The sequence below is a fragment of the Lycium barbarum genome, chromosome 11 (assembly GCF_019175385.1).
Source record: "Lycium barbarum isolate Lr01 chromosome 11, ASM1917538v2, whole genome shotgun sequence".
In the NCBI taxonomy this organism is placed as follows: Eukaryota; Viridiplantae; Streptophyta; class Magnoliopsida; order Solanales; family Solanaceae; genus Lycium; species Lycium barbarum.
The window spans coordinates 78191927-78264015 of NC_083347.1; the positions used below are offsets into that span (position 1 = coordinate 78191927).

Here is a 72089-nt window from a genome sequence, read left to right on the forward strand (position 1 = left end):
CAATGAAGACCTTCTACGGACTGCAGACCTGTTCTGTGGTCCAATTCCAAAACCACAATTCTGAACAGAAAGTCAGATCTGAAAATTGAAGACCCACTCTGCGAATCCCTTTGTGCAGACTGCAGACCTGGTCTGCAGTCGTAGAGTGGGACGTGGTGGCATTTTTGTAAAATTATGTTCCCCAATTTTGGGACGTATAAATATATTCTCTAGGGTTTTGTGTCAAACATTCAGTAAAAAAAAATAGGAAAAAATTATGCTATATATATTTAAAATGTTTACGCCAGGTAGATCATATTTTGTGTATAAACACTCGACTTTTAATATTTTTGTGTATAAATACCTTTCATACACTTTATACAAGGTTGATACATTATGTATAATGTTTTTCCCCTGATATAATGTTTTATAATATTGTATATTGGGATACGTGACGTAAATATCTGTATATTAATTAATATATCCCAAAAACATATTCTAGTGTCATTGGAGTGTCTTGTCAAGCATTCTTTTATCCATCGGATATATCCAAATCATCGAAGTTGAAGATTCCTCCATTTTCTAATACAAAATTATTATGGGATTCTTTGGCTTTATTTACCTCTATGTCTTGTCTCTCTTTCATTATGAGTAGCTAAGTAAAAAGATCGGGTTGTGCATTTTAAATGAGTTTTTGTGATTGGGTTAAGTCTTAAAATATGACAAAGGTGTAGTACGTGTGGGTATTTAGTTATACCTCATATATATTGCTAAGGTGTTGTTGAAAACATCCATTTTATTCCCATTGTCTCTAGTTAAACTTGAAAAAGGAAACAAGAGTCTTGGAAAGAGGTAAATTAATTAGGACTTGGGGTTTTAAACCTCAATCTAATGAATCCCAACTAGAAAGAAAAGGGATTCAACTAAGGGTATCAATGGGTGTTTAAGAATTCAACATTTTAGGCTTCAAAAAGTCTAAATGTGACATTAAGTGGGTGTATTGAGAAATCTCCATTTGTACTTGAGTCTCCACTACCTATCTCACACCCTCTATATCTACCTTAGTAACTAACCCATCACTAGACATATTGCATGACTCCACAATCCGAATTCCCTAATCAAATAGTTTCAACTTAATCATTTTCTACTAACTAGTATACGTACCTCCGCGTTGCGCGTAGAATATCAATGAAAGTTAACCATAAAAAAAGTAAATGATGAAAATAGGGAAGACAAAAAGGCGTATTAAATTTTTTTGATTAATAGTATATTGTACTGATTATAAATGAAATAATGTGTTGGTTGTTTTTAGGTAATCTCAATATTTATCTACATGGCCGACACTCAGTGTATGGATCGTTTTAACTTTGTAAACTATCGTATATCCATAAATTTTCAAACGGGAACTCTGATTTTTCAGAAGAACAATTATTGCAATTTTCTTTGTGGTCAAGAATTGGAAAAGGTTCCTTTCTATTTGAATGTACTTCGCAGTTGGGAGGGGGAGAATTGTTAGATTTTGGGTTTTTCCTTCCTATGTGGAATTGAATTAATAAAACCCAATCAAATTTGGACCAGGCCAATTTTTCCCAAAATTTCCTCTATATATAGGATCAATTTAGGTCTTATTTTCACAACACAAGAGTGAATTCATAGCAGCCATATAGAGAGAAAAAGATGAGAGAGAAAGCAGATTTTCGTCCAGAAATTTTCTGCTACAGCAGTCCGCTTTAAATTGCGTGTCCCGATTCGTTAACCGCTGGATCATGCTGAAGTTTGAACTGGGGGTTCTCAACATCTGGTTCTTCGATTTCAAAGGTGGAGATCGGATTTTGTGGTCGGTAACTGCAGTTTTCGAGTACGAACAATAGTTCATTTTTGGGGGTGATTTCTCTCCTTTCTTCACTAGTTTTGGTGATATCTTTTATGTATTGCTGCTCCATGCTTGGCTTTGTTGTTGTAGCCATTTGGAGAACATTGTTGTAACTCTTGTTGATTATAGTGGAACTTTTGTGGGCCGGAGGTCCCGTGGATGTTTTCTCTTCACCTTGAAGGGGTTTTACCACGCAAATTTGGTGTCTCTTGCATTCGATTTATTTTTGCTTGCTTTGCTATTTTATTGTTGGCATAGCTACTGCCCGGATTTCCATTTGTGCTAGTGTTTATTGTCTTCTCTTGGTTCAAATAGTTTGAGAAGTTTTGACTTGGGTATTTCTTCCGCTGTTATCTCGTCGTGCAATTTGGTTATTGCTTGTTTCTTCCCAACAAGGAATACACTGAAATATTCTATTGTAATCTACTATTATAAGTACCGTGTAATGCACGATTAATAGTAAGAAAAGTAATTATTGTATAGGTTATGCACAACCTACCTCAAAGAACCAAAGATTACATCCTAAGCACCATTTCATTCAAGCCACCATTGATTACATTTCACATTGGTTAAAGAAAAGTATGTGTTCTCACGCTCCTTAAAAGTCCCATCAAAAGCAAGGTACAACTCTAATATGACATACATTGCGACTCTCGATACTGTGAAAGTTTTATCGACTATCTATTTGCAGAAGATGACAGACATGATAAAGCTTAATTAAAGCTCTTCTATATACACAATATAATAGGATCATTTATCCATAATATATGTGCAAAAGAACCTTAGTACATTGTCTAGTAGAACCATTCTAATATTATGCACACAATATCAAGAAAGTATATAAAATGTTTGCATCCGAAATTACATCACGACCACATCTGATTTATTAGCACTTGGCAAGAGTTGTTTTCATCAGTCTAGTAGCCAATCTTTGTATACCCAAAACCACAACTTCAAGGAGACGTTTTGGAGCACCTCTAGAAAAGCAAATAAAGACTAATCAATAAAAGAAATTGAAATTTAGAAGAGTGCAAAAAATAGATTTATTCTTCTTTAGTTTCATACTAAAAGAAAAATATTATGAAGGGGATACTGCTCCTACATCCAGTTGTTATGGACACTTGATAGGCAAGCTAATACTTTTAAAAAATATCTATAATTAAAATTCAAATTCAATTGACATAAAAAGTAATAACAAATTCGGTACTCACCCCAAAGACGAAGAAATTAGCATCTCTTATTTCATTTGGCACGTCTCACCCACAACTGTGAAAAACTTTGAAAGTCAGCATAGTTATCATCCTTTTATAATTTTTGAAAAAATAGAAAGAGGAATAAAGGGGGAAAAATTGGAAGAGATCATAAAGAAGTAACTCCAGTAATTGATTGGAATATACCCATATCTAAACTCTTGAAATGCTCGGTCACTGAGAACTATACATAACCAATGTCCTTTCATATTAGGATGAGGATGACAAATATTCCAAAAGAAATTGTTCATCTAAAAATGGTTTAAAAAATAATACTCTCTCTGTCCCAATTTATACGAGGGCTGATTTATTTGGGAAGTCAAACAGTTCTTTCTTTGACTACAATTTTCTCCAACTATTTTCATATTATGCAGACTTATAGTACTTTTTTTTTAATGTATTTTTCAAATATATAAATTTTATTATAAAATTCTCGAATAATCTATATTTGAAATTGTAATAAAAAAAAGAACTGTTTGACTCCCCAAATAGGTCAACCCTCGTATAAATTGGGATGGAGGAAGTACCTGATTTGAATCAATAGTACAACCTCTGAGGACCAGCTGAAACACCAGCAGACACACAGAGCAAATTCTTGTTTTCTCAACTTTGAGACAAACACAAAGTTTGATTCTTGCCAGTTCTAATTCCCAAATAAATCACAAGTATAGATAGAAGATTCATATTTTGTGTCGCAGTTTTGAATTTCTCTGTACTTTATGGAATGATGCAACAATTGTTGTTTGTCTTCAATGTAACGTCTGTCGCTGGCAAGACAACATTCTAGATCATGAAGCATGACAATGAATCCTTTTCAATTTCAGTTCCTCTATTTTAATCTTTATTTATCAATTTTAGTTGTTTTTCCCCCCTCAAAAGCAACTAAAATTTCCTTTTTATGCCGCACTTAATTTCCTTCTCTGCCTCATGCCAGTTTCCAACACCAGATGCATAGTTAGAAAGGTTTCAAATGTTATGTCCAAGACACTTACTTTGAGAAAGTACTGGTACACTCCAGTCTGTGCTTCTTGCGTCCCTTGAACCCTGAAAAAGTAACAGAAGCAAATGAGATGATCTTGCTTCTATAAGGTGCAGGTTTTCATATGAGCCAAATGAGATGAAACAACAAATAATACATGTGACTAATTTTGGTGTTCCAATCATCAGAACTCGCTTTAATACAGAGATACATGAAGCAAAGATCAATCAAGCATGAAGCTTTGTACCTTTAAATATTTCTCACAGACGGTAAAAGTCCTCTCATGGTGATTTCTTCTCTGCCTTGAGTGCAACTCGATTTGCGGTTCATTTGATACGGATGTTGGGGTGAATTTTTCTCATTTGTTGATTTTACTCTGTTTTTATGCCATTGTATGTAATTGAGATTTTGATTTGAAACGGTTTGCTGAGGATTTCGAAATAGTTAATGAGACGTGGGAGTTTATTGGGAAGTTGGTATTCTTTATCTTTTAATTTATTTATTATTTATTATTATTTAAAAACAAATACTAATGATTTAGTTGGTTACTCAGTTTTCAGATTCTACATGTTTTTGAAATTAAATTTGAATGCTCCTAATTCTATGTTTTTTTAATATATAATTTGTATTTTTAATTTCAAATTTTCTGGCCGGGGAATGGGGGGTATTAGACCTCCTCAGTTAGTTTTTCTTAAAGAATTGTTTTTTCTGTTTTTGTCTTTTCTTTTCTTCTCTTTTATTTTGTGACTTTTTTATTTAATTTTATTTATTAAATACGAATTTTCTAGTGATGACACTTGTCATCATATTATGCTTTTCCCTCTCCCATTCTATATAGATAGACTTCTAGTGATCAAAATTTCAAAATCAATCCTAAAAACTAAAACGTTGGTTACCTTAGGAATAGAGACCCTAGTAAAGTAATTACATGGACGAGTAGGATATGCTCCTCATCGTCTTCTCTGTTGGATTCTACTCCAACCTAGAGGTTATATATTTGACAATGACTGCTTTACATCCATTAAAAGATGTAATTTGGACGACGTCAACACGCTCGTACCAATAATGTTGAAATTGGTCTCAATGTTGGTCATGAAAAAGTTGTATTCTTCGAGTTTATTATGTCCCTAGTCAAGATCAACTTGTTGGTTTGTTAAATAAGGCACTTTCTTTACTTCGATTATTGTTTTTGCGTAACAAATTCTACATTCTTCTAGATAATGCATAGCTCGAGGGGGAATGATAAATAAAAGACTTAGATTATCTTAAATTCTTGTTGTATTTCGCGATAACATTATCTCTTACTTGTACATGTACCCTATATATTTTGTTGTACTTGTTACACAATACTTATCAAGAAATATAATTTGTTTCATTTTCATATTGTTCGTAGGCAAACGTAAAAATCTTCTCTTATATCCGGGTGAGTGCATTAATCTTCGTCTGCCAACATCCATATAGATATCAGCAAAATCATGATAAAAAGTTAAAATAAGAAGAATAAATCATTAAATTTTATGGGAGTGATCTTGCTTTTTTATTTTTTCTCCTAAAGAACCTAATTTGTTAAACTCATATAAATCAGGTCGATTGGATCAGATTTCTATTTCGATACAAAGTGAAAGAATTTATTATGATCAGTGCAGTGAGACTGGCAATACTGCTACATATGCAAATAATTTATATGTCTACTATGTTGGTATCCCGCATCGGTGGGATAATGGGAAAATGGACTCCTTATATATATGGTCTTGGGCAATCCTCCCATAATGAGCTAGTTTTTGGGGTTGAGTTAGGCTCAAGATCCATTCTTTACATGGTATCAGAGTGAGGCTCATCCTAATTCATTATTTCCGTTGTTGGGTCCCCTGTCTTATATTGTCCATGCTCTAATGTTCAATCATGGGCTCGAGGGGTGGGGGTGGGGATGTTGGTGTTCCACATCGGTGGGATAATGGGAATATGGACTCCTTATATGGTCTTGTACAATCCTCCCCTTTTGGTGTTGATTTAGTAAGATCCATTCTTTATATACTGTACATTAAACTGCAGATAATACATAAATTACAACAAAAAAAAAAGGAGGATAAAAGAAAAGGGTGAAATTGGATTACAAAAAATTCAATAAAGCAGAAGAAAGTGAATGATGATTGGTAGCTAACATGCCAACCAAAGTATCAGAAGTCATTTAGGGGGACTTTGTTTACACCTTGTTCTTCGTCATTATTGCTCTTCATTCTTCGAAGTTTAAATGATAATGAATGTCCTGGTGCTATTGCTTGTACTGGTTTATCAGTCACCCTAATGAAATTATAGGACCATGCCCCAAGTAATGTTCCACAAACTGGTCCAATGATATACACCCATATTGCTCTGTATTCATTGCTAGCCATTGCTGGTCCAATGGTTCTAGCTGGGTTCATTGATCCTCCTGATAATGGCCTACAACAAATTAAATCTAACATTATAGCTCTGCCAATTAATTGAGAAAACAAGGTACACTAGGACAATATATTGCCGCATAACAGGGGAAAAATAATTTATTCACACCCGATACATATACTATTTATTGTTAATCTAAATTTAAAAGTTAAACTAAAAGATCGGTTGTTATTAGGGGTCTATTTCCTTTAGTGTGTCATAGTTAACTTTCCTTTTATGGGCTGTAGTTTGATACTCATTTCCTTTTCCCCTTGCAAATGTTGCTATGCAATCGAAAGTGATTTCTCATACTCTCTTCGTCCCATTTTACGTGCGCTTGTTTGATCTGACATGAAATTTAAGATTTTTTTTTTTTTAAATTATGGTCTAAAATAAATCTAGGCGTTTTTTTTTGTTATATATTATCTCATAAAGGATAAAATAAAAATCTTGCTATGTAATAAAAAGTGATTTCTCATACTCCCTTAGTCCCAATTTACATGGGCTTATTTGATCAAACATGAAATTTAAGATTATTGTTTTTTGAAATTAAGGTCTAAAATAAATCATTGACACTTTTGTTTCTTATATATATTCTCATAAAAGATAAGATAAAAATTTTAAAGTTAAATTTGTTTCTAAATATTAATTTCTATAATAAATATTAATTGCTAATATTCGCAAAAATGTTTAATTTATAACCTATTAATACAAGTTAAATTACATTATAAAGGATATGCAATGTGTCATGTATCATTTGTTTGGTGCACGTATTTTTATTTCCAGGACTTGAGACAAGAATGTATATACCAACTTACCCTGCCAAGATAGAAGTAATGCATACGGCCGAACCAACTGCGATGCCTGCTAGCTCACCTATCTATTAAACACACAGGTTCAACAGAAAGAATATTTTCATCAGAAATCATGATTCAACTAACTTTCTTTAATTAAAAAGAGAGAAAGAGAAAATATTCAAATGTGTTTAGCGAGAACGAAATCAATTTCTATGAAATATATTTTTCTGAAAGATGTTTTGACTAATTGATTGGTTAGTGTAGGATATGTATTTCTCGAAAAATTATATTTTAAAGATTCGTTTAAAAATTATTTTGATAAAACTTTTGGATACTATAAACTATAGTACTCCCTCCGATCTATATATAATATGTGTCCTTTGGGCTTTTTCTTTGGTCCAAAATAGATGTTCATTTACATAATCAAGAAATTATTTTCTTTCAAATTTACCCTATTTAGATGAGTGAGATTTTATGTAATCAAGAAACTTATATTATATTAAATAGGTACTATCTCTGTCCCAATTTAAGTGTCTTAGTTTGACTAGGCACGAGATTAAAAATAAAGAGAGATTTATGAATCTTGTGATCATAAATGAAAGACGTGTATACTGTACTAAAATGTCCTTTGAATCTTGTGGTTATAAATTTTCCATGTAGGCTGTTGAAAATGTCAATGGAGGGAGTAACATTTTACCAAGAATAAATTAGTTAAAATACCTAATATTTTGGTAAGTGGTTTGTGAATTAAAGGCTAAAAAGATATTTATTATGGCCCGGAGGGAGTAGTGTCTAAGAAGTTAAAGTTAATACAATCCAATAAGAAAATGACTTCAACATATATATATATATATATATATATATATATATATATATATATATATATATATATATATATATATATAAAGTGAAGGAGATCTTTTCTCCCTTTTGATAAAAAATGTTTTTCGAAAACCAGACACTTAAAAATGATTAATATTATCATGAAAAATACTTTCTGGGAAAATAAATTACGTTATAACAAACACAAAGAACGTGATTTTGGGATCCTTATAGCTTTGGTATCAGTGGCAACTGCAGAGGTGATGAACATCATAGAGAAGGTGACTACAATTTCCATGATTAAAGCTTGAATGTCTGAACCTGAGGGAGTTGTAGTTCCCACGTGTTTTATTGGATGAAGCAATATTCGCAGTGTGAATGTAGCTGAGGTTGCTCCTGTAAATTTGTGCTGATGCATATAATGGCACCTTCACAAAATAACCAAATTAGATCTTTCAGCCTTTTCTAACGAGAAAATTTTTGGGAAAAATACAGTTGAATGGCTTTGGGACTTTGGGTGATCTAGTTTACAAAATATGACCAAATATATAGGTTTTGTACATTATACATGTAGTATATATATTATACATATAATATACATAAAAATATACATATACATATAACATACATAGTCAGTGTATAGATTTTGTATATTTCGGCCATATTGATAAATAAGTTCGGCCGAACTCTACATATTGCTAAGTTTCCCGTGTAGACCCATCCTTGATATTTTCCTTAGATCAATGAATACAATACATTTGTCTGGCTTAATCATGATTAAGTTATATGTGTAGTCACTTTAATTTATAATTCCTTAGGTGAAATTGTTTGTTTTGGTGTAACACCAAAGTAAGTATTTTTCTTTTGAAATTTGCACTAATCTTACCGTTCCTTTTTAAGTATTATTTAGAGTTTAACTTCTATGCATTCATGTTGAAAAATAATTGTTATATATTATAAGGTCACCTAAATCATAACAATATGTAAAGATAACTATCCATGTAAAGTAAAGAGTAAAAAGTAAGACAAGTAATCAATTGCCTAGTAGAACAAGTTAAAATAAACTGATACTGAAAACAATATTATGATTGATGTTGGTATTGTTGTTGCTGTTGTTGTTGGTTGTTGAATTGAGATTTCGGGCTAGGCATATAAACAGGGGAGATGCTGCTCGAATTTCGGCAACTCTAGAAAGATTTATTTGAAGGATTAAGACAAGCGTATAAAGGTGAGTCTACCAATAGTATAAATTTTCTTGAATATAGATTTACGAGCCTGGGAGGACAAGCGTTGAGTAGTTAAAGTTAAGGCGACCAAAAAGGTATGTTAAGGCTCGTCCCTTTCTTTCAAAGGCATGATTTCTAAGTTATGATTCCATAAATGTTTCCATAACCTCCTTGTTTTCAAAAGCTAGAAGATCATGACTCTTAAAGCTTCTTATGATGTTAAAGATGAGAATGTTTCTATGATGATTACGATGATGATGATTTTATGTTTAAACGTCTCAAGTTATGATTTCAATGATGATATGAGAATGTTGAGTTATTTCATGATTTCTCAATCTTAGTCATTGTTTTCGGTCTCATCTCATGTTATTCGTCCCTTCGAGGTGAGATATAGCGATGATGAATAATCCATAATATAAATCGTAGGTTACCGACCCTATGTCACTCCGATAGAGTAGTAACATTTAATTGGGCTCTCGTGCATGTTATATGTATTTATATATGAGTAATTTAGATACTCATAGCGCCTTAATGGCCGGACAAGACCGCGCATTAATGGTCGAACAAGACCGCACCTTAATGGCCGGACAAGATACTATTTATATTTCAACGCGCCTTAATGGCCGGACAAGACCGCGCCTTAATGGCCGGACAAGATACTATTTATATTTCACCGCGCCTTAATGGCCGGACAAGACAATACATATGTTCCACCGTGCCTTAACGGCCGGACAAGATACTATATATGTATATATGGAAAAGTTTTTTAAAAAAAGCTAAGCATGCACGACATCCGCCTTAAAAAGGGCATTCAGAGGCACAGGTTGATCTCTTTTGTATTACTTTATCTTCGTACTTTCATTATGTTATCTTCTCTTTTATATTATATTACTTTATCTTCATACATAAATTTTACAGTAGATGTTATCGCTCATATATGAGTTAGAAATGGGCCACCAGGTTATTCAGCATATGGCAAGTACGAGTTTAGAGGTGCTTGGTCAGCACTGATCGGGCACTCGTCACAGTCCATGGGTTTGGGTCGTGACAAAAGTGGTATCAGAGCAGTTCTGTTATAGCCCGTATATTGTACGTTTGGAAATTCCAAAGTCGTCGTGGAAAGTTAGGGGCGAGATCATTTTCAAAAATTATTTCAATGTACGAGTGGTTGAAAATATTATTTATGATTATTATTAGTATGGAAATGTTGAGAAAGGTTAAGGGCAAAAAGGAGAAATTCGCAAAATGATCAATGGAAATAATGTGGGAACTTAGGGGCAAAATGGTAATTTCACGAGGAGTTCAAGAAAATTTCGGAAGAACCCTTGGCCGTGTGACATATCCTATTATGTCTACATTTTATTTAATGGAGGACTAATTATGCACATGAGTGGACAAAACTTGCAAGAGAAGACTAATATTTATTAGTTATTAACTAAGGAGAATTCTAGAAAACTTGAGAAAATTGAAGAAAAATAGGGGGGCATGGCCGGCCATGTGACCAGCCATGTGCCCATTTTTATGTATATATATAAGTGTGGTGACCAACTAAGACCACAATTCATCAATTGACTTCCTAGAAATTTCAAGAAACTAGAAGAAAAATGAAGAAGGAGAAAAAACAACGGCCAAGAGGGCTGGCTGAACCAGCCCTATCATATTGATCATAAAAAAATTACTTCTTCAAGCTTTCATATCAATTGGAAGGTCCTCGTCAACGTGGAGTAGTTGTTAGAACAAGAAAACCGCTCGTTGTTGCGTTTTATCAAGCTAGCTGAGAGGAAAAAAAGGGTGAAGAAGAAGGTGAGGTTTAACCTTCTCTTTTATGTATTATGAATGGTTTACGTATGTTATTGAATGTGGAAATGATGGAAATTCATGAAATATTGCATTTTCAAGTTTGGCCGCGTATTGTGTAATGTGTAGGAATAACGAATTAAGTGTATTTAGCATTATTATGTGGTGTAGTAAGGTATAGAAAATGAATAAAAATCACGGAATATGTATGTTATGGTGTTGGCCGAAAATGGGCTGATTTGGTGAAGGCATGGTGGACTAATGTGATGCGGTATTTTTGGTTGCCGTTGTTGTGAGTTCTATGATGTAAATTGAAGTTGTAATCGTGTGGGCTGGTTTGGAGGCTAATATAATTTTAATGTGGTCTTTAGTGTTGATGAAAATAATGTTGCTAATGTGTAGATTGTTAGTATGGTTAATGAGTTTGGAAGAAAAGAAGTGTGTTGTTGATATTTTCTTGGACTTGGAAGGTTTTGGGTTGCCTTATGTTTTGAGTCGGGTTGTTTTGGAAAATTTTGTGGATTGTTGGAAATGTTATGGAAGCATGTTTGAATGGTTTTGGATTGATTATATATCTTGATTTGAACGTAATTGGAATGTCGTCGCATTATGCAAAAGAAGGTTGTTGATGTTAAAGTGCGTTTACCTTAATGGTCGATGTTGTTAGAATGTTTGTTGTCATTGTTGTTGATATTGCGGCCGGGTCAAATTCCCGGATTGTTGTTGTTGATTTGGGGCCGAGCCGTATTCTCGGGGTTTGTGTATTTACAGGGGAAATGCTGTCGAAATTTCGGCAGACAAAGTGTTACTTTAAAGAATCAACTTCTAAATGCCCTAATTAAGTTTTGGTAAACATGACCAATTTGTAGATTTTGGCGGATTTGGAACGTGAATTTGGAATCGCATAAGAAGCAGAAAAGGTATGTAAGGTTTACCCTTCCTTCTTTGGCATGTCTTAGATGTAATAGGATTGGATACGGGCCTCGGGGACGATCCTATCCCTAGAAATCCGAAATTGAATTTGGCCCTTTTTCATTCAGTAAGATTGAATTCAAAATGTTATCAAATGTTGGGAAACTACCTAAACAACTAGAAATTTCACCAATGAGATCCGACTACCCTAAAACCCTCACAAGTGACGTCATGAAGTGTAATGTACGTAAATTTGGTACGCCGCCTCATTTGACCCGAGGTGGGCCCATTGTCCCCGGATTTTCCTTATTGTTCCGTTTGACCTATTTTGAAGCAGAATCCAAAGACGACTTTTGATCCTTATTCCGTTCATCGAATGACAAGTACTGTAACTATGCTAACGAGGATACTCCTATGATGACAATGATAATGATGATGTTAAGAAAGAGAATATGCCTATGATAAGTACGATAAGAATGATTCCATGATTAAGAGTCTTGAACTAAGAATTTAATGTGAATGTGAAAGTGTTATACTAGTTCTTGAACCTCAATTCTATTCCTTAGCTATGACACTAGTTTTTAAAAGACTTCAAAGCATATGAATTGGCGGTTATAATGTCCATGATTTCATTCTGTGCTCTCTCTTAAGGCTATTTTCCGTTGGTAGTCTCGCCTTAAAATACTCGTCCCTTCAAGGTGAGACAAAGTGACCGTGATTATTCCATAATGTAATCGGAGGTCACCGACCTTACGTCACTCCGATGGACACATGACTTTCTTTGGGCTCTCATGCATGCCAATTGTATGACATATGTATATGAATGCGAATATGTATATGTATATGTATATGGGGAAAGGGGAAGGGCCACTGTTATATCACCACCTGATTCAGCTGGATTTCGTCCCGGACGCGGGATGCCCGGACGCGGGATATGCGAGAGCCGGATACGGTGTCTGTATATGTGATATATATATATATATATATATATATATATATATATATATATATATATATATATATATATATATATATATATATATATATATATATATAATATGTTGGGACACTGTTGGGGAGGGGGGTGGGAGAGCCGATGTACTCGGCGTCTGCGAATGTAAATAAAGGACACCGTTATCTGAAATGTTCTGTTTTCTGTACATGTAAATAAGAAGTACTGTTTTCTGAAAAAGGAACTAAGCATGCATGGCATCTGCCTGAAAGGCATTCATATGTACAGGTTACTTCTGTCCCAAGATAAGCTCCATATGTCTATTCCGTTATTATTCATACTGTATATTCCTTTATTATGTCACTATTCATGCCTTACATACTCAGTACATTACTCGTACTGACCCCTCTTCTTCGGGGGCTGCGTTCATGCCGTTCAGGTACACCAGATGAGCCACAGCTATCATAGAAGATGTTCTAGCGGAGTTGGCAGGCTCCACTTGTTCTGGAGTGCTGCCGAGTCAGAGTATCTGAGCCATGATGTTTGTTTGATGTTAGAGACTTTGCAGACAGAGTCGTAGATATTGGGTTGTCAGTCTGTAAACGGCTCCAGCAGCCGATATGTTATTATGTTTCATGTCACGAGTCTTATATGATGTCAGATTTTACTTATGAAAAAAAAATATATGGGAGAGCTTACTATGTATTTCTTTCTTAATTGATTCAAGAGTTTCTGTATGTAACAAGGGTCAGCGGGTTCGCTCGGCTCCAAATATGGGGTCGGGTGCCCATCACACCCTAGTAAAGTCGGGGTGTGACAAAGTGGTATCAGAGCAGGTCGGTCTAAGGGGTTGTCTGCAAAGTCGTGTCCGGTAGAGTCCTGTTTATGAGTGTGAAGCCGGCCACATTTATAAACAGGAGGCTGCGGGGCATCTAGGAAATATTGACCTTCTTTCTGTCTTAGATCGTGCGATAGAGCCAAGTCATAAGGAATAAGATTTCCCTATATGAGCTATATGTATGACGAAAGAAAACGAGCAAGGCTGCGGAAGCTTATAAAGGTAAGTCCCGACGTAATTGTACTGTTACCTGAACTGGAAGTATTGGATGGCGGGGATGTGCCATATAGTCGTACGTTCTGTGAGGCCTTGATGACATTGGCCGCATACAGGTTTTGAATAATAGGAACAGTAAAGAAGGTTCTGCCAGAACGGGTACGCCTCACAGGAAGAAGTATGGGAAAGAAATACTGTGAATAGGTAATAAGTGAAATGCGTTGGTTCAGAAAGGTTATGGATTTGGGCGTGGCAACAAAGGTAAGGTCGCTACCATCGGGAATCTGGAAGCCCAGGACGGGAGGTAGTCATACACACAGGCGGAAGGTGAACATCGGGAACCAAAAGGGTAAAACGGTAATTACAAAAGAAGGGACGTGTTACGAAAATGTTTTGGGAACTGTAAGACTTTGACTTGCTCTAGAGCATGCAATAAAGGTCATGTGAGGAAGCTGACGCGAAAATATCGGCATTAAGGCACCGAATTTCAGTGAAGCTTTTGGGTTAAGCGTGCTCAGGTAGGAGCAATTCCATGATGGGTGACCCCCTGGGAAGTTTATAAGGAATTTTACATATTCTGACATAAAAGACAAATGGAAAACTAGAATAGCCTAAGTGAAACTACGGTATATGAGATGACGGGAGACCATAAGAAGATGCGGGAAACAAGGCAGACTAGCTCGGTAAAGAGACAGAAAATGCATCATAGCCCTGGAATTAGGATAGGCTTGAACAGCGCTTGGAAGTATTTTGTGAACCAGTTGATAGTGAATATGTATATATATATGAATGTGTAAGATATCCCGCATATGATTGTATCGGTGGCGTGCGAGCCCCAGCAACCGAAACTACGGGGAGAAAGGTATTGATCACGCAAAGGTGCCGAAGTACGAGTGACAACAAGAATAAATGGTACAAGTGCGGCGAGTGAACTGGTATTATTTTACTATAGGTTGAGGTCGGAAATTCCAGTATAACGATACTCGGAAAAGAAAGAGAGTGTGAGTAAATGGAAGATAGGAAGCTTAAATGTCGGAAAAGGGGAAAGTTAAGAAAACCTTAGTAAGTGAAACCCCCACGAGGAATTAATGGTAAAAGTACGAGACCACTAGGATGGAAAATTCAAGTAGGCATGTGAGACAAGATAGAGTGAGGTAAAAAGGAAACAAGGAGAAATGTGTGGAGGTGGAGAGTGGATTGCGACAAGTAAGTCTAAGAGAATGGTGACCAGGGAAGAGGAATGTGAAGTAAGAGAAAGAATGCTAAGGATGGTGATGGTGTTGAGGTGAAAGATCTGTAAAAGGACAAGTATGTAGCTATAGTAATATGCTTAGAGGTTTGATAGACAGGGACAGGGAGAATGAAAGTTGTAAGGGTTCCGTGCTGAGAGAAAAAAATAGCGGAACGCTCAAGGAATATGGGCACACAGCTACAATACGAACATATAGTTAGGAAAGAATTACGGGCAAGTGAGCTAAGCAAGTGAAAGGACGAATAAGGGATAAAGGTATAAACGCAGACTTCAAAAAGGACTATTGGCATATAAGGAACCCCTTAAAGGGGGGGGGGGGGGGGGGGGGGGGAGGTCATATTAGGCTTATGAGGAATAACTATGAACGAAATGAGCACCAACACATGAGGTCAAAGATAAGTATACCTGTATCGAGAAATACGAGAGGAAGGATTAAAGAGGAGTTGTAGTAAGAATCTAAAGATGTGCCTTTTGGTCATGATACAGTAACCGAAAAGAGATGACCTGAGAAAGACAAGGAATATGTGTCGGTCCAGCATATTAGAAGACCCATGACACAGTAAGTGCCCATATAAGGACGGAGAGGCTCGACTATATGGAATGGGCATGGAGAAACGGGCAACTATAAAAGAAACCCCCTCCCGAAGTGATACGAGGCCCCATAAGGTCAGTTGAACATTCGAGGACGAATGTTCTAAAGGGGGGAGGATGTTATAGCCCGTATATTGTACGTTTGGAAATTCCAAAGTCGTCGTGGAAAGTTAGGGGCGAGATCATTTTCAAAAATTATTTCAATGTACGAGTGGTTGAAAATATTATTTATGATTATTATTAGTATGGAAATGTTGAGAAAGGTTAAGGGCAAAAAGGAGAAATTCGCAAAATGATCAATGGAAATAATGTGGGAACTTAGGGGCAAAATGGTAATTTCACGAGGAGTTCAAGAAAATTTCGGAAGAACCCTTGGCCGTGTGACATATCCTATTATGTCTACATTTTATTTAATGGAGGACTAATTATGCACATGACTGGACAAAACTTGCAAGAGAAGACTAATATTTATTAGTTATTAACTAAGGAGAATTCTAGAAAACTTGAGAAAAATTGAGAAAATTGAAGAAAAATAGGGGGGCATGGCCGGCCATGTGACCAGCCATGTGCCCATTTTTATGTATATATATAAGTGTGATGACCAACTAAGACCACAATTCATCAATTGACTTCCTAGAAAGTTCAAGAAACTAGAAGAAAAATGAAGAAGGAGAAAAAAAAAACGGCCAAGAGGGCTGGCTGAACCAGCCTTATCATATTGATCATAAAACAAATTACTTCTTCAAGCTTTCATATAAATTGGAAGGTCCTCGTCAACGTGGAGTAGTTGTTAGAACAAGAAAACCGCTCGTTGTTGCGTTTTATCAAGCTAGCCGAGAGGAAAAAAGGGTGAAGAAGAAGGTGAGGTTTAACCTTCTCTTTTATGTATTATGAATGGTTTACGTATGTTATTGAATGTGGAAATGATGGAAATTCATGAAATATTGCATGTTCAAGTTTGGCCGCGTATTGTGTAATGTGTAGGAATAACGAATTAAGTGTATTTAGCATTATTATGTGGTGTAGTAAGGTATAGAAAATGAATAAAAATCACGGAATATGTATGTTATGGTGTTGGCCGAAAATGGGCTGATTTGGTGAAGGCATGGTGGACTAATATGATGCGGTATTTTGGTTGCCGTTGTTGTGAGTTCTATGATGTAAATTGAAGTTGTAATCGTGTGGGCTGGTTTGGAGGCTAATATAATTTTAATGTGGTCTTTAGTGTTGATGAAAATAATGTTGCTAATGTGTAGATTGTTAGTATGGTTAATGAGTTTGGAAGAAAAGAAGTGTGTTGTTGATATTTTCTTGGACTTGGAAGGTTTTGGGTTGCCTTATGTTTTGAGTCGGGTTGTTTTGGAAAATTTTGTGGATTGTTGGAAATGTTATGGAAGCATGTTTGAATGGTTTTGGATTGATTATATATCTTGATTTGAACGTAATTGGAATGTCGTCGCATTATGCAAAAGAAGGTTGTTGATGTTAAAGTGCGTTTACCTTAATGGTCGATGTTGTTAGAATGTTTGTTGTCATTGTTGTTGATATTGCGGCCGGGTCAAATTCCCGGATTGTTGTTGTTGATTTGGGGCCGAGCCGTATTCTCGGGGTTTGTGTATTTACAGGGGAAATGCTGCCGAAATTTCGGCAGACAAAGTGTTACTTTAAAGAATCAACTTCTAAATGCCCTAATTAAGTTTTGGTAAACATGACCAATTTGTAGATTTTGGCGGATTTGGAACGTGAATTTGGAATCGCATAAGAAGCAGAAAAGGTATGTAAGGTTTACCCTTCCTTCTTTGGCATGTCTTAGATGTAATAGGATTGGATACGGGCCTCGGGGACGATCCTATCCCTAGAAATCCGAAATTGAATTTGGCCCTTTTTCATTCAGTAAGATTGAATTCAAAATGTTATCAAATGTTGGGAAACTACCTAAACAACTAGAAATTGCACCAATGAGATCCGACTACCCTAAAACCCTCACAAGTGACGTCATGAAGTGTAATGTACGTAAATTTGGTACGCCGCATCATTTGACCCGAGGTGGGCCCATTGTCCCCGGATTTTCCTTATTGTTCCGTTTGACCTATTTTGAAGCAGAATCCAAAGAAGACTTTTGATCCTTATTCCGTTCATCGAATGACAAGTACTGTAACTATGCTAACGAGGATACTCCTATGATGACAATGATAATGATGATGTTAAGAAAGAGAATATGCCTATGATAAGTACGATAAGAATGATTCCATGATTAAGAGTCTTGAGCTAAGAATTTAATGTGAATGTGAAAGTGTTATACTAGTTCTTGAACCTCAATTCTATTCCTTAGCTATGACACTAGTTTCTAAAAGACTTCAAAGCATATGAATTGGCGGTTATAATGTCCATGATTTCATTCTGTGCTCTCTCTTAAGGCTATTTTCCGTTGGTAGTCTCGCCTTAAAATACTCGTCCCTTCAAGGTGAGACAAAGTGACCGTGATTATTCCATAATGTAATCGGAGGTCACCGACCTTACGTCACTCCGATGGACACATGACTTTCTTTGGGCTCTCATGCATGCCAATTGTATGACATATGTATATGAATGCGAATATGTATATGTATATGTATATGGGGAAAGGGGAAGGGCCACTGTTATATCACCACCTGATTCAGCTGGATTTCGTCCCGGACGCGGGATATGCGAGAGCCGGATACGGTGTCTGTATATGTGATATATATATATATATATATATAATATGTTGGTTGGGGAGGGGGGGTGGGAGAGCCGATGTACTCGGCGTCTGCGAATGTAAATAAAGGACACCGTTTTCTGAAATGTTCTGTTTTCTGTACATGTAAATAAGAAGTACTGTTTTCTGAAAAAGGAACTAAGCATGCATGGCATCTGCCTGAAAGGCATTCATATGTACAGGTTACTTCTATCCCAAGATAAGCTCCATATGTCTATTTCGTTATTATTCATACTGTATATTCCTTTATTATGTCACTATTCATGCCTTACATACTCAGTACATTACTCGTACTGACCCCTCTTCTTCGGGGGCTGCGTTCATGACGCGCAGGTACACCAGATGAGCCACAGCTATCATAGAAGATGTTCCAGCGGAGTTGGCAGGCTCCACTTGTTCTGGAGTGCAGCCGAGTCAGAGTATCTGAGCCATGATGTTTGTTTGATGTTAGAGACTTTGCAGACAGAGTCGTAGATATTGGGTTGTCAGTCTGTAAACGGCTCCAGCAGCCGATATGTTATTATGTTTCATGTCACGAGTCTTATATGATGTCAGATTTTACTTATGAAAAACAAATATATGGGAGAGCTTACTATGTATTTCTTTCTTAATTGATTCAAGAGTTTCTGTATGTAACAAGGGTCAGCGGGTTCGCTCGGCTCCAAATATGGGGTCGGGTGCCCATCACACCCTAGTAAAGTCGGGGTGTGACAAGTTCGTCCTAGTGATTGTCTACAGACCGTGTCCGGTAAAGTCCTGTTTATGGGTGTGAAGCTGGCTACACTTATAAATAGGAGGTTGCAGGGCATTTAGGAATCATTGACCTTTCTTTCTATCTTAGATCGTACGATAGACCCAGAGTCTAGGAAAAATCGCTTCTGACCCCTTTTTCCTGTAGGTAAGTGTAGACTGACGAAAGAAGAAGAGATCAGCCTCAGACAGTGGGGGTGCTAAGAAGACCCCTAGAGTAGATTCAGGATCACAGGCTCCGGGATCGAGCAGAAGGAGCCTCAGCTATTCCATTGAGACTGATCCCCCTGAGGACCTAGCGACGATTCCTCCAGAGTTTCTGACTTCCATAGAGGAGGGTCCGTTGGAGGACATGGACCCGTCTAAGGGTTCGTATGGGACACTGGAGGAGGAGATTCCTGAGGCCGTACCAGCTACTCCTATGGTAGAGCACTACGTCAGACCTGCTACCCCGGTGAGTGTTACTAATTACTCTGGCCCTCTATCCTGGCCGTTAGTAAACCAGGAGCTGCCGGATTATTCGTATCCTTCTGATTCAGATGGGGCATTTGCTTAGTCGGAAGAGTAAGAGATCCTTTCTAATTCGGAGGGAGATGCATTACGAGAATTTATTAGAATCCGTTAGAACTTCAACTTGTTCTAGGTCATGCGATAAAGGTCACGTAGCAGGGCGGATGCGATCGTACCAGCACTAACGCACTGGATCCCCTAGGGACTCCAAAGTTAAGCGTGCTGGGGTAAGTGTAATACTAGGATGGGTGACCTCCTGGGAAGTTGTTACACCTTGGAAAATTCCCCATTAACGTACGGTGAATGGGTTTGTGAAGGGCACGACGTATACGACATTTCGATAAGTAAGAAATAGCATTTGATGATCATAATCGAGATTCAAAGACATTTAAGGAAAAAAAAGAAGGTTATCGAGGAAAGCAAAGGGTATGTTGCGCGTCGGGTAAGAATTATGAGCGACGAGTTAACGATGGCTTAAATATGTTTCAGAGACGAGTGATAGCGTCCCTTAGATTGGTATTGAGGTGTTAAACAAGTGTGAAGAAGGTTTCATAAGGATTGGAGATCAAACGAGTCGACGAGAACGAAATCGGAACAACTGGGCATTATACGGCCCAACATACTGGCCGTATAAATTATACTGGCCGTATGTTAGGCCGTATATTCAGCCAAGATAGACAACCCTCACTGGACCAAACATACGACCCGTATAAAATGTACGGACCGTATGTTGGTCCGTATATCCTTGTCGGGACAGATTTCATGATTTATATAAGGGACCCAAGTTCATTTTATTTCATTTCCCATTTCACTCCCCTTCTCTCTAGAACACTCTACAATTATCTCCACCCTTCAACTACAAGAATTCAAGAGAAAACCATGATCAACTACATCATCCCACAAAATCAAGTGTAGAAAACATAGCAAAGTTCATCTAAGTCAAGAAATCCTAAAGGAAGTGAGCTAGGGTTTTTGTGCAAGAAGAGGATTCCCACTCAAGGATTATTCATCTATTACCTAAGGCGAGTTCTATGATCATTTTATGTTGTTTAAGGTATTGGAAGGCTAAGACACTTGAATTGTAGAAAGATATGGGAAATGGTTCATGAATGTGTGAATAGTGACATTATTGGGTGGAAGTTTGGATTGAATTATGAATATTGGTATGTTGTGAATGACATTTAGATCATGGAATAAGTATTATATAAGAGAAAACGCGAAAGTGAACTATAACCACAATTATGGAGAAATTGAAGAGAAATCGTGAAATGCGGATAGTGTAGACGAATGATGATTGTTATCTATGATATTGTGAATGTTGTTATGGTTGTTTGGGAGTTGATATATGATATGGGGAAAGTAGTATAAACAAAGAAAATGTTGCCCAATTTTCTTTAGCTTTAGTAAGTACGTTTAAGTAATCGATTAGCTAATGTTCATACAACTTCTCTTGAAGGTAGAAACGTGGGCATTGAAGGAGAACAAGCAAGTGGTAAATTAGTTAAATGAAAAAGGTATGTGAGGCTAGTCCTTTCTTTCTATGGCATGAATCCGATGGCATGATTCTTCCTTCTTTTCCATGAATCCTCTATATCCCGAAAAGTTAAGAGTCCATGTTCATGAATAGCTATATGAGACAAGAGATATGTTACGAGCCCAATAATATGAGATGATGAGTTAAGTATAAAGATTCTAGAGTTCATGATATGATGTTCCTATAACGCTAATGATGTCATTTATTGTATACACTCACCTTATATACTATTTCCTTCAAGGTGAGGCAGAATACTTATAAATGTTCCATAATGGAATCGGGGGTTCACGACCTTATGTCATCTCGATAAAGTATAGCTATCTTTGAGTTATTATACATGCATTATGATGAGTATATATTGATGATATTACACCGTGCCTACATGGCACGGGCAGACACACACCACTATAGTGGGCAGCTTATACCCCGGACGCGGGAGGCCTGGACGAAGGTTAATTATTATCACACCGTACCTATATAGACGGGCAGCTTATACATTTATGCATTCATGAAATGACGATGATTATGAAGTAAGCCAGCATGCATTATTTATTTTATGATTGACAGTCAGTACAGTTGCTCTTTATTTTATGTTTCCTTTATCTCATTGACAAGTTATTACCACTTATGTCTCTCATACTCAGTACAATGTTCGTACTGACGTCCGCTTTCTTTGGATGTTGTGTTTATGCCCACAGGAGGACAGGGAGGTGATCTTGATCCAGACTTGTAGGAGCTAGTAGCTGATTTGAGAGCACTCCATTGTTCTGGAAGTGCCTTTGATTATTCTTTTGTGCACATATGTATATTATGGGCACGACGGGGTCCTATCCCGTCCCTATGTCTAGCACTCTAGTAGAGGCTCGTAGATGCGCAGTTGTGGGTTATATAGTCTCACAAGGTTACTACTGTATATGTGTGTGTATATATATATATATATTATCATTTTGGTAGCCGAGAGGCTTATGTATATAAAAGTATTTACGTTCTCAAATGAAAAATGATTTTCTTATGATTTGAGAATGAATTTGATAAAAGAAGGCTTAATGAGTATAATGAGTAGCAGAACGGGTGGTGCTCGGTGGTTAGCCCCGGGTACCCGTCACGACCCCTAGTCGGGTCGTGACAGAAGTGTACCAAGAGTCCTACAAAGTTTGACATAAGAGAAGGATGAGGGACTAGAATAGCTTGAGGGAAATTAGAAGTGTGTGAAACTGACGGTTGGAAACCCCAGATAATTGTTAGAGATAAGGCGGACCGGCTTGGCAAAGAGAGAGAAGATGTATTACAGCTACAGAACTAGGACAAGTTTAAAATAGTATTTGGAATATTTTGTAAGTAAGGTGTTAGGAGAGGTATATATGATATTCTATGAGTGGTCAATTAGTTTGCGTACCTCGATAATCGACGTTGCGATGTGTTAAAGGTGCTAATTGAACAAGGTACTGAAGTTCAAGTGGTAAGTGTTACAGGTCGAGGCGACATTAGTCCCTCAAAAATTAAAGTTAGATAATCCTGATCCAATCACATCAGGGAAAAGGGAGGAAGTGAGTATACAAGAGTAAGAAGATTAGGATGCCCTGAGAAAAGGAGAGGTGTAAGCAACAGAGGTACGTTGCTAAAAAGGGTTAACTTAAGCTTCAAGATGGGAATCTTGAAGGTAAGTACGGCAGCAAAGAACCATTTGGATGAATCTCGAAAGTAAGTATACGGAAAGAATGAAGTATGTAGTATGGAATGGAAGACGAATGTAAAAGGGTTCGAAATCAGATTCTGATAAGTGGGACTGAAGGGCAGTAACAACGAATAAGGATGTGAATTAGGAGAAAATAAGCATGTTTTGCAAAAAAAAAATGCCAAGGGATTTCCGGCTCTTGAGGGGCAGTCGAAGAGTTAAATGTGCAACCATACTGACATGATTACCTCGGAAAACGGGAAAGCCTTCTAAAAGATGATTTAGCAATAGAATGGATTTGCATTTCGAAAAGGATATTTTATGAATTTCAGGGACAATACCATAAAAATAGCAAGTGGAGAAGAGTGCTTCGGAGGAAAGGGACTCAAGGAAGGTCCTGAGGACGAAAGTAAGAAAAGTACACTAATGGATTGATTAAAGAAAATTGAACAATCACCAAGGGGAGGAGAAAGGATAATAAGTAAACAAGTCTGGCCAAGAGGCAAAACATCAGTAACATGGAATTATAACCTTTATAAGTAATACAAATATTCGATTATAAAGAAAATAGAATGATACATGGGGGATATGCATAAATATGAACTGTAGTGTCAAAAAAGGAATATGAAAACTCGACGAAAGAAGAAAGAAAAGGGTGTACTTTGTAAGGATTTCACGACACAAACAAGAAGTGGCAGAACACTGGAAGAACTACAACGCATAGGTGGGATGCAAATAAGTAGTCAAGGAAAATTTCAGATAAGTGAGCTAAGTGAACAAAAGGATTGATAGTGGAAGTGGAAGAGTGTAGCATATTAACTCTCAATGACATATTGTAGACGTAAAGTGAAACCGAAAACTTAGAGTAAGAATAATTTCAGTGATAATAGTCGTGGAGGAAGACGAGGGATAAAAAGAGCAAAGTGTGACGAAACTCTCCGTAAAATGTTTTGATGGATTCCAATGTCCCCATTAACCCATTGATTCGGAAAATGTTCAATCATAAAAGGTAGAAGTAGAAGGGCCTTAAAGAAGGTAGCGAGAATGGATCTGTAATGCATAAGAGCTTTGTTTAAATGCAAAGCCCTCGATTAGCAGAAAGGAAAATAAGTCAAGCTATATGATGAGAGAATTCCAGTATTATGAGAGACTAAAAGAGTTGGAGGATTGTTAGGGTTAGTCGATGACTATTGATACTCGGGAGTTACTGATATATAAGAACACCCTTAAAAGGGGGGAAGAGCAGATTTAGTCCTGAAATGAGGTATGACATTGTAAAAATTCCAAAGAAAGAAAGATGTTAGCTTAAAGAGGACAAAATTCGGGACGTAGTGGCATATCAAGAATGCATTAAGAAGGAGCCGAAATGAATTAAAGGTAAGCATACCACAAAGCAGGTATGAAAAGGAATTAAAATGGATCAAGAGAATACTTCATGCGGGCAAGAGATATGATATTTCTAAACCAGGGAAATTTGTGCCGCACCTAAATAGGTAGCGACGTATCCTAAAGAGTAATAAAGAGAGTAAGAAAGGTCTGCAAGCTAACTACCAAGAGAATGACGAAATGGATGATTAATAAAAAGGACACTTTTGATTACAATGGAAAAAAAATCTTGATATTAAAGGAAAAATATGAGAATCTTAACAAAAGGAGTAATGATAAGCGGTGTGGTGATATCTAAAGAGAGGAAAAACGATGTGGGTGCAGATAGAAAGGCAGCAACATCACCAGAAATTAGAAAGTATATCACGGGTCACTAACCATACTGAGCATAAGGGTATGCATTATAGAATTATATGAACCATCATCATAAGGTTATGCCCCGCATATGGGAATGGACACAGCGGAAAGCCAACAAGGAATGACAGCTAACTAAGTGATCACTGGAATAAGGAAGTCAAGGGTAAGTATACCATACCGATGTTGGAAAAGAAGCTGTGGTAAAGTGAAAATTTTCCTTATCTCTATAATTACAAATTTATACTGTAGGATTTGAGGAAAGGAAATTGAAGGAAAAGTTTTGATAGGAGCTCGAAGATGTTCTGGGTTATGAATTAGTTGAACTATGATTATTAGCTTATTATAAGCATAACCCTACTACGAGGAATAATAAAGATGGTGAGGAAGTGTTACGTATCGAAGGAGTAAACAAGGGAGTTTCCCACTAATAGGGAAATAAAGAACGAGAAAAAGAGAGTATTCGCAAGATGGCGAGTAGCCGTGACATAATAAGGCAAGATTACTGTAACGGGGACAGAACAAGATAGGGATACTTGTTGATTTCTGATTACATACATGAGAACAAAAGAGCTCCAGCTAGAGACACCATTATCCTCAAGTATGTGATGCTTCTTTGAATGATTTCTTGGTCGTGTGTGGCCAATATGGGTATTGATGTAGTAGCCCTGTGAGGCATTGCATATTTTGTGTTTTTCCAACGGGATGGTAGTGGTACAATTACAGGGGAAACTCTGGCAAAATTTTTGTAGAAATCCCTAAGACTTTAACATTCGAGGACGAATGTTCCTAAGGGGGAAGAATGTTACACCTCGAAAAAAAGGTTTTGCGTCGTTTGCGTTGTAAGTAAACTAACGTAAGCTCGGAGGGGTTATGGAACTATTATAAGACTAATGAATACTCTTAACAAGTGTTAAGCAAGTATCTTAAGGTTCCGGGATCAAGCAAATCGAAGAAAATAAGTTTGACGAAAATTGGAAAAAAGTTGGGAGGATTTTGGACAGATTTTTAGTCAACTTTGGAGGAGTATATCTCCTAGTATATTAGGTTTTTTATGGTGTTTCAAAATCCTAAAATGAAGTTCGTCGAGTCTAGTTTCCAATGCCAAAAATTGCTCGTCGATATGACATCGGAGTAGAGAATTATGGACATTACAACTTAGGTTGACAAAGCAGAAACGCGTGCTACAGTTACTGCTACAGTAAACGACTTACTACAGTACTGGTACAGTGACCCCGACCCGAATTTAGAACCTTATAAAAGGGGAAAAACCCAATTTTTTTCACCAAAAATCATATTTTAGGGTTCAGCCACATATACGGTTATTTTAGTCATAAAAAGTTGAGAGATTTGAGTGATTTTAGTTAATCAAGGCTCGGGTGGTGCATAGTTGTGCCTATAGCATAATTTTGCGGTAGAGTTTGGCTTAAATTCAAGGTGGAGAAGTGAAGATATAGCAATATTATCAGGAGAAAGGATTCCATAAATGTTTCCATAACCTCCTTGTTTTCAAATGCATGATTCCTATGTTAGGATTCCATAAATGTTTCCATAACCTCCTTGTTTTCAAAAGCTAGAAGTTCATGACTCTTAAAGCTTCTTATGATGTTAAAGATAAGAATGTTTCTATGATGATTACGATGATGATGATTTTATGTTTAAACATCTCAAGTTATGATTTCAATGATGATATGAGAATGTTGAGTTATTTCATGATTTCTCAATCTTAGTCATTGTTGTCGGTCTCATTTCATGTTATTCGTCCCTTTGAGGTGAGATATAGCGATAATGAATAATCCATAATATAAATCGTAGGTTACCGACCCTATGTCACTCCGATAGAGTAGTAACATTTAATTAGGCTCTCGTGCATGTTATATGTATTTATATATGAGTAATTTAGATACTCACCGTGCCTTAATGGCCGGACAAGACTGCGCCTTAATGGCCGGACAAGACCGCGCCTTAATGGTCGAACAAGATACTATTTATATTTCACCACGCCTTAATGGCCGGACAAGACAATACATATGTTCCACCGTGCCTTAATGGCCGGACAAGATACTATCTATGTATATATGGAAAAGTTTTTTAAAAATATCTAAGCATGCACGACATCCGCCTTAAAAAGGGCATTCAAAGGCACAAGTTGATCTCTTTTATATTACTTTATCTTCATACTTTCATTATGTTATTTTCCATGTTCGGTATCTCTTACTATATTACTATTCATGCCTTACATACTCAGTACACTGTTCGTACTAACGTCCCTTCTTGTGGACGCTGCGTTCAAGCCCGCAGGTTCAGGTAGTCATTCAGATGAGCCAGACCAGTAGGATCTCCTCAGCCGCAATCAATGCACTCCATTTGATCCGGAGTTGCAGCTTTTGGTATACTATTTATGAGATTTATAGATGTGGGTATGACAAGGCCTTGTCCAGTCTTTCTACAGCTACACTCCATAGAGGTCTGTAGACAGTTGTATATAGTGGGAATATCATGTAGCTTTGTGGTCTCCTTTTTTCCGTAAAACGCATGTAGTGGCTATGTCGGACTGTGTTGTCATCCGTTGCACGTATGCCTATATATACATATCCACGTGTATACATTATAGTTTTTTTTGAGTCAGAGTTTATTACATGAATTTTGCAGTAGATGTTATCGCTAAGATATGAGTTAGAAATGGGCCACCAGGTTATTCAGCATATGGCAAGTACAAGTTTAAGGGTGCTTGGTCAGCAGTGATCGGGCACTCGTAACGGTCCATGGGTTTGGGTCGTGACATTTCCCCAAGAGGTGCTTTCTTCAAACTCAAAAGTTGCAACTATTTCGTTAAGTACTCCCAACTTTTCTACCGTCTTTTCGTTTGGGGTTGTTGCTAACCGTTAGTCTTTTTCCCCAAATTAGAGTATTTAAGTAATTTAACTTTTAAGTTAGGGGTTCCTGGCTTACATATAAAACATAGATAAGTATCCTTCATTCTCCTGTTAGATAGTAAAAAATATCAATTCAAGTGCAGAGAGTAAATTTGAATGACTTACAAGTGCAATGTTTGATCAGCCTTCATCACCATCTTCGAGAGAACATTAGATTGAATCATTAACAAGTTAGTAGATTTAAAATTCTATTATTTCTGTGATGAAATTATTGCAATGCTCATGTGAATTTTTTTGTTAGCTTATTAAGGTTTATGAACTAAGCAAGAACATCGTCCTTGAAGCAAGTGAATTTATAAGTAAGAATGAAGTTCCATACCCAATATCATCTATAGTTGACATAATCCGGCAAAATGGACAAATTTAGGGGTGGAGGTCGGTTGATTTAGTTCGCTTCGATTTATTCCACTTCGGTTTTTCGATTTATCTTTCACATTTTACTTATATTGTTTCTAGAAATGAATTGGGCTGGAAAAATAAGAAAAAAAATAGCATAAAGGTCTAACACGAATATACATCTAATAATTTTCTGGTGAAAACGGATTCAATCAGAAAAACCAGTTAGAGATTTGTTTTTATAGGGTTTGAAGACAAGTGGGACGTATCCAATCCCGAGAACTCTTTTATAAGCCCGGTCCGGAGTACTGTTGATCTCAGTTAGAGCTTATTTTGCAGCAAAAATAACTTAAAATGATTCAAGAAGCCAAAAATAAGAAAGTAATAATAGAGAGAGAAAATAGTGTTTACAAGAATATGAGGAAGAAGAAGAAAAAAAATGCCTTCCTTCTACCCTAAGCTAAGTTTATATGAGCCAATCCCCAACGTTTCAAACCCTATAGTGCGGGTGATGTGACTTTACTGTAGCCCTAACGTTTGTATGCACAGTGGCGCTCTAATCGAGGTTCTTTGGTATGACCCGAGTAGGTGATAGTGAAAGCTAGTTGGGTGACACCTCCGGACCTCCCAAGTACCCAGTCATAGATCTTAACCCCGTATACATTTTTCCACCAATACAGATAGTCCCCCACTTTTCGAGGCCCCCTTGCATGGGCCCAGGGAAGTGCAACAGTTTTCAAGAGTCTTGCCTTATCTTATATTCGTAGCTGAGTCACCCCTCAATCTCCGTGTATCTCATCAAAGGATTTTACTCCATTCGCATGCCTTCACCCCTCATTCAAAGCTCTGTCCTCTTCATCAGATGCTGCGGCCCATGTGTCTCATCCTTAGCCAAGATATCTTCTAGGATACCGTGTGCTGCAATGATGACATACTTCTCTTCTTTTGAGGTGTGATTGATGCGCACCAAGTGTTTTTCGCTCATTGTCCTTTACTTATGAAATCTCACTATTACTGTTTCACATATTTTCTAGCCTCTCTCAAAATCAACCCGCATCGCTTTTTTTTCTTAGAAAATCCTTCACTCCTTTATCGTTTTTTCCCTGTTCATTAAGCGGACATTCCTTGCTCTCTCCATCTTTGTGGATAACCCTCAATGAGTCTTCTGATTGATCCATAGCTGGAGGCACCGCCACGAGGGCACAAACCGTCAGCCATAGTGATTCCGATGTCTCTATCCATTAAGCTTCGATTGGGGGTCGCCGGCCGCCACTGAGCAAGGCATCGAAGAAGAATGCCCCATCCACAAGCGCCGCTGGTCAGCAAGCAAAATCATTCATCCCTAGGGAGTGGACAAGTGAGAGAGATCTTGCTGAGAGCTCTATTTTCACCATCGCTGACAACGACATGGAATGGGCGGTGAGCCTATTCCGTTCCTCTATCCATAATGGCAGTCTTAGATAGGCTAAAGAAGACAGCGGATGGAAAGATATCGAAGTGCTTATCCCTGGGGAGAGATAGAACATCACCTCTTATAGACTAGGTTATTATTTTGTCTATACCTATCCTTTCTCACTTTGGGTGAGCGATAAGATCGACCCGATCATTCTGGAGTTCTGTAGGCGGTACGACGTATGCTTGGCTCAGGTCGGGCTAGCCATTTAGAGGACCGTAGCGTGTGTACGGTACCTCTATTCTCAAGTAGGAGAGGATTTTACACTCTCTCACCTCATCCACCTTTAGTCCCTAAAAATCTTCAGGCCCGGGGTTTTTCGATTGGCCCGACGTGGCCAGAATTCTTTGGTCACAAGTATTGACGATGACTCCGATCAAGGATGGACGGAGAGATATGTCATCGTTTTGACTGCAGCTTTAGTCAAGCCTCCGGAGGCTCCTATTCTCGAAAAATGAAACCCACGTCGTGAGTTTTAGCTTCCTGGCTATATCTTTTTTTTTTATCGTGCTTCTAAATTCATCTCCTAATTTTTTTATTTCATTGTGTTTTTTAGCCATGGCATGGAGATCGGGACAGGTAGGGGATCTGGCTAGATGGGTCCAAAAGATCTTGGATTCCTCTTCCCCTGCTCTCGGAGTATGGAAAGATATTTCCACAAAAAACAACTAAAAGGAGAAAAACCATGGCCTGCGGTTTGCCCCATTGCGAACGTATCTAATGATCCCGCTGTAGCTATACAACAAATTTTGTAGGCCACATTTGAGCTTGGCTGCACTCAAGAAAAGGTATCCTCAGACCGAACTAAGAGGATGTCTACCAGTGCCACACCTTCAGTAAAAAGAACCCAGCAGAGTGCCCCGGGTCGGGCCAATCAAGTTTTGACCTTGGAGGCATTGGCAGCTCCTTAAGAGGCCGATACAAATGAGGACAAGGCCAACTCTGCTCAGAAGCGCATTCATAGGGGAAAAACCCCTTAAGAGATTTCTAACGATGCCTTTTCTAAGGAGATGGAGCTTTCTCCGATGCTTGATTCCACTAGCCGTCCCTTGTTCGTTCCCTTTAACGTGGGGATCAATACTTCGGGCTTAACGCCATGCTCAGCCGTTCCTTCCTCTTCCCGGGCTGCTCTTGCATCGGTTCCACAGAGGTAGATCACTCCCTCCGAAGCCGACCAGCTGTCGGGAGGCCAGGAAACCCCCGAGAAGCTCCAATGTAAGGCTTGGTAAGCTCTTTTCTTGCTCCGGTCCACAAACCTTCATACCTCCAACAAGTCAACCAATTTGTTCCTCGGGAATGTAACCTCTTATCTCTGCCGGTGGGAGTCTCCAATTATCTAAAACCTTTGGCCACGGAGAAGGACCGGAGGAAAGTGAATTTCGTGTCTGCAAATTGTCTCCTCAACACCGGTTCTCATGCGGCCGCCAAGGTACATACCTATCTTTATTTCTTTACCTCCTTTCTTTCATCCAACCCCACTCGCATACTGGTTTATAATGCTTTGGCATTTCTTTTGCCCCAGGCTCACCTTCTGATGATAGAGGGCTCCAGCACAAGCTTGATGAGGAGTGTGAGAAGTGGGAGGAATACCACAGCTGCAAGAGCGTCTTCCTACCCTTGAGGTAAAGCTGGTATCTTTAGAAGAGCTGGAGGAAAAGTTGGCTCAGTCGGAGCAGTACAGGAAAATTCAGAGTAAGGGGGCTGAAAAGTTCCATTCTGAGCTTGCTGATTTGAAAAAGAAATGGGATACCCATCAAGAACATTATGCTAATGTCTTGCAAATGGAGACTGGCTTAACCGAGAGGGTTTGGGGCCTTAAGCCGAATTGCTATCTTGCCAGAAGGAGAAAATAGTCGCGAAAGAAGCCAAGACTGTTCTTGAAGTAAAGCTCTAGGACCAGATGGACAAGACCAAAGAGCAGGTCGAGGACAATCAATGTATTTTTGACACAAATGCGACCCTTCGGTGCAACATGAACCTGAACGGGTTGGGGTTTTCTGACGTGGTTGATTTCTTGTTGAGGGAAAAGAAACAATTTGCCTTGGAGAAAGCCCACGCCATATACCGTGCTCGTAGAATTTCTCTCGAGGAGGCCCGAGGTGGGACGACTTACATTGATGTCCAAATTACGGTGGCATTGTTAGTGGAGGAGGCTGCTGCCAAATCTTTGCCCGTTCAACCCTCGGATAAGAACCCTTCCCAGATATCTAAAAGAGATAGGTGGTCTTCGGACGGATGGAAAGAAGAAGAGGTTTCAGGGGAAGCCGAGGACCCAGCTCCCCCGGTCCCTCCGATGGTGGTGCAACCGAGCCTGAGAATGCCCTCGCTGAAGCAGGCCCCTCCGAAATCAAGTCCACCCCCTCAGATCCAGAAGACTCTTCTCCTCCCTTGATTTAAGAATCCGGCCCCCTGCTAATGCTTTGAACTCTTGATTTTATCTGTTTTTGTTGTTTTGAACTTATTATGCTGTTTTGGCCGTCCCCTTTTTTTTGGAATTTTTTTGCTTTGTAATAGTTTGCTTCAACTTTTGAATTCTGCCCCTATTTTTTTGGGTCTTGTAAGTAGTTATGCTTCTTTGTCATATTTGGCCATGTCTCTAAGTTTTGAATGACAAAGCATCTCTTCAGAAGAGATATATATTGCCCAATACTATTATTATGTTGATATTTGTTGTGGGTCGGATGCAAAGGTTATTCGGCCCTTTGAGGGGGAGCTTTTTTACCGTGGGGATCCATCCGCACTAGGACCCCTTTGTCAAATTTTTGCTCCAGTTTTGTTTTGGACGCATGTGTTCAGGAATCGTGATTGCTTTACTTACTTATATTTCAGATTTGATATTTTGTACAATTGCATTTCCCAATCCGGGCATATTACTTCCGGCAGGATATTTCATGACCAAGAATTATTCGTCTGATTCATAATAAATGAGGGCCCCCCCCTTTGTTCGACGCCGATAAGAAGGACGTCTCGACCTCATCTTATTTGGCATAACTTTATGTTTCCTTCACGCTCTGAGACCCGTAGGCCGTGTCGTGTGTTCGAGGAAAATGTTTACGGGTTCGAGAGGACATGTTCGTATCAATAGGTTTAGAGCATAATAGTTGCGGCATGATCCTCTTTTATTCATAAATGTGAGGCGTGGAGCCTGAGTTCGTTTACATAGTGATCAAGAGGAAAGAAAAATCAGTGACTCCTAGGTGACATGGAAAGAGCTTCTAGTTGCTGATGCGGTGTCCTAGCCGGGCTGATCGGGCTTTGCAAAAAATAATACGTTTTACGATTGTTGCCTCTTTAAAAATCTTGCCGGTACAACCTTTTTTTTTTGTGGGAGAAAAACTCGGCTAAGGAAAAGAGTGCAACACACATTTTTCGATTCTTGTCTGCTCCCATCGGAGCCGATCATTACTTTAGCTAGTCCCAATCCCAGTCCTGCAATCAAAGCATTAATGAAAAATAGCTGAATAGATGGGTTGAAAGTTCATACTTGCGTCCTTTAAGGCCGTACGATGGTGACGAAGTCGTTCGAGAATCTTGGTAGTCCCTTTGCATGTGTTGACGTGCGATGTTGATATGCCAGGTCGTACTTACTTATCTAAATGTCCCATTTGGATAGCCGACTTGTAAGGTTCTAGCCTTGCAATGGTGCTTGCAACGAGGCAGTCGTAATCACCGTTATCGGGTGGCACTGGAAATACAGGCGAAGCTTTCGAGTGGCCGTAATCAAGGACTAGGCTAGTTTTTCTAGAGTCGGATATCTAGATTCTATCCCCATCATTGTTTTGCTAGCACAGTAGACGGGTAGTAGATCTCAACCTGCTTCCCGTGCCAGTGCCACACAGACTAAAACTGCCGAAATTGTTAAGTAAGTGAACAAATGCTCCTCTTCTTTGGGTTTTGCCATTACATGGGGTTTGGACAAATAGGCTTTGAGGTGTTTCAGGCTGTGGTGGTACTCTTGCATCCACCTGAATCCATAATCTTTTTTCATCAGGCAGAAAAATTCGTGGCACCGGTCTGAGGACCGAGACACGAACCTTCCTAGGGGCGCGACTCTTCCTGTTAACCACTTTACCATTTTGACATTGCCCAATGCGTCGGGCATTTCCTGAATAGCCTCTACTTTGTCTGGGTTCATCTCGATGCCCTGGCTGGAAACCAGGAAACCCAGGAATTTCCCCGACCTGCCCTCGAAGGCGCACTTCTCCGAGTTTAGCTTCATACCGTGTTGACGAAGAATATCAAAGGTTGATTGTAAGGCGGACATATGGTCTTCTACTTTCGGGATTTGACCAGCATGTCATCTATATACACTTCTATGGTCTTGCTGATCTATCCTTCGAACATCTTGTTTACTAACCTTTGATACGTTGCACCTGCATTCTTGAGACCAAAAGGCATTATGTTATAATGGCAATTATCGTGATTGGTCATGAACGACGTCTCTTGGTCCTCTGGTTGCAAACTAATTTGATTGTAATCCTAATATGCATCCAAGAAGCAGGGTAATTCGTCCCCTACTATAGCGTCAATCGTTTGATCGACGTGTGGAAGTGGGAAGGAATCCTTTGGACAAGCCTCATTCAAGAATTACCAATTTGCATAGATATTACCAGGGCGTCATTGTGGGAAGAGGTCAGTCCCGAGCCGTCGATTTTGGAGAAAGAGATGCTTTCATTTTCAGAAAGTTCCGAGGCATGACTCGTCGTTGGATTTTAGATTTTCTGAGTGATGTGTAGGTAACTTTTTTTACCATCTCGCCTTCGAAAATCATGTTGATAGTGTGAGTTGGTTGTGGTATCTTATCCGATTTATGCTCGGGAATTCGGTTCAGGGTGACCTTTGCCCTATTGCAGATGTATTCTTTCAAGTGCCCCGCTCATAGCAGCTGGGCTACATCAATCCTTAGGTTCGCATAGTCTATCGTAGCATGCTTGTGCGTGCTATGAAAATGGAACCATAACCCCGTGTTTCTTTTATTCATATTTGTTCGGATCTCGTCCGGGAACCTCGCTTGCTTCATTGTTCTCATTACCCCAACGAGCTCCGCCACATCGATATTGAATTTGTGATCCCCCAACATTGGGGGTCCGGTTCCCCTTGACATTGTTCCTCCCAATGAGGTTTCGATTATTTCTATCAACACCTTGGTTCATGCTTTGGCTGGGGAAACCGCGATCTTTGTACGGCTCGAATCGCCTTCTATGGTTTGTAGCATTTGCGCCATATCCCGAATTGGCCTTTTTGCGAGGCGAGTACTGCCTCTATCGGCTCTACCGTCCCCTGATCTTCCTCGATTCGCATCTTGCCTATGTACCTAAGATTTATTTCACACCACGTTTTGGCAGGAACTCTCTTAAGCTTTCCTTTAACATTTTGGATGCGTCCAAACTGATTGGATTTAGACAATCCGCGAAGGCGGCAATGGCCCAATCCCTTGGGATAGCAGGCAACAACATTCTCTCCCTTTGGAATCTGTCTACGAATCCCCTTAGCAGTTTGTCTCCCCTCTGATTTATGGTGAACACGTCTTGCTTATGCGTCTCAACCCTCTGGGCCTCCACATGATCTTTGACAAAAGCATCTGCAAGAGAGGCAAAAGAATCAATTAAATTTTAAGGTAAATCAGTGTACTAGGAAAGTACTCCCTTAACAAGAGTGTGTTGGAATTTTTTCAGCATGACCGATTTGATTTCGTGCTGTTTGAGGTCATGCTTAGTGATGGCCTCTTCAAAGGTCGTTATGTGCTCTTCTGGGTCTGTGGTTCCGTTGTACTTAGGCATGTCAGGCATTTTGAGCCTTCTCGGAATAGGGGTCGGGCCGCACTTTTCGGGTATGGTGATATCCCCTATTTTCGAGCCCCAGCGCCCTTTACAATAGATGGCGCTACGGTATTTGGTTCATCCGCTCACGTACTTCATTTTTGATCCCGATGAGCTCCTCATTAAACGCGTCCAGTCGTTCTCTCGTACCGTCAGTTTCCCCTTTCTTGTTTTGCGGCGCCGCGGAGGCTTTTTCCGCATTTTGGTTGGACGCAGGAGTCCCAGCCCTAGAATGATTGACCATGGTGGCCACTGCCATCTCCATTCGCTGCATTATCTCATTTTGTGACTTAAGCGTGGCCATGACCACGTCGTTTGTTAGGGAGCCTCCCTTTTTAGGGCCTCCCCTTCGTGTGGGTTTTTGCTTTCTCGCCCGAGGTCTGGGTCGACCCCTTTCTTCGAACACGCGCCTCCGGGGCCCCTCTGATTCTTCCGTACTTGAAACGCCTCCACTCCGCTCTTCACTAGGTTGTCTTCGTGGAGTCCCACCTCCATTGTTTCTTTGCTCCCGAACAGATTCATCATTATGTTCAGACACTAGTACTTCCACTAGGTTCGTCACACCTCGTGTGTTTTCATGACTTATGGGAGCTATTGCTTACCCTTGACGAGTTTGGTTTAGTATCACGGTTGCACTTGCTCTCCTACGGGTGAGTTCTTGCTACGGATCAGGACGACATCACAGTTGTCTACCCTCACAGACGGCACCGAACTATTTTTCGAAGAAAGCGGATTCAATTAGAAAAAACAGTTAGAGATTTGTTTTTATAGGGTTTGAAGGAAAGTGGGACTTATCCAATCCCGAGAACTCTTTTATGAGCCTGGTATGAAGTAATGTTGATCTCGGATAGAGCTTAGTATGCGACAAAAAAAACCTAAAATGATTCATGAAGCCAAAAATAAGAAAGTAATAATCTCGTGTATATTGCTTGTTCAGAGAGAAAAAATTGTGTTTACAAGAATGTGAGGAAGAAGAAGAAGAAAAACAATGCAGAAGAAAAACAATGCATTTCTTCTACCCTAAGCTAAGTTTATATAAGCCAATCCCCAACTTTTCAAACCCTATAGTACATGTGATGTGACTTTACTGTAGCCCTAACGTTCGTATGCACAGTGGCGCTCTGGTCGAGGTTGTTTTGTGTGACCCGAGTAGGTGAGAGTGGAAACCAGTTGGGTGACACCTTCGGGCTTCCCAAGTACCCAATCATAGATCTTAACCCCGTATGCATTTTTCCACCAATACACAAATCTTTTTATTTTTGCTTAGGAAAAACTAACATGTAATGCAACCTACAATTGATTTTTGGAGAGTAACCAAATTAAACTTATGATAGGAACTTGGCATTAAGTACGTTGGTTCTAATCATTATTAAAAGTATTGTGCACTTGAAGGATCAGCATTTCATCATTGAAATCAAATTAGTAAGCAAAAAATATTGGTAAATTCAATAAAAAATCCAAGGTGGGGAAAAATATCATGTACTACCTTTTTTCTACTTCCACTAGCTGATATATTTAGGTTTCTCCCATCTAGGAGTCACTGCTTTGCTTTCATAGGCATCAGTGCAATTTTTTTTTTTTTTTTTTTATGTCTTTTGATTTTTTTTTTTGGGTTTTCCCAACACCTGTAAGTAAATATTGTAAGTTAAATTTATCGCGAACTAATAATTATGAAGTACTCCATGAAAAAATATACTCCCTCCATCTAAAAAAGAATGTCTTAGTTTGACTTGGCATGGAGTTTAAGAAATAAATTAAGACTTGAAATGCGTGGTCCAAAACAAGGCTTAAATATTTGTGTGTCTATAAATTATTTCATAAAGTTAAATTATTTCTAAATACAGAAATGTGTCAATTATTTTGGGATAAATTAATAAGAAAAGTAAGACAATCTTTTTGGGACGGGGTGAGTAACATTAATGTACTTTGACGGACACCAGATTCTTTTACTTTTTAGTAGTTTTAGTGTTGCAAAATGTATTGCTTTAACTGAAATATTAATTGTTATTAGTAATAGTATGAGGAAGGTGATGGTAAGCTTGCATAGGAGAAGCTGAATTTAAGAACTTTGATTGGTTGTCTCCAATTCAGTAATTATTTTCTTTACTTACATAGATGACCTGTCAAAATTGTCAATGTGCAACACAAATTATATGTAAATGTTCTTCAAATATGCATATTTCAGCAGACCTCTTGGTGAACCTGATAGTATGACATGTCTCTGATTTTTTTTTTTTTTTTTTTTGCATATTCAATAAAATTTTCTTTTAGATGAACTATAGAAGTTTTAACATCATTGAGTTCTCTTCTTTCTTCTTCAACGGTTTATGCTTAGTTATTAAAGTGACATATACTTGTTTTTTAACGGATCAAGAATTTAAAGTTTGAAAAATCTATCCTTAAAGAAAGTGAAGAGCAAGTTGAATTAAAAGAGCTTTTTTGTTTTTGTTTTTGTTTTATTAGGGGTGGTTTAAAGACCATGTCTGATGCACACTTTCAATTGTGTCTAGGTGTCTGCGAAAGTATACGAGATAATTATTAATATTCGTTGAATATAAATTTTGTATATATGTATGAAAATTTCATATTTTAATCAATTACCCAGATAAGCTCTGAGTAGTGTTGTATTGGCAAAAAAGGAGTAGAGAGGGATTAGCTAAGCCTGACCTCAGTATGACACAGCAACAGGTGATACAATCACCCTAGAGGAACCAAAAAGCTTACACAATTATTACAGCGCCTTCTGGTATAACAAAAAGGCAGCCATACTAGCTAACAAAGAAGTTGGCTTTATCATATTTGCAACTAAGACTAGGCATCTACCACTTATCTAATTGAAAAGAGCCTATAGTCTGTCTAGGTAGATGAATAAAAGACCGAGTGAGTAGATTCTGAGTAGAGGAAGATGTCAACTTGCCTAATCAATTTGCAACTTGATTTCCTTCTCTGAAGCAATGACTCACTTGAATCCCAGCTCTATTCTTGATATTGTTGATGGTGTCAACGACTTGCTTCAGCTTCATGTTTCTAACAAGGTTGTTCGTCATCATATTAGCTATAACCATATGGAGTCTAGTTCAAGAGTAAAATTAGTGTATTCATGTTAATTGAGCCATTTTACCCCAAACTCAACTTCCAATGCCTCAGCCATATTACTGTTACTATAACTGACAGAGATGGAAAATGACGTAATCAGTTCACCCTGACTATTACTTGTAATTCCACCAATACATGCCCTGCCACTTTCATTTAAATAACTACCATTTGTATTAATATTAATAGATCCATCTTGAGCATAACTCCAAGTGACCTGCTTCCGCCTTTGAAAGGGCCTGAGTTTCTCCACTGTATGGCAGAAAGTTAGCCAGTGATTGATGTCTTGCAAGTTTGGTCAAGAAAACTTTGATATTTCCAAAAGCTCGATAAATCATTGTAAAGGAAGTGTCTTTGGCCACCATATTTACAGGCGCAACGCTGCTTCCATATTTCCCAGCAAATGATAGTAGGAGTGATCTTCAGGAGAGTTTTGTGAATGACATTCTCAGGTTTTGTGCTCCACCACAACTATTAAAGATGTTGGAAATTGGCTGATTTGCATGTTGAATTCCAAGAGGATTTCCCATGGTGTTGCAGATGTGCCTTGCTACTTCCCCTTCTACAAAGCCATGGTGCATTGCGTCATTAGGATCAAGGAATTGGAGATGTCATTCATGTTTGTTATACCAATGCCACCTTCCTCTGTTGGTCTTTATAAAATCTTTAACGACAGGTTGTCAAATAGTTAAATAAGCATTAGCGAAGAAGGGAAATTTGAACGTAAAAAGTAAAGTATAGTTAACGAATGGAACTCTGGTCGCTAAAACCACTTATAATGACCAAATTAGTTGTTGGTATCAAAGATTTTTAATGACCGGATGAAAATTTAGCGAAGGAAAAATATTATTGCTAAAAAGGATGTATAACAACCAGAGTTTTTCGCTAAAGAATCTTTAACTACTGGATTTTCAATCCGGTCATTAAATTTTAATGTCTAAGTTTTTAACGACCGCTTGTTACGGTTCACTTTTAGGCAGGTGTATAAAAGCTACTTCGAACTTGTGGACTCTATTTGGATTTTATGTTTTTAGAGTCGCTACCTAATATTTTAACGAAAATTAGGAAAGCCAAGTAAAAAAGGGTTTATCAAACAAGAGAGAAATCCTTTTTAACCAGAGTTTGAGGTAAGGGTTCTGGTGATCTTCTAGGGAAGGTTTTTAATCACCCTGGTATTAAGGATCCGTTGAATACGGTTGACCTATGAGCTTCAATGTGTGATTAATGTGATTATTTGCTAAAATATTTCTTTCTTGCAAAACTTGTCATGCTAATCATAAATTCCAATTTTTGGCAAGAATATCCTTTAGGAAAAAGATTTGGTTAAAAATATTTATAAGGGGTTCAAACAGCTTCATTTCCGGACCAAAACACACTCAAGATTTCTCCCAAGTAGAGTTGCTACTAACTTGGTCCAAATGATATGATTTTAGTTCTTATAAGTTTTATTATATATATATATATATATAGAAGATAAGTGGGGTATATCCCTTTCATAAAAATGGTATAGGCTTTGATAAGTATAAGTAAAGAGAAATGATTCATTAATTTTTATGTGGTTTATTGAAGCTCAATTAAATCAACTTTATCGATACCAAAGTCAACTTACTCTCAAATCAAAAATTCATGTAGAGTTCCTTTTGCTTTTTTTTTTTCTTCCCTTTAAGTTTGGGCTTTTGGCCCAAAAGGGTTTAAAAAAAATGTCTTGAGTCCAAACAGATTCAAGGAAGGTCCATTTGCACTTATAATGAAAATCTGATTTTTTGCTTTTGTTTTAAACCATACCAAAACGAGTCCAAGTCATTAGTCCAAAATCAATATTGGGCCATGATCTCATCATTTTAAAAAGCCTTTTCTTTTGAGAAAAATACTAACTCCTACGCGAATTCCCTAAGTTCTAATCACATATGGGTTTCGATATTTACAAGTGTTTACATGTACAACAAACATACATAACATACAAATAGGAAATGGAAAAGAGAAAGTTAGGCTGGTGGGCCTACCTAAGCCCACCAGTTGCCATTTTCACCCATGGATGAGCCTTTAATTATTTGTTTTCTTAATCTGAACTCGATCGAAGAGAAGGTTGGGCCTCTGGCCCAACAGGGGTTTAGCAAGAAATGGTCCAAATGGCTCGTACAAATTCCCATGCAAACAAAGAGGAGGAAAAGGGAAATGCGGTTAGAAGGTATCTATACTTAGCCATTAAACTGAAAGGGACTTAAGAAATTAAACACATGTGATTTACATATACGAACAGGCAAGCCCAAATATATTTAGCATGATTGAGTGAGTAAAAGGAGAAGAAGAAAGAAAGAAGGCCCAGACAAGCAGGTAATGCAGACAAGGCCCAAGAAGGACGAGAATAACTCAATAAAGCAAAACCCATTTTATTAGTGATGCAGATCGTTCAAACAAACAAAGACATGCCCAGATTAGAGAGAAAACAGGCAAGAAATAAGCCCAAATGCGTACGGGTACACAACATACGAGGAAAAGGCCCAATAAGGAAACAAGTAGGAAAACAAAGCAAAAATCAATATCCCAGAGTGCACAGAATGAGAATCCTAAGTTCAGATGAGTAATATACTAAGTTTATACTTGATATACAAGCCCATATACATGCCAAGGGGCATATAAAGGCTCTGTATCTCTGTATATCTTGATATATACTATATGTATAACAACTTAATAAAAAGACAAAAATCCAAAGCTCAAATTTATTCCAGTATTTACTAAAAGGATGATATACCTTGTTCAAATTCAGATCCCATCACATTCATTTTAGATTGAGACACTTAACTATCATACTCAGACATTATTTGGCAAGCATATGCAGACAAGCTGAATTCAAAATATGTAGTTGTATCATGCTACCATGATTCTAATTTCTTTAAGGCAACATCAAGCATTTGAAGGAAAAACAAATAGGGCAGGCAAGACCAAACATAATACTCAGATATTCAGAGATAAACAACTATCCAACAAACAGGCTTATTGAACTAATTTCTAGTATTACCAAATTACTTCATAACAAATAAGACATGCTTCCATTCTTCAGATAATAAGCAATATATCAAGTTCTTAATGCAAGACTTCTGGGTTTTCAAATGTTTAATATGAACAGATATGCAAAATTCTTATCAGATATACACATGGACCTCTGACTGCCCTTAACATGCATTTTTACACATAATCTTTCCTATTTTAGTCCTTAAGGAGTTTAGAGGATCCCATAATAGTGTTGTGAAGGCATTAGGAGGAACCTAATAGCTTAGGATTGTGTGTGCTAGGCTGAATGGGTGCACTAAAAGCCTTTCCCCCTAGGTAAGTCACTTCCTTGGCCTACACTCACACTAAGTGACAACTCCTCAACTTTAAAAAACATATACATCCACACAAGGTCTTGTACTTAGTTAAGTTTTAATGCTATCATGATTCAAAGGGATGGATAGACACTAACAGAATCAAGTGGAAAAAAGGATGCTTACAGACTCAGAACAGACCAGAACAACCCAGAACAAGGTAATAATATTTGAATATGAATGCTCATTCAACAAATGGATGCATTTAACAGGTTTAGAGAGGTTGTAACCACATACAAAGATAGGGAGCTAACTCAATATGGCATACTTAACACAATCTAGTATATACATTAGGTTCTCATGCTAATAGTCTCAAAATTCAAACTTAGAACGTTCTTATTAAACCAACATATAACCATTTAAGCATTATTTATCCAGTGAACATATAAGAGGCATTTAGCATGATATCACACTAAGTCTTGACTGGTTGGATCTCATTTTAAACTAATACCTAGGAATACATGAACTTAACACAATTGAAACATGCTTATATATTAACTCTCATAATTAACAAGCTAAATGAGGTGTGGTCACACAACAGTAAGCGACTAAATACAACTAAACTGCTCTAAACTAATACATGAGCTTAACAACAAACTAACCACGCTTAAACAAACATGTGAACATACCAATAAACTAATATGCTAAGCATAAACATACATCTAGACTATAAAGGCATAGTAAGAGTATAAACCAAGATAACCGAACAGTAATATCTAAACATGGACTAAACTAGGCTAAAACATAATAAAGACTAATCTAATAACTAGACATAATAAAGACTAATCTAATAACTAAACAACATACTAAACTTAAACAAGGAACTAGGCACATAAGCACACAACCATACAGAAAAAATGAAAACAAGAACTGCAAAAATAAAAGGAAAGGAAATAGGTTTACCTTTCTTATGTGCAGCCACAAATCGCTAATGGAATTGTAGACCTCCTTTGCTCCAAAATCGATGCTCAAGGAGTAAAAAAAGAGAAAAGAAACCTTTAAAACTTTGAACTCAATCAAATAATTAAGGATTTCAGCAAATGTGCTAAACCCTAGGTAATTCGATTGTGAATATGTGTGAGATCTTCTCTTTAAAATTGTGAGTCGGGGTTTCTTTACATAGAATCCCAAAAGTTTGAAACGCTAAACCAAGACTCGATGTGAGACTAATGGAAAATTCTAAGAATTGCTCCCTCAAAAAACAATCAATGGCTAAGATTTAAGCAAGTAAACATATAGAGGGTCAGATTTGGCTCAAAATCGATCAATCCATTCGGTTTTTCATGAACCAATGGAAATTGAGTATTCAAAATCAAATACAACAAAAATAATTAAAGGTTTTCGGTCACTTGACCGTTGATTTTGCAGAAAAAGCAGAAGAGAGCGAGTGGTTTTACCGTGTTTGGTTGCACTATGGTGGAGAGAGGGAGCTTCAATTAATGCTTTGCTTAAATTGGCCTTGCAAGGCCTGTAATAAAGCAAAGAGCGTGAAAAACCTTCCATTCTTGGCATTGTGACGAGGAAAGAGATGGGCCGGTGAGGCGGTATTATGGTTTCTCAACTACTAGGAGATATTCCTTTCTTAAGTTAGACCAAAATTATCCTACGAAACCTTGCTCATCGTTTCTCCAAAGTTCCAACAAACTTAATTTCCTTTATTCACTTATTTTTCCAATCCTTACATGACCTATTACAGGAACTTAAACCCTCATAACCATAAGGTAGGCGCATATAACCTCATATATCCTAGAAATTAACTCAAGTGTCTACAATTGAACAACTAACACCTACAAATCTCAACGTACAAAACTACGAGGTGTAACATAAGATGTCGCTACAACCCACTTGGTGAAGTAGTCTATGGCGACCAAAATAAAACGGTGCTTGTTTGATGCGGCGCGCTCTATTGGTCCTATGACATCCATGCCCCAAGCAGTGAATGGCCAAGGCGAGGTCATAGCATTCAGTTATGTTGGAGGGACCTTTATCAAGTCTCCATGAATTTGACACTTGTGGCATTTCTGGACGAATTTGCTACAATCGTTCTCCATGGTCATCCAGTAATAACCTGTTCTTAAGATTTTCTTTGCTAGCACAAACCCTTTCATATGAGGCCCGTAGGTTCCAGCATGCACTTCTTCATTTAATCTCGTGGCTTCGACGGAGTCAACACATTTGAGCAAATCCAAAACTAGGGTCCTTTTATATAGAACATTCTTATTGAGAAAGAAACCATTTGCCAACTTCCGGATAGTCTTCTTCTGATTGATGGTGATTCCTTCTGGATATTCTCCTTTCTCCAACTACATTTTAATGTCGACGTACCGAGGTTTTTCATCAATCTCTGCTTCTACAAAAGCACAGTGAGCTGGTTGATCTCTGATTTCGACTCTGTCGGGATTAATGTATTTACTATCAGGATGCTGAATCATGGATGTTATTGTTGCCAATGCATCAGCAAACTCATTCTGGGTTCTTGGTATATGTTTGAACTTGACTTCTTGGAACCAATCTGTTAGTCTTTGCACAAGTCCAACATATGGTATGATCTTCTCATTTTTTGTGGCCCATTCTCCTCGAACCTAATAAATCAACAAATCCAAGTCACCAATTACTTGAAGGTTTCGCACATCCATGTCAAGGGATAAACGAAGACCTATGATGCAAGCTTCATATTCAACCATGTTGTTGGTGCAGCTGAAGTTCAACTTGGCAGCCACTGGATAATATTGGCCTGAGTCTGTAACCAAAACGGCTCCGATTCCCGATCCTTTAAAGTTGATCGCTCTATCAAAGTATACTTTCCAGCCTAATTCATTTTAATTTTCTTCACCCTCAATTGTCATCACTTCTTCATTCGGGAAGTAAGTCCACAAAGGTACGGGGTTTTCATCCATCGGGCTTCCTGCTAGTAAATCTGCTAATGCTTGCCCCTTAACTGCTTTCTGTGCGACGTATTGGATGTCGAACTCACTCAATAGCATTTTCCATTTGGCCAGCTTCCTTATCGGCATAGGTTGGCGAAAGATGTACCTTAGGGGGTCCATCTTTGAGATCAAATGAGTCGTGTATACAGCCATATAATGTCTTAATTTTTGAGACACCCAGGTCAGAGTGCAACACGTCTTTTCCACCAAGGAATATCTAGATTCACAGGGTGTGAACTTCTTACTGATGTAATAGATGACTCCCTCTTTCTTTCCTGTCTCATCATTTTGTACCAACATGCATCCAAACGCATTCTCTGATACTGACATGTACAACAGTAAAGGGATTTCCAGCCTTGGCGGGACCAAAATGTGTGGATTTGACAAGTATCTTTTGATTGTCTCGAAGGCTTTCTGACAATCTTCTGTCCATTTAGTCTGAGCATCTTTCTTTAGGAGTTTGAGAATTGGTTCTACAATTACTGTGTACTGAGCGATGAAGCGTCCAATGTAATTCAACCTTCCTAAGAAGCTCATGAACTCTTTCTTCGTTGTTGGTGGTGGGAGTTCTTAAATTTCTTTGACCTTTGTGGGATCCAACTCAATACCCCGACGACTGACTATGAATCCTAGCAGCTTCCCAGCGGGTACTCCAAATATGCATTTTGCAGGATTAAACTTCAAATCGTACTTGCAAAGTCTTTCAAAAAATCTTCCTAAATTCTCAAGATGATCCTCACCCACTCGAGACTTGATGACGACGTCGTCCACATACACCTCGATCTCCTTATGCATCATATCATGAAAAATGGAGGCCATCGTCCTCATGTAAGTAGCGCCGGCATTCTTGAGCCCAAAAGGCATTACCCGATAGTGATATACTCCCCACGGTGTGATGAAAGCCATTTTTTTGAGCATCTTCCTCATCCATCAGTATTTGATGATATCCCACGTAACAATCCACAAAAGACTGCACCTCATGCTTAGCGCAATTATTAATAAGTATGTGAATGTTGGGGAGTAGGAAATTATCCTTTGGACTAGCGCAGTTGAGATCACAATAGTCCACACAAATCCTTATTTTCCCATCATTCTTTGGTACCGGGACTATGTTCGCTAACCATGTCGGGTATGGTGTCACTTTCCCAACTCCCGATTGAATCTGTTTTCTACTTCTTCTTTAATTCGGATGTTGACATCAGGCTTAGGCTACTTGATTTTATATTTCATTGGGGCGAATCCCTCTAGGATCGGCAACCCATGGGCAATAATGTTCGTACTCAAACCCGGCATATCCGCGTATGACCAAGCGAAAACATATTCATACTCTTTTAACAAACTCTGATAACCTTCTTTCTTAATCTCTGTCAGATGTACACTTATTTTGGTTTCTCGAACCATTTCCTTATTTCCTAGATTGACTGCCGCCGTTTCCTCTAGGTTTGATGTTGGTCTATTTTCATATTCCTCTTCGATGTCTATCAACCTTTCTAGTTCAGTTATCTCTTCTTCTTGATTTTTGTTTTGTTCGTCATCGTTCTTAATTGTTTCATAACATGTCATGATATTATTTGTGGCTTATGTATTTTTACTTAAAGCAAAATAACATGATTATCAATCATATAAAAGAAATCTCAATTATGTATTTATATATGTATTGATATAGGTAAAGTAAAACAATTTTTCTTATTGCAAACTTTAAGGCGTTTTCATTGAAATTTAAAAGGGTGATACAAACTGTGGTCCTGACTCAGAATGGAACATCAAGCCGTTTCCATTATTAAACAACACATAATAAGAAAAACATGAAAAGGCGATAAGCCGGGCCTTAAAGCCGACTTTCGCCCTTTTTTCTAAAAGTGAGCATTCTTTCTACGACAGAGTGAACAACGGGATAAAAGTCCATCCACTTGTCGTTTCTCCTGGCTCAGCACAACGAATCTCCAATGCTTCAAAGCATTCTTCAATGGTGGTTGCGTATTCCTCTTCCCAAAATAACGTCCTTAAACCCTCTTCTAGATCTTCGCTATTGTGACTCAATGGGCATGCTGTGAAGGACTGGTATAGATGAGGAAATGACTTTCTCATTTCAACAGGACCTCTTGGTCCAAGTTCAGCTTATTTTTCTTATGCCTCACATGGCTCGTATCCAACCCCCAAATTGATACTTCCCATTTTTTATATTCACTGGTTCTTTGATTCCCTGTAAGTTCCTTCCCAGACCTTTCCCAAGCTCAAACCCACTTCTTATCATATTCGTAGCAACAATTTTGTAGACCGGTGGCATAGGAATATCTTCATCATCTCCCTTGCAATCTATCATGGCTAATTCAACGGTGTGAAAATCAGTACCAACTGGTGACTTCTCTATGGTTGGTACTGAATTGTCTGGATAGTTGTGGATACTTCCTTTACCGTGAATCATGACTTCTTAACCATCCCATATAAATTTGAGAGACTGGTGTAACGAAGATGCCACGACTCTAGCGGCGTGCAACCATAGTCGTCCCAATAATAAGTTGTAGCTTGTTTTGATATCCATGATGACGAAATTCACCACGAACTCTGCGGGACCTATTTGTATGTGCAGATTTATATCTCCAATTGGGTCACTGGTTGCGCCATCATAAGCTTTTACATTTGTTCAACTCTGGCGGATTTTGCCAACATCATATCCAAGCTATTTCAAAGTCATCACAGGCATACATTCAACCCTGCCCCTCTGTCAATCAACACTTGAGGGATAATCTTATCACGACATTTGACTATTATGTGTAAGGCTTTGTTATGGGTCTTACCCTCTCTTGGTAATTCGTCATCAGAAAATGATAGCCTATGCGCTCGTACAACATACCCTACAATCTCGGCCAATGTTTCATTCGTAGTGCCGGCGGGTTTCATCCAAAGCTTTCATTATGGCTAAGCGATGATTAGACGAACTGAGTAATAATGACATTACTGATATCCTGTCAAGAGTCTTATGCAAGTGTTCAATAATCGAATAATCCTTGACTGGCATTTGCCTTCAAAAGTTTTCAGCTTCACCTTCAGTAATTGGTCTTTTCTGAGGATTTTCGCGACGTGGCACTTCGGGTATGGGTTCTTCTGGAGCGTAACACCTTCCAAACCTGGTCATACCCTGAACCACAGCGGCTACCTCTTTTGCTTTTACCATCATCAAGTACAATGATTTGATAAAAAATGGTGCATTCTCAATTGGCCCTGATGTTTTGTGTACGGACGACTTGTTATGAATTTCAGCGACTGTTGAGGGATATTTGAGTACGAAGGGCTCTTTCTTGGCTACAGCAGATAACTGGGACATCTCAGATTTCCTTGTCATGGGGCCTAACACTTCTTTTCGCTCTTGTAAGGACAACGAGGTGACGGTGCTTTCCAACCCTTTAATATCTGAACAAATAATTGCAAGACTCTCTTCCCATTCGTTGCCTCTTTCTATCATGTGAATTTGATTCCCTCCATGCTTCGGGAGAGGATTTGTGTCTACATTTGGAGGTGTTGGCTCCAGGATAAGTGTTAGACCCCGTATTTTGCACATTCGGATAATTTGAGATAATTGCGACTAGTGAGGGATAAGGCAATATTTTTGATCTTGTTTACTACATAGGTTGGTTATAAAAAATTTTGATACGGAAATATTGAGGAAGACTAAGGGCAAAATTGGAAACTTGAAAAAAATATATTTTCATGAACTACAAAAATTGGTCATGAACTAATTGGGCTTGACATGAGAAAGAAAAAATCATAGTGGGCTTAGACTAAGGGCCAAGGGTGTCCGGCCCCTTAATGGGCCAAGGCCCATGTGGGGGTTTAATTTATGGACTTAAAAGATGACTAGGTCATCTTCAATTCATAGAAAGATCAAGAAGCTTGAAGAAAACAAAAGACCACCCCATTTTCGGCCATGACCATGGAAATTTAGCTCCATGAAATCTTGCTCCAAAAATTACTTTCTTCACGTATTCCTACTAATTCAAGGGTCCTCGACAACGTGGTGTAATTGTTTTGGAAGATAAGTCATTCGTTTCATCGTTTCCGCAACTTGGACAAGTGAAGAAGTTAAGGAGAAGAGGTAAGATTTAATCCCTTTTTATATGTTGTGAGGGGTTCATTCATGTTGTTGTGTGTAGAAAAGGATAGAATTCATGGAAATATGGAAGTTTGCATAGTGGGTGTGTATGTGTGCATGTGGCCGTGTGTGTGTATTGTTGTATAGGTAAGATGAGTTGAATTTTATGTAGTCTTCTAGTTGTGGTTATTGTGGACTTCATATTGGAAATGAAAGTTGAATGAATTTGGTTGAAGTTGGAAATGTGGAGTAGGGCCGTGTGATGTAGGGTGATGAGATGGAAATGAATTAATTTTGTTTAGTATGTTAGTTGTGTTGTTGTGACCCTTATAACATAAATGAAGGTTAAATGGTTTAAGGTGGCATTGAAATTGATTGTAGGAAATTATGTCACTTTAGTATAATCTTATGATATTATGGAAATGAAGTTGTCAAAGTGTGGATTGTTGTTGTTGATTATGAATTTGGAAGTAGAAGATGCGTCGTGGTAGTTTTGTCGCACATGTAGGAATTTCGGGTGGAATATGGAATTGGTGGAATTGTTTGAATATTGTATAGATTGCTTGGAATATTCTTGAATTATGTTTGACTAATCTTGAATTAGTGAATGAATATGTAACCGTTGATATTGGCTTGGACGTACGTAATTGGATTGGAAGTTGATGTACTATGTAGAAAGGAAGATTACTTATGTTAGAATGCGTTTTGGATTGGTTGTTGATATTGTTGGTATTGTGATTGATGTTTTGGCCGAGTTAGATTCTCGGGGATGTTGAATTTATAGGGGAGATGCTGCCCAAATTTCTGTAGACAAGTGTTACTTAAGATTGAGTACCTAAATGCCTATATGTTAATGTTTGGTAATTGTGACCTTTTGTAGATTTTGAGGAGTTTGGGAATTGGGTTTGGATAGCGTAAGGAGCGAATAAGGTATGTAAAGCCCTACCTTTTCTTTCTTTGGCATGTCTTAGTCACACTAGGTTATGACACGAGTCTCGGGGGAAACTCTATTCCTAGAAATCCGAGCTTAGGTTTGGCCCTTAGACATTCAATGTAATTGAATTATGAACCCATGTTTTGTTGGAAAATATGTTTGGACATTTTTACTTCTAAAAGAGTCTTGCGCCGTAAAACGTCCATAACTTTCACAAATAAATTCGGAATGCCCCGAGTCTTTTTGCAAACGAGTCCATAAAGCCTAAGGTTCGTAATTTATGTACGCCACCTCGACTTGGCCCAAGGTGGGCCCACTGTTCCCCAAGCCTTTCCATATTGTTCTATTAGACTTATTTTCAAGCGGCATTCAAACGAAACTTTTGACTATTTTTCCGATTGTTATCAAAAATTGTTTTAACTACTCTATGAAGACCTATGATATATTTTGACATGTACAACGAACTCAGAAGTCTTGTTTTGACATAATCTGTCATATCATCCGAAAGGTACGTATTATGACTACCGTTTGATTTCTTTCCTAAATGACCTGTCGTTCAGATTATTCTGTCGAGTCCTTGTAAATATTTTATGATGCATAAGTTTCTCACTACTCCACTCGTGGATGCCTTAATACTTCCTTCTCTGAGCCCGGGCCAGGATATGTTATCACGCGTATTCCACTGCATTGTTCGCCGTGCCTCGATGTGAGGGGGCAGGTATACATGTACATGGGTTGTGGAGTATGCTGTGCCATGTACACACGTTCTGATATATGATGATATGATATGATATGGCCATCTGATATGTTTGATATGTGCACATTCTGATATGATATGATATGTTATGGAGTTATTCCCTACTCTGGAGTATGCTGTGTTGTTGCGCCAGTAACGGGGTGGCGACCACGTTCTGTTCACCGTGTCCCATAATGGGGCCGGATATGGCATATGTTTTGACATGCATTACCTATGTTTTATGAGTAAGCATTTTTGATACTCCGGTTACTACCCTTATCTTCTGTATCCTCTGTTCAGATTATGATTCTATTTATTGTACCTTATGCTTTACATACTCAGTACATATTCCGTACTGACCCCATTTTCTTCGGGGGATGCGTTTCATGCCGCGCAGGTACACCCAGATGATGTGGAGTTATTATAGAAGATGTTCCAGCAGAGTTGGCAAGCTCCATTTGTTCCTGGGGTGCCACCGAGTCAGAGTTTGTGTGTGTGCTTCCTCTGGATTGATGTTAGAGACTTTGCAGACAGAGTCGTGGGTATAGTATGTCAGTTGTGTAAGCGGCTTCATCAGCGAACATGTCATTCTGGACTATGTATTAAATTTTATATACGATCACAGATTTTGTTTGATTTGGACAGCCTCGGAAAGAATATTTGAAGATTTATTATGTATTTTATCTTTATTTGATTTAAAAAGTCTAACAAGATTTTGTGTGTTCCGAAGGTCTGTGGGTTCGCTCGGCTCCGGATGTGGGGCCGGGTGCCCATCACACCCTAGCGGAATTGGGGTGTGACAAAGTGGTATCAGAGCAGGTCTGTCCTAGGGGTTGTCTGCAAAGTCGTGTCTGGTAGAGTCCTGTTTATGGTGTGAAGCGCGCCACATTTATAAACAGGAGGCTACGGGGCATCTAGGGATTGTTAACCTTCTTGCTATCTTAGATCGTGCGATAAAGCTGAGTCGTAGGAAAATGAAATTCCTTATATGAGCTTTACGTACGGCGGGAGAAGGTAAGGGATGACATGAAAAGACATAAAGGCAAGTCGTGATATATTTGTTCTGTTATCTGAAATTGAAAGTTCGGGATGGCTGGAAGGTGTTATATAGCTGTATGCTCTGTAAGGTATTGTTGATAATTGTGGCGTACAGATTTGGAATGGTAAGGATGGTAAAGGAGACTCGGTTAAATTTTTTTCAAAACTTGGTCAGTCAACTAGGTATACCTAACAGGAAGAAGCATGGAATGGAAACATCGTAAATAGACAATAAGGGGGATCTGACATTTTAGAGAAGCTACAGATTTGGGCACGACGCGAAGAACGATTGTAAGAGAGATGATTAACGGTCTGAAGAGTTAAAAAGGGATAAAAATTTGAGGTTAGTAAGAATAAGGTTTGTTGGATGATTCAGAGAAAGTTAACAATCAGTTTTGCTGAAGATTAGTAGGTACGGATGGTAAGAGGAAATCTGATATACGGATACCTGAGTACTTATAGGTAGTGGCGAGGAAGGTATGTCCGCCACCATTAGTAAACCGGAAGCCCAGGACAGGCAATAATCATACACCTAAGTGAAAAGGGTAAAATAGTAATTGTACAAAGAAGGAGGTATTACGAAGATGCCTCGGAGCCTGTAAGATCTTGACTGGTCTCAAATTACGTAATAAAGGCCATATGAGAAAGCGAATGCGATTATATCAGTATTAAGGCTACGAATTTCATCGAAGTTTCGAGGTTAAGCGTGCTAAGGTGGGAGGATGGGTGACCCCCCTGGGAAGGATGCAAGAATTCTATATATTCAAACATAAGAGACAGATGAAAAGCTTGGATAGTTTGAATGAAATTAGAGTATACGGGATGGTCGGAGACCATGAAAGGCCACACAGCACGCGACAGACTAGACTAGAAGAGAGACAGACAGTACGCCACCACTCTGGAATTAGGATAGGCTTGAATAGCGTTTGGAGGTGTTTTGTGGGCCAGTTGGTAATAATCACATATGCATGTATGAATGCGTACGACATCCTATATGTGATCGTATCGGCGGACATGTGAGTCCCAGCAACCGGCATTACGGTGTGGAAGGCATTAATTGAGTAAGGGCACCGAAGCTTAAATGACAACAGGAATAAATGGTGCAAGTGCTGTAAGGCAAGCTGTTATTATTTTCACTACAGGCTAAGGCTGGAAAGGTTATAATACAACGATATTTGAAAAGGAAAGAGAGTGAGTAGATGGAAGACAAAGAGACCAAAATGTCGGAAAAAGGTAAGAAATCCCGATAAGGGAAGCCGAGGGAAATTACCGGCAAAGTACGAGACTATTTGAATAAAAGTTCGAAGATAGGCATGTGAAAAGGATAAAATGCGGTTATATGGAGCAAAAGAGGAATGTGTGAGGTTCGAAAACCAATTTAAAAAAAAAATGGGACTGAAGAAATAGTGACCACGACAAGGAATGGGAAGTAAGAAAAAGAACGATAAAGCCTTGTGACGATGACAGGAGATTTGACATATAAAGGGACAATATGCAGTCGCATTAATGTGATTACCTAGAATGTAGAAGTGTTTGCCTGAAAGGATGATCTAGAAATGAAACAGATTTGCGAGCCTAAAGTGAAAATTTCGTAAACTTCAGAGTCGACGCCACAAATGGCAAAAATCAGAAAAGTGTTCGAGGAGGAAGGAACCCAAGGAAGACTAAGGATGAAAGTGGGAAAAACATACTAATGGGATGGTCCAAGGAAGAGAAGAACCTTTGGAAATAAAACCATTTGAAATCTTTAATTATAGGAGTAAGAGGGAATACTTTGACGAATTAGCGATAGAGAACCCGGTTACACACCAAAGAAAGAACAAGTGTAATGGGTTGACACTGTCGACTGGGAGATTAATGATATGGAATAAGAATTCATGCGAAGTTTGACAGATTTGATTTTGGAAATGGAATGAAGTACAAGGAACGAGCTAGGGAGACTGCTCGATCATAGTGTCATAAGCATAATTAAAAACTCAATGAGTAAAGATAGGGAAAGTATAAACCGTATGGACTTTGTGCTCAGAGCAAAAAGTAGTGGACGCTCAAAACGTATGGATGCACAACTGTGGCACCAATGCATAATCAAGAAGACTTACGAGTATGTGAATTAGATGGGTGAAAAAGGATGGAAATATGGACAGAATGACGATATAGACAGGAATTAAAAGGAAAGTTTAGGATAAGGAGTTTTGATATGTTATGTACGGTACTCGAGGACTGTTGACACCCAAGGAGCCCCTTAAAGGGGGGGGGGGGGGGGGGGGGGGAGAACGTATTATATTAGACTTAGAACGGAATTATAATATCTTCAAGGGCTAAGAAAGGAAATCTATTAACTCGAGGCCAGAGCTTAAACGTATCTACATACCAAGGGAATACAGGAAAGAAGTAGAAATAAATTGATAATGAGTGTGCCGAGAGGCCGGCATAAAGGGAAAGAATAAAAGATATCTTAAGAAAATGCTTCTTGCCAATATGAATTGTGATATGTTTATGTCATGATTTGAATCCCTCCTATCGGGTAAACTGACGTCGTATCTAAGTACGCAGTAATATGTTTTAAAGAATAGTAATGAAGGCAAGAAAATGGCTGCGAATTAAGTTCCTAAAGAATAATGGAGAGAATTATAAGACTCAAAGGATATTTCGGGTAATAACGATTATTGTAACAGGAATACCAGTGCTTGGTAGTTTGGGAACCTTTGAAGGAAAGAAAGGACGTAATGTCTATGAATGAAATAAAAGGGTTCGTCAGATAGTAGAAAATATTTCGTGAACCGTTAATTATATGAAACATGAAAAGATACGCCATGAAATTATGTGGATCATCGGTGTGAAGTGGTGTTCGATCATATTCGTAAGGAATCCGTACTAGAGGGTCAACAGGGAATAACGATGGACGGAACGGGATGCGAAAAACGGAACAAACCTGGCGATGGGAAGAATATGTCTGAGATCGAATACCCACTATACGAATATGCAAGAATGGTTATGCAACTTATGAATATGTGTATGTTAAGCAAGACAAGTGAGTGAGTACTTGATAAGGAAAAGTAAGAATTCGATAATAACAATATAATTATGATATTTTGAATACAATATAGAAAAATGCGGAGACGGTTTAAACCAAGTCACCAAGATAAGGTCGGTATTAAGGGAAAGTAGAAATTAATCAGGGTTGAATCGAAGACCCTTCTGATGTATTATAAGATAATTGAGAGAAGTCAAGAAAAAGCGTAGAGAGTGGTAAAACGTCGCGAAGGTATTTCTTGAGCTAACGTGTGTATCTTCACATGTCCTCGTCAAGGTTGTAACCTAATGAGTGACACAAGTTAAGAGCAAAAGGGGCAATAGAGGAATTTAAATTAAAGGCAAAAGAGTGACACAAGTAAGTCTTAACACAGCACTAGCTTTCAATTAACGAACAGTCGAAGCGTGTTATCCAGACGCTAGAAGGTAAATTGTGAATCCATGTCGTTGTATTCAGAGGCAGTAAGAATGGGCACTTGCCAGTTGTTGAGTCTACTGATAATAATAGCCACTGTTCTAGCATTTAGAAGATACCGTATAAGGCTATGTATGGTAAGAGGTGTGCACCATTACTTGGTTGGTTTAATTGTGACAAGGCGAAACTACTTGGCACGGATATAATTCAACGGACAGTTAACAAGGTGAAACTCATTCGGGGACGGCTATTAGCAGCCCGGAGTCAACAACAATCAGACGCAGACAACCGATGTCGACATTTAGAGTCCAAGTCGATGATTGAATACTTCTAAAGGTGTCTCATATGAAGGGCGTTACGAGATTCGGCAGGAAAGAAAGCTCAGCCGAGATATATGGAACCTCATCAAAATCGTTCGTAAGGTAGGCAAAATTGCTGGTGAATTAGACCTACCATCTGACTTAGAAGCAGTGCAGCTATTATTCCACATGTCTATGCTTCATAGATGCATTAGTGACCCTTCTAGAATATTTCCCGTGAAGGACATCCAGGTGACCGAAAAGAATTGCACTACGAGAGCAGCTTATAGCCATACTGACCCGTCAAGAAAGGAAACTGTATAACAAAGATGTGGCTTCTGTTAAAGTATTGTGGCAGAATAATAATAAGGAAGAGATGACCTAGAAAGCTGAAGATGAGACAAAGAAAAAGTACCTCCACTTACTCCTACACCTACAGGTAACTTAAATAGGTGGTAACCATAAAAAGAAACTCCCCCGAAATACTTATAGGACCCAATAAGACTCATTTATCATTCGAGGACGAATGTTCAAAAGGGGGGGGGGGGGAGGATGTTAGACCCCATATTTTGCACATTCGGATAATTTGAGATAATTGCGACTAGTGAGGGATAAGGCAACATTTTTGATCTTGTTTACTACATAGGTTGCTTATAAAAAATTTTGATACTGAAATATTGAGGAAGGCTAAGGGAAAAATTGGAAACTTGAAAAATATATATTTTCATGAACTACAAAAATAGGTCATGAACTAATTGGGCTTGACATGAGAAAGAAAAAAAATAGTGGGCTTAGACCAAGGGCCAAGGGTGGCCGGCCCCTTAATGGGCCAAGGCCCATGTGGGGGTTTAATTTATGAACTTAAAAGATGACTAAGTCATCTTCAATTCATAGAAAGATCAAGAAGCTTGAAGAAAACAAAAGACCACCCCATTTTCGGCCATGACCAATGGAAATTTAGCTCCATGAAATCTTGCTCCAAAAATTACTTTCTTCATGTATTCCTACTAATTCAAGGGTCCTCGACAACGTGGTGTAATTGTTTTGGAAGATAAGTCATTCGTTTCATCGTTTCCGCACCTTGGACAAGTGAAGAAGTTAAGGAGAAGAGGTAAGATTTAATCCCTTTTTATATGTTGTGAGGGGTTCATTCATGTTGTTGTGTGTAGAAAAGGATAGAATTCATGGAAATATGGAAGTTTGCATAGTGGGTGTGTATGTGTGCATGTGGCCGTGTGTGTGTATTGTTGTATAGGTAAGATGAGTTGAATTTTATATAGTCTTCTAGTTGTGGTTATTGTGGACTTCATATTGGAAATGAAAGTTGAATGAATTTGGTTGAAGTTGGAAATGTGGAGTAGGGCCGTGTGATGTAGGGTGATGAGATGGAAATGAATTAATTTTGTTTAGTATGTTAGTTGTGTTGTTGTGACCCTTATAATATAAATGAAGGTTAAATGGTTTAAGGTGGCATTGAAATTGATTGTAGGAAATTATGTCACTTTAGTATAATCTTATGATATTATGGAAATGAAGTTGTCAAAGTGTGGATTGTTGTTGTTGATTATGAATTTGGAAGTAGAAGATGCGTCGTGGTAGTTTTGTCGCACATGTAGGAATTTCGGGTGGAATATGGAATTGGTGGAATTGTTTGAATATTGTATAGATTGCTTGGAATATTCTTGAATTATGTTTGAATAATCTTGAATTAGTGAATGAATATGTAAACGTTGATATTGGCTTGGACGTACGTAATTGGATTGGAAGTTGATGTACTATGTAGAAAGGAAGATTACTTATGTTAGAATGCGTTTTGGATTGGTTGTTGATATTGTTGGTATTGTGATTGATGTTTTGGCCGAGTTAGATTCTCGGGGATGTTGAATTTATAGGGGAGATGCTGCCCAAATTTCTGTAGACAAGTGTTACTTAAGATTGAGTACCTAAATGCCTATATGTTAATGTTTGGTAATTGTGACCTTTTGTAGATTTTGAGGAGTTTGGGAATTGGGTTTGGATAGCGTAAGGAGCGAATAAGGTATGTAAAGCCCTACCTTTTCTTTCTTTGGCATGTCTTAGTCACACTAGGTTATGACACGAGTCTCGGGGGAAACTCTATTCCTAGAAATCCGAGCTTAGGTTTGGCCCCTAGACATTCAATGTAATTGAATTATGAACCCATGTTTTGTGGGAAAATATGTTTGAACATTTTTACTTCTAAAAGAGTCTTGAGCCGTAAAACGTCCATAACTTTCACAAATAAATTTGGAATGCCCCGAGTCTTTTTGCAAACGAGTCCATAAAACCTAAGGTTCGTAATTTATGTACGCCACCTCGACTTGACCCGAGGTGGGCCCACTGTTCCCCAAGCCTTTCCATATTGTTCTATTAGACTTATTTTCAAGCGACATTCAAAGGAAACTTTTGACTATTTTTCCGATTGTTATCAAAAATTGTTTTAACTACTCTATGAAGACCTATGATATATTTTGACATGTACAACGAACTCAGAAGTCTTGTTTTGACATAATCCATCGTATCATCTGAAAGGTAAGTATTATGAGTACCGTTTGATTTCTTTCCTAAATGACCTGTTGTTCGGATTATTCTGTCGAGTCCTTGTAAATATTTTATGATGCATAAGTTTCTCACTACTCCACTCTTGGATGCCTCAATACTTCCTTCACTGAGCCCGGGCCAGGATATGTTATCACGCGTATTCCACTGCATTATTCGCCGTGCCTCGATGTTAGGGGGCAGGTATACATGTACATGGGTTGTGGAGTATGCTGTGCCATGTACACACGTTCTGATATATGATGATATGATATGATATGGCCATCTGATATGTTTGATATGTGCACATTCTGATATGATATGATATGTTACGGAGTTATTCCCTACTCTGGAGTATGCTATGCTGTGGCGCCAGTGACGGGGTGGCGACCACGTTCTGTTCACCGTGTCCCATAATGGGGCTGGATATGACATATGTTCTGACATGCATTACCTATGTTTTATGAGTAAGCATTTTTGATACTCCGGTTACTACCCTTATCTTCTGTATCCTCTGTTCAGATTATGATTCTGTTTATTGTACCTTATGCTTTACATACTCAGTACATATTCCGTACTGACCCCCTTTTCTTCGGGGGCTGCGTTTCATGCCGCACAGGTACACCCAGATGATGTGGAGTTATTATAGAAGATGTTCCAGCAGAGTTGGCAAGCTCCATTTGTTCCTGGGGTGCCACCGAGTCAGAGTTTGTATGTGTGCTTCCTCTGGATTGATGTTAGAGACTTTGCAGACAGAGTCGTGGGTATAGTATGTTAGTTGTGTAAGCGGCTTCATCAGCCGACATGTCATTCTGGACTATGTATTAAATTTTATATACGATCACAGATTTTGTTTGATTTGGACAGCCTCGGAAAGAATATTTGAAAATTTATTATGTATTTTATCTTTATTTGATTTAAAAAGTCTAACAAGATTTTGTGTGTCCCGAAGGTCTGTGGGTTCGCTCGGCTCCGGATGTGGGGCCGGGTGCCCATCACACCCTAGCGGAATTAGGGTGTGACAATAAGCTCGTGATTGTCAATCATATCTTGTAGCTTGTGCCTCAAGTTTATGCAATATTCGATAGTATGACCCACTTGGTTAGAATGATAGGCGCAAGTGAAATCTGGCCTATACCACTGATCCTTGGGGTTAGCAGGCTTTGGTGGGATAACATTTATTCGACCCGCATCTCTTAATTTGGCAAACAAACTAGCCCTTGATTCTAGTAAAACAGTGAATACTCTCGGAGGTTTCTTTCGGGGTGCCTCATAGTTTGCTGGTGAAGGCTGGTTTTGGAAAGTCTGGTTTTATGGAGCTTGGTTATTGGGTGCTAGCATTCGATAATTTGGTCGTAGATCTTGGTTGCTAGGTGCTGGTATTTGGTAATTTAGTTGTGGAGCTTGGTAGCTAGGTTGTGCGTAGCACACAGACATCGGGCTATATTGGAGTGAAGTGGTTATATAGCTGGTTGGTTGAGGTGATTGCTAGGTGTCTTGATTTTGGTGGGTTATCTCTTTTTCTCGGCCTTTTGGGCTAGTAGCTCCAGAACATAAGCTACATTTTCTTTCTTCTTTTTGCCACTCGTGACGCCAGACGCACCTGCTCTATTTAATGCACTGACAATCTTGCCGGTCCTGAGGCCATCTTCGATGTCTTCCCCAACGGCGACTAAATCTGCAAAGGAGCTTCCTTTCATAATTATCATTTTGTCACAACAATCAGCTTCTTGGTACCGTATAAATACAGCTACCAACTTAGCTTCAGTCATAGGTGGTAGCATACGCACTGCCTCGTCTCTCTAGCGACTGGCATATTTTCTATAGGTTTCAGTCGATTTCTAACGGATTTTCTACAATGAGAAGCGATCAGGCACATTTTCCACATTGAAACGGAATCTCTCCATGAATGAACTTGCCATCTCCTCCCATGTCTTCCATCGACTAATGTCTTATGAGATGAACCACTCTAGAGCTGTTCCTGATAGACTTCTATGGAATAATCTCATAAGCAAAGCTTCGTTTCCACCACTCCCAACCAACTGGTCCCAATAAGCTCTCAAGTGGGCCCTGGGATTGCCCAACCCATTGAAATGGTCAAATTTGGAAATTTTGAAACCTTCTGGTAAACCCAAGTCTGAATGTATGCACAAATCAGAGTATCTTAGCCCCTCTTTCTTTTTAGAGCCATGTTATAATTCAACAATTTCCTTCCCTATCTCCTTCTCGATTTTGTCTATTCTTGCCTCAAAGAATATTTCCATGTTCTCCAGTTCTAGCGAGGAGTCAATATGGGTGACATGGTCGTGAAAAGTAACATTTCGTTGCACGGGGTGGATTCCCGCTGCATGAGGGGCTTGATAAGTGTTTGTGTTATGAGATGTTATAGTGTGAGCAGGTGTTTGGAAAGCTGGTGTTTGGTGGGAGGAATCCCCCACCTGGATGGTTTTGGCGCAGTGGAGTTTGAAAAGTAGCCCCAGTTTGAGTTTGTGGGAAATGGTCAGGGATTGGTAAGTCCAAATTTGGGAAAATGGGTGCAGGCCTTCTAGCCTCAGCTAATTGCCTTATTAACAGGTTAACGGCCTCTCCCAAAGGCATTCGAGCTATGTCAGCTATTAGGGTCCCTCGACTAAAGCAGTTCTGTTCTGGTTATTGTTTGGTGGCGGAGTCTCAGACATGTTTTCTTCTTGAGGGTTTAAGAACGCTGCAACAGCTTTTGATCGAGTAACTGGTGCCAGCGAATTGACCCCTGTCTATAAGAGAAAACAACTCAAAGGCTCCCAAGTTAGTATTATTTTAGGCACAAAATACAAAATATCATATTGTTAGCATTTTATAGCACATAGATTCATATATTTTATTTCAACTCTTGATTGCGTTACATTTCGAGGGTATTTTGGTCTTTTTGTGTTCTTAGGAATATTGATTTTTTGTAAGTGGTCTTCATGATTGACTTGCTTCTACCCATCCTGTACTAAGGGCGATTTTTAATTTTTATTATAAAAGGACCGAGTCTTAAATAGAATGCCTACGTATCCCACCAAAGGGAAATCAGGTCCATCCGTAGTTCAGGCATACACAAAAAAGATTTTTTTTCCTATGCTACCCGAAACTTAGTTTTCTACCCAGACCAGGCCTTATGTAGGCTTCCCACGTATCCCCAACGGGACATCAGGTTGGTGTGGTTCCGCTTACATAAAAAGGGAAAAGGATATTCTATTTTATTGAAAGCAGTAAAGGGATACTTATGTTTTTCTACCCAACCATGCTACGCAGGTCTTCATTGTCTTCTTCATCTTCATATTCTAACCTTGTCTTCGTACGACAATCCAAACGTGGCCTTTATTCACGAGGCGCTCCAATTCAAGCTTGAAATCCACACATTCTTCAATGTCGTGGCCAGGGCGACCATGATGAAATACGCAAACCCTTTCTTTTGGAGGTCTTGGGCGACCTTGATAGGTTTGCTGCACTGCTCTTATCTTCTTCACATTACACAATAGGGAGTGAATCCTGGCATATGACTCCTCGTATTTGGAGAAGTCGCTTCTCCAGAACCTTACCCTCGATATCTTCTCTGGATGATATTTTCTTTGGTCATGGGTCAGGAAAGAGTAGGGCCCCCGTAGTTGGATAATTCTCCCCTGGTCAATCCATTGGATCAACTTTCTCTCCAGCGCTCCACACTAATTGGTTGTATGCCCTGACTGACTTCAGTGGTAAAGGAATTTTTTGTGGATCATGGAAAGAGCACATGGTGGCAACAAATTTAGGCTTTGCGCGTACACTCCAAAATTCCCCAAAGTCTCTAAAAGTTCTCATTTGGACATTTCTACTGGTGTACTCCCAATTATGCAATCTTGTGCCTTTGAGAACAATTGTGCATAAAACTGGAGGTTCCTCGAGCTGAGATTCGCGCGGGTCTCCATAGACTTCTTGCTTCAAATTGGGGATAACTAGTTCGTCATCTATGTAAGGTATGGGATTAAGCCCTTCTTGTTGACTGAGTGGGACATAACTCCCAAGTGGCGCTTCAGGCGCCTTTCCCCGTTTTACCCGATTGGCAGGGTGTTGCTTAGTTAGTTCTTTAACATAGGCTAAGAGAGTTTCAGCTTCTTTCATTTTCTCATTGGCTGCCCTAGTGGTTTGGACAACTTCTTTCATTCTAGCAGTAGCTAGGGCTAGGTTATCGTCCCACTATCAGTTTCTTCTACTTGTTGTTTCATGTCCTCATCGTCGCTGACTAGATTGACGTAAGAAGAAATTGCACTCATGTTTTCCGGAGTCTCCATTTCCTATTAGCAAATCAACCTTTTAAGAGTTGAGCTAAATTTAGTTTTAGGGGTTGTCTTCTTGGTTTTTCTTTTAGGTTGTATCCGGAATGTGGACCAATAAAGAGGTTTAATAATATATATGATTTTCACACAACAGTTATATCAAATAAGCATTTAGACAATATATGATTCGTTTTCCTATACCCCGTTGCTCCGAGGCTACTATCATATGAAGTAACATTGTGCCATAGGTAAAACAACTTTATTTGTTCCCAAAAATAAAAATCCCTATGCTTTTCATTAATAATATCTTCCCAAGTGGGATTACAAGGCTTTAGAATAAACAAATGCAAAATATCAAAAGAAGTCCACTCCTCGGGACGAAATCTGCTCTCTCTCAATTCGTGCCTTCTTAGCCCTTCGAAGGGCGGTCTGAATGGCTACGTGGGCTGGCATCAATGCTGTCCTGACCCATTGGCCCCTTTGAACATCTGTCAATGACAACCCTGTATCTATGGCTCATCTAATAAAGGCATTTAGCCACTCCAAACTCGTCAATGAGGCATCTGCTTCGCTTGTCAAACATTCCATCACATTTTGGTCGTATTCTGTCTTTGCCTGACAGTTTGCTACCATTTCTTCTGCTCATCGTCTCATCCTTCTAACCTGAATCGCATTTGCGTCTTCTCTATCCTTAGAAAACTTATAAAGGTATGGTCTTGGAGTGGCAGTACCTGCTAACTCAGCCCTAAGCCACTCATAGTAATCTTCGTCATGTCTGGGTTAATTGGATCCTCATCCAACTTATCTTCTCTCATTACGTTCTTCCAATATTTTCTAGCATCTTGAACACCCTCGATACGTTCTTCTTCCTAATCTCTCACAAACTCTCCCATGTCTCCCACATTTGGAATAACCTGTCTCAATGATGCGTAGGGTCTGATCCCCCTAATGCCCATAAGCGGTAAATAAGGACGCCTACGACTCTTACACAAAAAGTCCTGGAATGAAAATCAGGTACTCTCCACTTGATATGTTCTTCTCTTAGTCTAGAAAAGATGTGAGCCCATCCTCTTTTTTCTTGAACCCCACAAGGCACAACAGTGACTCTCAAATCATCCTCTCTCAAGGCCGGATCTCGGCGAGAGGGTAAACTATCCTTATCCAAATGCTTAAGTATCCACCATTGGACTAGGAGGTTGCAACCCTAGAAGTAGTAATAGTGCTTGAGGCACTTTCCTAAAGCTCGGTATATGTATGACAAGGTGATAGGGATGATATCAAAATATTTGGTATTCCGTTTGTTGTAACACCCCTAAGGACAGCATGAGCAACAAAGACAGCCCTGGTGTCTATGGCTATGGAAGAATTGAGTGGAAATACCATGGTTCCTAGCAGACAAGTAATAAAGGCTAATATTTGGTTGGCTTCCCAAGATTGGAATGAAGAAAACTCCAAGATGTGGTTTTCATACCCTTGTTTGGATGAATACCTCCCATACAACTCCCTTAAAGCTATTGTGGGCCCCTTCGCCCAGTTAGCTTTGTTGACGGCGAATACGTCTTTGATTTATTTTTGAGTAGGTTTGTGAGAGATAAGGATATTTTGGACTAACTTCTTTTTGGATCTATTTCCGCTACCTACGCTTTCCAAGACATCTCTAATTTCTTCTAAAGTGGGAGTAATCTCTATTTCCCCAAATCTAAACACCAGTCTGTCGTTATCCCATTAACCAGCAATAATCTCCAGCAAACCCGGATACCCAGTCATACTCATCAATGAAGGTAGATGCCCTACACAACCTTTTATCTTTGTTTCCTGATCATTAGTCAAACCTTCCCACCACATCACTAATCCTGTTGGTGGACCCACAGTCATATCAAACAACATTTTAGGAGACATCTGTAAGACAGAACACTTGTTAGCTCCCCGCCTCTAGGAACAACAATTTATTTCACATAAGGCACAATAATGCTTCCAAATAACAAGTAATGGGATGCAGTGCCTTTAGGTTTTTACACCATCTGGACATAGTAAGGTGTCTATCCTGTCCGATTCAGGTAGGTCTGAGATATCCAAACTGGTCTATGGTCTATATGCGCTATATTAGTAAGGATTTGGATTCGCTCTACACTAGTTATTCTAGAGTGGTTTTTCAAGCAAATGACACAGGTTACCCATGTGGACAAGCTGGGGGTGGGCTCCCTAAGGCTGTGGGACGACCGCGTGCCTGCTCGACCTTAGAGACCTCCAAAGAATATAGCAAAAGTTTTTTTTAGTGAAGGTATGACCGCAGCTCATCCTGCGTCGTTACCCTTGGAACAAAGTGCTAAATAAATGCTAGAAGTAACGGATTATGCATGCATGAATGACGGTTATTTTGCAGGAATTTAAACACATAAATAGTTTATATCACTTAGACAATTTATATCATACAAAGCAAACAAATTATTGGACCCCTTATGGTTAGAACCTTAAATTATCCCCAGCGGAGTCGCCATCTGTAGAGGGTCATATTTTTTCTGATTCGTATTTGCACTTGCCTCATTTAAAAAGGAAAGTATCCCGGGAAAGTACGGTTGTCAATCGTACCGGAAAAAAGGGAAAAAATATACTCCTACGTGGATGGTCCTGTAAATGGACATCGTTTTAGAGTCGCCACCTAACTTATAGGTAAGTTAGGAAAACCAGTTCGAAAGGGCTCTTTTAAAACGGTTAAATTTTAATAGAAACCAATCTATACCAAAGTATGGGTAAGGGTTCTGGTAATCCCCCGGGGAAGGTGTTAGGCACCTCAGTATTAAGGATCCATAAAATACGGTTGACCTATGGGTTCTAATATTATGCCTTGTAAATATAAATTATTTTTGATAAAAACTGCTTTTGTTTGATATTCTCGCAATAAAGGGTTAGTCATTTATGTAAAAATACAACACTTTCAAGAAATAAAAGTGACAAAATTTTGCCCAAAATTGAGCGTTTTTTGGGTTTCGGACTAGAACACCTAGGTTAAAACCCGAAAGCGTTAACCTAAGTAGAACACTATGTAAGTCCACCCGAGTTTAGAAAAAAGTTTTTAGTTTAAGTTTTATAAAATCATTTTTGGCATATTATTATTATCCATATTTTAACCATATTTTATTTTTTAGATTTTTAGCCTATATTAGTCCAAAATAGTCCAAGTTATTAAGATGGTCAAAACAATCCATAAACTTTTCAAATCAGCCCATATAGTCCACAGGTTCATATCAGTTCACAGGTTTCAAAAATGTTCAAATCAGTCCCATAATTTATGAAATTGATCATTTTTAGTCCAAATTATACTAAATCAGCCCGTTTAAAATCACAAGTTATATTAAAGTTTCCAAAATCGGTTTTGTACAAGTTTAAAATCAAGTTTAGGAGACTCTAATTACGTGGTAATCTTTAAGGGTCCAATTTATAAATAAATACACAAGTATAGATTTTGAATACACAAATAATAAAGGATAAGGATATTGGGCCGACCAAACCCAAATAGAAATAAATATGCAGCGGGGTATCCTCAAAAGTCCAAAATCGCGTATTCTCCATGTTGTGCTCCGAGAGAAAGGTTGACTTGATCCAGATACGTTAGTGGGCCCTGTTGGGGCCCACCAACAGGTTTGGGTGGACATGGATACAAACAGGTATACATAACATTAGTATACGTTCACAAATTAAACTAAGTACAAAATTAAAGGGTACAATTATTACATAGCAAATAACCAAAATGGCCTAGCCCATTAATAATAATTAACGGCATCAAATAACCAAAATGGCCTAGATATGAAATAGGGCCAAAACAGTGGTAATAATAAGTCAAATATGGAAAACGCAGATGACAGGCCCAAGCCATTCTCTTCTTAAAAAAATTTCTAAGTTTCGAGAGGTGGTATACATGATATATACTCAATATACACCTAATGGAGAGAAAAACCATAGTGGCATACCCTCCATATACACTCAATATACACCTCAACTTAATCACTTCAGTTCCCAGAAACAAAAACTAAAATAATTCAGATGATGAAAGAATTAAACAAAACACTAGGCTGCAGTATTCAAGCAGTGGCATAGCTTAAGCAAGAGCAATATGTATGTTACGATTGCTAAGAGCAAGTAGTAGGATTTACAGAGTGAGGAGGTACAGGTGAAGGAGAGTCAACAAGGCACAGAAATGCAAAAATAATCAACAAGGACAACACTTAGTCTTAATCAGCTTTCAACAAGATTAAATAGCCAGCAAGCAATACAATGGGGGTTAGTCTCGTCATAGGATTCATTTTCAACAGAAAACGAGTTAAATCAATCCTAAAATGGTCATTTTTAGCCATATGTTTTACTCAAACAAGTTTCAGGATCAAAGAACAAGGTTTTAAGCCATTTTAGACTAGTTTTGACCTTAAGTAAATTCAAATACTAAGTAAACAGGTCTGCAAGTTTAACAAGCATTCCAGGTTTCAGTCAAGGTTTATTATGATCAACTTCTAGCCATTTCTCCTCCCTAAAATCACCTCAGCACATAGCAAGTATAACAGGCTAACAACAGAGTCTCCAGGACACTATAAGCTTGCTCTATTTCTAGAATTAGCACAAAAAGAGCCACATGTACAAGTAGTAGCCTATAAGGATCACAATGAGTGCATGATGGCTATCTCAGGTACAAGGTATGGATCAACTAGTTATAACAAATCACAAGTGAAAAGAGACTTCAAGTAAGAGGAGTGACAGGTTTCAAGAATTCTAAAAAAACTGAGACAAAAAGGTTCATGGCACTGTTCTAGGTGCAAGAGATGGTTCATTAGATATAACTTGATTCAAACAAGCAAACAAACTCAAGTAACTGAACATTCCAAGTGAGTCAACTACAAACAGGATCACCTAAACATGGTTTCAGTTTTAAGGTCTACTTTAGTCTACTAGGTGATCATGTTAAGCATGAGGGACTAAGCAGGCTATAAGTAATATCAGTATAAGGAGGGCACAAGACATAAATGGCAAGTTATATGGACACTGCAAACAAGTGGCAAACAGGACACATGATAGGAATAGGATAAAATCCAACAATAATAGCCCTTTTCCAGATCCATTATTCCATTTTAAAGTCAGGAACACATCCTTATCCTATAGTCTTGAAAATCAGATGGCCAGAATAAGAAATGAAGGTTCATTTTAGAAGTTCTTAGCACTAGAAGGTTCCATACTTTCCAAACACCTTTCAAGTCCCAGTTGCAAGTTATATTAGGAAAATTTGAAAGGTCTTTTTTCTAAATCCAAGTAAGCAAAGGCCATGGGCATCTATAGTTTAAGCTCGGTAATCAACACAGAGAAACAAGGATATATTTTAGATTTTTCAAAAAATCATTTTCTAAGCTCAAGATCAGTCTTAGAGAGTGTTATAAAGTCCACATATAATAGACACTACTATATACTAAAACAACAAGAAACTCTAGGAATACTTAAGCATACCAAAGCACATGCAACCTATGTTTGAAAATCATTTTCATCCAGTTTTATACCTAAGGTTTTTCAAGTCATTCCAAAAAGACTCAAAGTATTACAAGACATCTTTTTGGACCAGATTTTAGTCATTATCAACAAGTGAAGGAAAACAAACTCGTTTTTGGTCTCACAACAGTTTCAAACAAAGAATGAAAGGATTTATCTTCAAAGACCATTTTTTAAACTTTTTGAACCTTAAAACTCATTTCTTAAACTCTAAACTATAATAAGCAAGTATCAACCTCTATTCTTTAAGCTAGAATTGGTAACTAAGATGATAAAATTCAAGAGATCAAAAGCTATCACAAACTAAAGGACTTCAGAATCTAACGGAACAATAACAATACAACAAGGATCAGAGAAGAACCATCTTAATATCCTTTAATACAACACTCAACTTCACAGAAAAATCACATGAAAAGTTCATATCTCAGAAAATCCAATGTAACAGTAAACTATAAGCTAAAACAGACTCTTCTCCGTATTTTTAAACCATTTTCAAACACCAATATCAACTAACAACAACCCAAACCATATAATATTATCATCATAACATAGATAAGCTATTCAACAGTTAATAACATAGGAAATTACCAAACATAATCCAAACTTCAATAAACTGACTTCAACACATAAAGACAACTTAAAATAGAGTAAATAAGGTGGAATAGGAGTATTACCTTTTTGAAGGGCAACCTAAAGATCAAAGGAGGGTTTGAATCACAAACTTCAAACACCAACACCCAAAGACCTTAAACAACCCCTTGTTCTTGAATATTTCAAAGTAGTAATAGTATTTTTGGTATAATATCAGTGTAATAGTGTAATAATAGTAGATTTTTAGGTAATATCGTAGTAATATAACAGTAGGATAGGAAGATAAATGTGGCAATCAAACCCTAGCTGTCAATGAGAGGTTCTTGAACTCGAAAAAAATCCCCTTTTATAATGTCACCCATACTATGTATTTATAGGACACTAAATACAAAATTTTCCCTTAAATTCCAAATAATCTAATCAGAATTCAAAAATTAGTAAAGACAAAAGGAATTTATCCAAATCGTACCAATTGCAAAATCACGCATGATAGTACACTAGAGGGACAAAAACGAATGCAAATCAGTGCACAAAAATAACAAAAATCACAAATCGTATGCCTAATCATACAAACAAACAAATTGTACCCTAAATCGATCCAAAAAGGATCGTTGTAAATTAATCCTAGCCTTACACATCATGCAAACCAGTACAAAGGATGAATTTCATAGCAAGGTGTCGAGCAAATCACCACGACACCATCTCTCATTTGTGGTGTGGTGGCACCTGATGGCTAAGAGCTCAAGTCTCGCCCAGGGCATCCCACACCACGAGAGATGGTAGGGGAAACACCTAACAATGGCTCAAAAATGGTGGAGAAATAGTAGTGGAATGGTGGTACCAAAGCAAAACCCTAGCGCCGCCATTGGTTTCTCTCAAAGAGAGAGAAAGGAAATGTTTAGGGTAAAAAGAAAATGACAAGTAAAAATAAACCCCCCCGCCCCCAGTTTTTTTTTATTATAAAATATACACTTTTAAAATATTATAGCCACTTTAAAATAAAATACATACTTTTAAAAATCACGTACTAGTTTAAAAATCCCTTGTAAAATAACTTTTGACAAGAATAAGATTTATAATACGCAGTTTTAAAATACGAACTTTAAAACGAGCCCAATATTAACATAGTGTCGACTAATATGTAAAAAATGCTCTTAAATGAGACGTAATTCATACGTCGCCTTTTAATTAGCGATTTTCCCGAATTAAACGGAGCAAGATATTTGTCTTAATTTTAACACATGCTTGTAAAGTAAATAACTCCTCATTTCTCGTAATCGTCGGTTTTCACTAAATAGTAATTCAAATGTCAATTTTGCAATTTTATCCGGATTTTTGAAATATTACTCATTTTAAAATTATAAAACATATCCTTTCTCCATCTTCGACTTGGGAATTTGTGAAAATTAAAATACTACTCTTGAGTGGTAAATATTAGGTGTCAACAGGGGTTTGACTTAATGATGACATTTGAGCGAGCCTAAGTGTGTATATGTAAATTACAAACCACTTGACATAAAAGAAACCTTTTAAAGGCACCTTGAGGAGAGGGTTAAACATTGAACCAAGTACAGCTTGGGGCAGAGCACTACCCTCCAAATAAGAGGTGGTATGGTATGTCCTATCATGTCCATGGGGTGTGTATTCACTATGTACATATGTCTGGCCTTCCAATTCTTATCAATAAATCAAGGGGGTGAAATGAAATGAACTTGTCAAGTGTCAAAAGGTTGTTAAAGTTGAATGATGTATCTGTTCAGTTGAATCTTTTTTTGGGGATAAGGAGGGATTTGACCAGTCTTGGAGTATTAGAAAACTGATTTGTTTTGTCTTGAAAAGAATGCAACATCATCTAAATCACATGTTTTGCTTGGACCTTTGTGTTATCCTTTCTCCTTGAGGTCTTGTTGGAAGTTTGGAATATGTAATTTGCATTATGAAACATATAAGCACTGCATCTTTTCTTTGCATCCTTCTTTGACTAACTGCTCTGATTGGAGCTTGAATGGTCAATCATATATGTCTCCCCTATCTGAATTTGTTTAAATCGGATGCTCTCTTATGTTACCTTGTTTGCTGCTAGGATCTGTTGAAGTGCTGCATCCTTTTCACTATCTAATATCACACAGAGTTTAGGAACTAGAGTGCTTGATTGAAATGTTGTATCACCATATGGTCTGCTTAGTTGTGCTTATACTATGCCAGTTCGAATCACAACTTGCCTTGTTAAAAATCCTCATGTTCTGCACATGGTCATTTTAGTTCAGAGAAAACTTTGGTTCAATTTATGTGTATGTTGCTTGATTGAGTCTGTGCCTTGCACATTTCCCTACACTGTTGTCACTATGTGAATTCCCTGCATCAACCTTATGTGCTCAGAACTGTAGTCTATTTTTTTTTTTTTTTGCCTATACCATATTTGTGTGTTTGAACTACAATTGTTGTCCCTTCTTTTCTTCATTCTTTCTCTGTTGCAATATTGGTTGAGAAATCAAGCCAACTTTGGGGTTTGGTTTAGCCTCTCCGCGATAGCTTGCCATGCCTAAGGTTCTAGAAACCTTTTTTGATCTTGTGAGGCATCATGATATGGATGGTGGTGACCCCTTTACTGCCTGAAACTCTACAGTGAAGCCTAATAGCATGTCTATAAATACCTTGATTGCATTACTTGTGAATGAATCTGATACATATATATGTGTGTATTTACATGTATGATAAGTTCAGTAAATATAAACTAATCGCGTCCCTCTTTTTTCCCCTCTTCACTACATGGCCTCTTGGGCCAAGGTCCAGCCAGCCTATTGGGCCAAATAGGAAGTTTCTTTTTAGAATTGTTGAGTCCGCGATGATGGAAGCGAATAGCGTACGCGTAGAAGGCCCAGCCATGGGTGAAAATGGCTAACTAGGGGCTTGGTACGCCCCTAGCCTGCCTTTCCTCCTTATTTCTAAGTGTTCATCTTCATTTATTTAGTCAAAATCATTTGTATTTGTACTTGTATTGGTTGTAAAAACTCACATAAATATAGGAACCTTATGTTTGAACTATCCGTCTTAGGACAACTGTACATATGCCTTTTAGTTGACTTTAGGTCCCCAAACGACTTTAAAAATCAAAACTTAATTTGACAATTCGTTAAAACCCGAGAGGATGATTAATAAGATAACCTTGATATAGTCTGAAAAATGAAAGAACGAAGGGATTTATTGGAGTTAAATAAAAAGCTAAAAGGATCTTCATGATTACAAGTATATGGTGCCTTCTCTCAAATAAAATAGATCAGCGTTTTTCACAAAAAACAAAGGGATACATTTTCTTGCAAATATGAATTGGGTTCTTGGACTGACGTTGAATAAAAGGATATACAATTTGGGCCGAAACCCACTTGGAACAAAAAATGCATTTTACACATTGGGCTTTAAATAATTTTCAGAAAAATACATGAATCTTGGCCCAACCCAAAATTGGGAAAAACCTTTCTTTTAAAAGAAAGTTATAATTCCTTGGGGACACCAAGCCCAACACGAAGACTAATTTTACACACGTCCACAGATTCGTAGTAATAAAAACGTACCATTTTTATAAGATAAGCCGGTTTTAAATAAAAACGTTCATAAAACGCAAGGTTGTAAGATAAGACATTCTAACATATCATACGGATTGACCCCAGACTAAGTATTAGGAATAAGCATGAACAAAAAGGGACGTATACTTGTTTATATTGAAACTAAGGCATTTTATAAACCGAAATATATGATCCTTGTACATAAAGGAAGACTATTCTTATCCGGATATTATAAATTCGAAACCTAAATA

The 72089-nt window shown here is 38.3% G+C and overlaps 1 long non-coding RNA gene and 2 pseudogenes across 1 annotated transcript; 1 reads left to right on the plus strand and 2 right to left on the minus strand.

Annotated features, from left to right (window-relative positions):
- Positions 1 to 2409: 2409 nt before the first annotated feature.
- LOC132618917 (uncharacterized) lies at positions 2410 to 5010 on the minus strand. Its single transcript, XR_009574383.1, has 4 exons — positions 4329 to 5010; positions 4095 to 4146; positions 3064 to 3118; positions 2410 to 2829 (listed from the first exon to the last, which is right to left on the minus strand). It is a non-coding gene; the product is annotated as an uncharacterized LOC132618917 (long non-coding RNA).
- Positions 5011 to 6162: 1152 nt separating this feature from the next.
- Positions 6163 to 30473, minus strand: LOC132619934 (aquaporin NIP2-2-like; annotated as a pseudogene).
- Positions 20065 to 20178, plus strand: LOC132620978 (5S ribosomal RNA; annotated as a pseudogene).
- Positions 30474 to 72089: the final 41616 nt, after the last annotated feature.